The sequence below is a fragment of the Sesamum indicum genome, linkage group LG4 (assembly GCF_000512975.1).
Source record: "Sesamum indicum cultivar Zhongzhi No. 13 linkage group LG4, S_indicum_v1.0, whole genome shotgun sequence".
In the NCBI taxonomy this organism is placed as follows: Eukaryota; Viridiplantae; Streptophyta; class Magnoliopsida; order Lamiales; family Pedaliaceae; genus Sesamum; species Sesamum indicum.
Window position 1 is genome coordinate 13,779,016 of NC_026148.1, and position 68,598 is coordinate 13,847,613.

General features: G+C 34.6%; 5 protein-coding genes across 5 annotated transcripts; 3 read left to right on the top strand and 2 right to left on the bottom strand.

The window, feature by feature from the left end:
* LOC105160998 (serine--tRNA ligase-like) lies at nucleotides 7,789–13,296 on the top strand. The gene is made up of 10 exons (XM_011078545.2): nucleotides 7,789–7,930; nucleotides 8,321–8,487; nucleotides 8,584–8,654; nucleotides 9,010–9,171; nucleotides 9,257–9,362; nucleotides 10,298–10,491; nucleotides 11,594–11,697; nucleotides 11,854–12,037; nucleotides 12,251–12,430; nucleotides 12,699–13,296. Exons 2-10 carry the CDS (start codon nucleotides 8,355–8,357, stop codon nucleotides 12,906–12,908), a joined length of 1,344 nt encoding a protein of 447 aa, XP_011076847.1. The 5' UTR covers nucleotides 7,789–7,930; nucleotides 8,321–8,354; the 3' UTR covers nucleotides 12,909–13,296.
* Nucleotides 15,807–17,452, bottom strand: LOC105161000 (40S ribosomal protein S17). Its single transcript, XM_011078546.2, has 2 exons — nucleotides 17,339–17,452; nucleotides 15,807–16,419 (listed from the first exon to the last, which is right to left on the bottom strand). Exon 2 carries the CDS (start codon nucleotides 16,389–16,391, stop codon nucleotides 15,960–15,962), a length of 432 nt encoding a protein of 143 aa, XP_011076848.1. The 5' UTR covers nucleotides 16,392–16,419; nucleotides 17,339–17,452; the 3' UTR covers nucleotides 15,807–15,959.
* LOC105161001 (pentatricopeptide repeat-containing protein At5g04810, chloroplastic) lies at nucleotides 24,461–35,951 on the top strand. The gene is made up of 10 exons (XM_011078547.2): nucleotides 24,461–25,398; nucleotides 26,253–26,380; nucleotides 26,625–26,765; nucleotides 27,558–27,644; nucleotides 30,075–30,228; nucleotides 31,075–31,134; nucleotides 32,060–32,488; nucleotides 32,970–33,265; nucleotides 33,366–33,495; nucleotides 35,089–35,951. The coding sequence occupies exons 1-10, from the start codon at nucleotides 24,490–24,492 to the stop codon at nucleotides 35,608–35,610; spliced, it is 2,856 nt and encodes a 951-aa protein (XP_011076849.1). The 5' UTR covers nucleotides 24,461–24,489; the 3' UTR covers nucleotides 35,611–35,951.
* On the top strand, nucleotides 48,618–49,577 carry LOC105161002 (transcription repressor OFP13). The gene has a single exon (XM_011078548.2). It carries the CDS (start codon nucleotides 48,703–48,705, stop codon nucleotides 49,513–49,515), a length of 813 nt encoding a protein of 270 aa, XP_011076850.1. The 5' UTR covers nucleotides 48,618–48,702; the 3' UTR covers nucleotides 49,516–49,577.
* Nucleotides 55,179–58,495, bottom strand: LOC105161003 (eukaryotic peptide chain release factor subunit 1-3-like). The gene is made up of 2 exons (XM_011078550.2): nucleotides 58,340–58,495; nucleotides 55,179–56,849 (listed from the first exon to the last, which is right to left on the bottom strand). Exon 2 carries the CDS (start codon nucleotides 56,819–56,821, stop codon nucleotides 55,508–55,510), a length of 1,314 nt encoding a protein of 437 aa, XP_011076852.1. The 5' UTR covers nucleotides 56,822–56,849; nucleotides 58,340–58,495; the 3' UTR covers nucleotides 55,179–55,507.

The following is a 68,598-nucleotide window of genomic DNA, read 5'->3' on the forward strand; positions in this document are numbered from 1 at the left end:
TATTTTGATAATATTATGTGCCATCTAATCAATATAATCTAATAAAAAAGATTAAATAAAAAATAAAAAAATATTAATATTTATACAAAAGAATATAATATGGCAAATGTAACAAGACGCAGATGGCATTCATTGGCGCAGAATATAAAAACAACACCTCACTTTTTCTATGTTCAAAATGGAAGTAACACATATTCTACCGTGACACACGCACACACACACCCCACACACCACACACACAAACACACACACACACACACTGCACACACACACACCGCACACGCATACACACACACACCCGCACACTCACACACACACCCGCACACACCACACAAACACACACCCCACATAGACACACACACACACACTGCATACACACACACTGCACACACACACACTGCATACACACACTCACACACACACCAAGTAACACATATTCTACCGTGACACACGCACACACACACCCCACACACCACACACACACACACACACACTGCACACACACACACCGCACACGCATACACACACACACACACACCCGCACACACCACACACTCACACACACACCCGCATACACCACACAAACACTCACACACACACACCCCACATAGACACACACACACACACACACTGCACACACACTCTCACACACACTCACACACACACCGCACATGCACACACACACACACACATACACACACACACCGCACACGCAAACACACACACACCTGCACACACCACACAAACACTCACACACACACCACACAAACACTCACACACACACACACTGCACACACACACACATACACACACACACACCGCACACACACACACCGCACACGCATACACACACACACCCGCACACACCACACACTCACACACACACTGCACACACACACTCATACACACACACACACACCGCACATGCACACACGCACACACCACATAAACACACACACCCACACACCACACACACTCACACACAAAAAAAAAAGACGCACACACAAGAAAATTAAAATGTCGGAACAAAACTTCTCAAGAATTGGTTAGCAGGTCATAACCATTCAAGAATTGGTTAGCAGGTCATATCACACACACACCCGCACACACCACACAAACACTCACACACTCACACACACACACACCCACATAGACACACACACACACACACACTGCATACACACACACTGCACACACACTCTCACACACACACACTGCATACACACACACTGCACACACACTCTCACACACACCGCACATGCACACACACACACACACACACACACACCGCACACGCGCACACACACACACACACCTGCACACACCACACAAAAACACTCACACACACACACACTGCACACACACACACATACACACACACACACCGCACATGCATACACGCACACACCACATAAACACACACACCCACACACCACACACACACTCACAAAAAAAAAAAGACGCACAGACAAGGAAATTAAAAAGTCGGAACAAAAGTTCTCAAGAATTGGTTAGCAGGTCATAACCATCCAAGCCATTTATCGAATTTTATCAATCCTCAACTCATTTTCTCTCACTATATCCCCTCTAGTAAAGTAAATTAATACAAGGCTACTCTTGCTATCGAGATATATTGAATGACAAAATACATAAAACCCCACTGTGTTTTAAAAAGTCTGCAAAAAGAAATCTCCTATTTTCAAAATAAGTTAAAAGCTCCCATGTGTTTTTTAAAACTCAGCTCAATCGCCCCCGCTCCGTTAAATTCAAGAAAAAATTAGGTTAGAAAAAAAATTGTGAAATTATTAAAAAATATTAAAATTATTGATCTAATAGAAGCTTTTTACAGGGAAAAGATAAAATAAAGTATAATTTGAGTAGTCAAAAATTAGGATATATGTATTATTATTTTAAAATATTAAATTAATTATAAATTTTACTATATATAATAAAACAGAATCATTGAGGCTATCCACCTAAGCGCCATGTATCCTAAAAAAATTAAAAATATTGGATTTATCAAAAAAAATTTGATCAATATTATCTATCAAGTTTTATTTAAATAAAGAATAAAAAATATTATCATTTTCTTTATTGTTTCTTTAAGTATATAAAAATATGTATATTAAATATCTATTTTGATAATATTATGTGCCATCTAATCAATATAATCTAATAAAAAAGATTAAATAAAAAATAAAAATTTTACACCTGCTGCTATCCATGAACTTGGGCCTAACCATAACACTTGTTGTGTGGTTTGATATGTTGGAATATACTTCTTGAGAATCTATTATTTTGATCATGTTTGTATGATGTTCTTTTTATAGTCTTCGAGTAATGAAATTTCCGCTCCAACTTCGTCTATCTCCTACTGATTGAGGAAAAAAATTCACATTGGTAAGGAGAAAAATCACCTCAACAGAGAAAGCAAAATATTCCCATAAAGGTAGTCAAGAGTCAAACTTACCAAATCAGCATGATAAGGCAGATTATTGATATACTCCTATGGGATGAATCACAACCATATAATTGGAGTAGGTGAAGGACAAAAGAGTACCTTACCTCACCTACACTAAATAACGTAACTTCGTAGTAATATAAATATCCCTCCCCATTGTCTCATTGAGGGAGAGGGAAATTCTTGTAATAACTTTAGTGTAAGTTTGTTGAATCTGTCCTCATAATACAAATTTAGTCGATCTTACTTTTTAACAACATCGACTTGGCATCATCTGTGGGAACGAGCGATTTGACGTTCTAGGATGAACACTAGGTCAAGAGTATGCAACGAAAATGGGGGTTTAGGCGAGCTTGAAGGAATCTCTGAGCATGCACCCCAAGAAAAAGTCCAGCAACCACACGACCCCATGGGGGGTGAAGCAGTCGCCCGATATATTATGAGCGTGTAACCCCGTCGCTATCCTCATAGAGATCGTGGAGTAGACTTCGCCCCTTGAGAATGGCGAGCAGAGGTCGGCAAACCAATAAGAAGGTCATCACCAGGAAAAGATGGAAAGCAGACCTTCCCTATTGAAAGGCGAACTGAACATTCCGCTTCCATGAGATGCACCAGCAAGTGAACACGGACCTCAAAAGAGAGACTAAGTGGCTGCTAGACAAGCCAGCCTTGAGATGTCAGAAGAACTCCAGGTTTTTCCTTAGCCATGGCCCCTCATAGACATAGTCCATTTGCTCCTCACATTTTGGCAGAAGCCATTCAACTCAAGATCAAGATTCCAAGTATCAATGAGGTTGACGAGACCAAAGACCTGTAGGACCACTTAGATCTATTCCTAGCAAAGGAAAATTTGCTAGACATAAGCGATGCAGCATACGTAAGATTTTCCAAACTACCCTGGCCGGAAAAGCCATGACTTGGTTCAACCAACTGCCAGTTGGGACAATACACAGCTTCAAATACTTATTGTAACGTTTTTTAAAACACTTTGCAATCAAAAAGAGGTATGCAAAAAGCACATCATATTTATTTATTGTAGTCTAAGGAGAGCAAGAGGGCCCATGAGAGGACATGTAAAGATTCTCCGAGGTCGTGTTGCAAGTCCCCCAGATCAACCTAGGGCTCTTAGAGAGCATTATGCAATAGAATTTCTGAAAGGAAAGATTTTGGGAAAGTATAGCTGGAAACCTCCAACAACGCTAGATGAACTTCTAGTATGTGCAGAAAAATATTTTTAAATTGAGAAAACTTCAGGCATAAAGACCACAACCCCTTCTAAGAAGAGCGCAGTCGAAGAAAACCACTCAAGGAACCAAAATGTGAGAGTAATCAAAGAGATCGAAAGCGCATACCATCATCCAACATGACCTAATACACCTCTCTGAATGTGCCCCACGCTGAGATCTTCACCGTGCAGAGCAATAAGGACTAGTTCACTGTCATTCTGCATGGGGGAAAATCCTAAAAGGATGAAGTTAGACAAGTATTGCATTTTTCATAAGATTATGATCATAGCATAGAAAACTGCTTTCATTTGAAAAATGAAATAGAGAAATTGATCCAATGTTGATATCTGAAGGAATACGCAGATCATAATAATCCACCTCAAGGAGACAGCTCAAAACCTCCTCAAGAGGGACACAAGAAGGAAGACAAAAAAGGTCAAACCAAGGTAACCTCTCAATTGTTGGAATAATTGGGGTCATATCTGATGGGCCGCAGGAGGAGACTCGGCTCGGGCAAATAAAGCCGCACTCAGGGCTGTCAAAAACATCACAAATGATCTGAATGGTCTAAAAGTGACGATGAACGATGAAGCAGAAAAAAGGCATGAAATAGTTTTTGGTTCCCAAGATTTGGGAAGAGATTCGCCTACCAATAACGCTGCATTAGTAATTTCTGCCACCATATCGAACTTCTTGGTCAAGAAAGTCTTGGTGGATAGCAGCAATTCAACAGACCTCATATTCTACAAAGCGTTCTCACAAATGGGAATCAGCAATACCTAGCTAGCTCAAGTTAACACGCTGCAAGCTAGCTTTAGCGGAGACATAGTAAAACCTTTGGGTGAAGTGGTGCTACCAATGTCTTTGGGCTCATATCCAAGATGGGTAAGAAAGATGATGAAATTTCTTATAGTGGACGCTCCCTCCACATATAACATCATATTGGAAGGACAAGATTGAATTCCTTTTAAGTCACAACCTTCACATACCAATGGCAACTAAAGTTTTCAATTCTCGGGGGTGTCTAAGACAAACTAAGGTGATAAAAGACATGCAAGGAAATGCTATGCTAGCTCCCTAAGAAAAGGCCAATCGGCTAAAACACAAAACAACCACTAAGGGTGGGAACTCAATTAAAGTAGAAACCCGATAATGAATGAACCCCACGTAACTGGAGTAAACTGACTAACGCAAAAGCCAGACTGTTTAATGACATCTATCAAAAGAAGATGAGAATGAAGTGTAAACCCAAGGCGAAAAACGTGTAGTAAAAAAATAAAGAGGAGGTCCCTTAATCCGATCCCCTATTCCCAGAAGATAGAACTGAAAAACAAAAGATAGATCAACCTTATTTTTTAAAATACTAAACTCCTCAAGACTTAAGACACTATCACACTTCTCAATATTCATAAAACAACAATGAAGCCTAGACTGGGGGGCTATAGATGACTCCAATTCATCACTTTCGGCATGAACATGATAAGAAATCATTTTTAGTGATGAATCTAAACCTATCAAAATTTTAAGTGAGTCGAAATAACTCTCCGGCAAGTTTCTGATTATCTCAATAACTTCATATGAAAGTCAACAATTCCCTCATTACCTAGAACAGAAGGCAAAAACGAACGAGAGACAATTTCAGGATCGAAACCGGATTAAGCCTAATCGCCTCAATAGGCAGAATTAAGCGAGACAAGCCTTGACCAACACCTGATCGAGGTTGATTGCCTCGATCAAACGAAACTAGTCAACGCAATCCTGGTCAACTCGACCAACCTTAGATTGTGGCAACACACCTCGACCAAATCTAGGTCGAGGTGACACATCTCAACTTGGAGAGTCTAACCAACGTGAACCTTGACCAAAACCTGGTGGAGGCACCTGTCCTTAACCAGCTGTGCGCCAGCGGCAACATCTTAAGAGACAAATCGACACGATTCAACAAAATAAAAAAATAAAAAATAATGTGGGGAAAAAAAGGGGAGAAGAGAGGAAGATATTTAATAAAAGTATCTACCCTAGCCATGAAGTTATTTTGCCAAAAAAAAAAAAACGAAAATTTGCAAAAGTGAACAAGACAATTATTATATTAAAAATGTATATAGACATCAATCCTAACAGCCCTCAAGACAGGCTAAGCCCGCAGGAGAGCACAAGGTTCAATAATAATTCCTAAATATTCCAAGAAATATTTAAAAATTGGGGGCTATTGGGGGGGGGGGAATGAAATCACACTGGTAAGGAAAAATATCACCACAACAAGGAAAGCAAAATATCCTCATAAAGAAAAATCTGGAGTCAAAAGTACCAAATCAGCATGATAAGAAAAATTATTGAAATACCCCTAGAAAATAATCATAGGTGAAGGACGAAACACCTTGCCATCACTTATCTTAAATAACGTAACTTTGTTGTATAAATACCCTTCCCCATTCCCTCATTGAGGGAGAGGGAAATTCTTGTAACAGTTCCAATGTAAGTACGTTGAATTGTGCCCTTACAATGCATAATTAGTGGATCTCACTTTTTGACAACTTCACCTACTAACTATGTGATTCCAAATGTCCTATTTCAACTTATTTTTCACTACCTGTGTAGCTGCAATGTCTACTAATCCCCTCCCACACTAACTTATAACTATTTCATATTTATAAAAAGATTATTATGCATTGTACTTTTAGTTTTTTTCTATTTATAGAGGTGAAAGGTTAATCCAGCAGAAAACAATTACAATTACAAATTGGACCAATTCATGAAATAAGAATTTAATTTATGAAAATTTTCACTTTAGTTCAGTAGAACACTATTTCCTTTCATTTTTTATTTTATTTTATTTTATTTTTGGTAAAGACGACTATTTGTAGAAATTGTTTGTTCCAATTATTCTACACGTGTATTGAATTTTTTGATCAATTTAAAATATATAGATAATTAAAGCATTGCATTCCACAAAATTATGTGCGTAAGAACCACGTGTCACCATTGCTAATCTATACTAATATAAGAAGAAAAGAAATTCCACAGTAAAAAACGACGATTATTGACATCAACACACCAAAATTTTTGTGAAGTCGAAAATACCCCTAACTTATTCAACTTTTCAAATTTTATATTAATTGATAGATTAGTTTTATTTTATTTCATTTATTTTTTTCTTTTTTATGTAATGTATTGATTTATATATTATACTCTTATTTATAGTATATTTTAAAGCGAAAAGATTACTTATTATATGCAAACAGGAATGACATGCCACAACAGCTAGCAATATTATAAAGAAAAGAGGTGTTGAGGTGTTATAGATATAAAGTGGTGGTTTTAATACTGCTTCACCAATCTTTTTTATCCCTAAAACGTCATTCAACTAATAAGATAATTAACATCTCCGATTACTCAATTTTACATTAAATGATAAGTTAGTTTTCTTTTCTTTTCTTTATTTAATTTATTTAATTTTAATCTGATGTATTAATTTATATATTTTACTCTTATTTAAATAAATTTTAAAGTATGGAGATTATTTATTATATGTAACGATGTATCGTAACTGCTAGTTTATTATATGCACACAGGGACGGCGTGCCATGATGGCTCATTAAAAAAAGAAAAAACTTCTACACTCATAAACGACGGTTAATAACACTGTCACACCAACTTTTAGATATGACAATTATACCCTTAATTAATAATTTTAAAAAATAATTATTATTTTTATACAAAAGTGACTCAAAATCATTACACCAGTTCTCTTATTGCGTCAATAATACCTTAAATTAATTTTTTATTTATTATTTTTTTAAAATGTGATTTTCTTATTTATATATTGTAATCTTATTTATAATATATTTTAAAATATAAAAAATTATTTATTATTTGTGTATTTTATTTATTTAAAAATTTTTGAATAAAACAATTATTTAAGTATTTTTGAATATTTTTAGAAAAAATTATACTCACGTTATGCCATTAATATTTGACATAGTTAATTTTTAAATTTAGAAAATAGAGAATCCAACAAGGCAACCTGCTGACAACATGCACCATTGTGAAAAATAATAGAATTGGGCTAAATTGCATATACCAGAAATTCAAGGGGTAAGAGTGGAAATTAAAAATCCTGCCGTCTATGCTTTCAAAACCCTCGCGCTGCCTTCTCGTTCTCTTACTCAGCGTTCTTCATCATCGTCAACTGGCAACTTCTCTTTAACGTTTTCTATTTCCTCTTATCTCTCTCTGGATTAGGGTAAACGTCTCTTCTCCTCACTCGTTCTTTTTTATTTTGCATTGCCGGTGGTTCTTAAATTTGCATCTATGAGAGCTTTTTATGATTCTTGACATTTTCATAACAACCATTTATATGTGCACTTAATTTGGATGTAATGCGTTGTATCTGTATATGGGTTTCTTTATTTGATGGGTTTGTTGTTCTGGTTTGCGCAGTCAATCCCACTTGGCTTTGCTTTTGCTGGAGGCATTTCCTTTTGTTCTATTTTGATTTTTGATTTTGTAAATTTCAATGGTTTTATGTATATGAATGTGAACCCCAACTCTGTGTTAGTTGTTTCTATCTACTTGTTACATTTTGTTTTCCTTTCTAGACAATATTGTTTTGTTTCATGTCTACAAACTGCAGGCGGAAGGAGCTAAAAAAAGAGAGAGGAACAAGTATGTTGGACATTAATCTCTTTCGTGAAGAGAAGGGCGGCAACCCCGAGAAAATTCGGGAGTCTCAACGCCGTCGATTTGCCAATGTTGATCTTGTTGATGAGGTCATTGAACTTGACAAAGTTTGGCGGCAACGTAATTAGCAAATCTACTTTCTATTTTGAGATTGTGCCGGGAAACCTTGTTTTCTGTCATGATCAGACATATAACTTCGATTTGATATGGTTGTAGGCCAATTTGAGTTGGATGGCTTGAGGACAGATCGAAACAGGATTAGCAAAGAGATTGCCCGCCTCAAAATTGTGAGTGTTTTGGTTTGTTTGTTTTCCTATAATGCTTCTACAACCAACGTTCTTCTTGGAGAGAAGAATAGGATGTTTAAGAAACTAGAATGTCTTAGAAATGCATTTGTTTTGTTTTCATTATGTCTTTCGCTCTTTTTCTTAGAAAAATTGTAATATTATATTGATAATTTGATAGTAAAGCCAAGGTAGCTTGGGACTTCCTTGTTCTTTTCATAAACACTTAATGTCCTTTCTTTTCTCACAGAAACTGTTGACATGAGAGTTCTGAATCTAAATTTTAAGGCAACTATATTTTGTTGGTTCCTCTTGTTTATACATTGGATGTTGACTGGATTTTCTACGGTTTTGGAAGTCGGGACAAGATGCTAGTGGTATGATTGCAAGTACAGAGGAAAACAGGGAACTAACAGTAAAGAAGGAGGCAGAGGTGCAGGAGGCTCTTGCAGCAGTGCAGGCTAGAGTGGGAGTTATTGGAAACCTTGTGCATGATTCAGTCCCTGTCAGCAACGATGAGGTGTGTATGAGGTGCTTTTCTTCTATATGACTTCCATGCTCCCCTGATGAATGATATATGCTATGAATAATGAGATGTTTTATAGGCAAACAACGCCATAATTCGGTCATGGGGAGAGAAGTGGACTGCACCAAAGCTGAAGAATCATGTGGAGCTTGTTGAGCTTCTTGGAATTGCAGATATAAAGAAAGGTGCTCAATGCTTTTCATTTATTTTCTGGAAAATTACATTTTTTGTCCTGTAACTATAGGTCGGCAGCACGTTTGGTCCTGTAACTTACTCCACCTACACATTTAGTCCTTTTCTTATACGAATTTAGTCCTGGACATCTCACATTTGGTTCTTTTTTAGCAAATTTAATTCTTATTCTGTGGTGATAGATTTCGTGCTAACAACCTATAGTTATAGTACCGAAAATGAGATTTACTCCAATGTGAAGTGGATGAAAAGACTAAATTTGCCAAAAAAGGACAAAAAATGTGAGATGTTCGGACTAAATGCATCATAAGGACTAAATATGTAAATTGAGTAAGTTAGAGGACCAAAAAGTGCTAATGACCTATAGTTACAGGATAAAAATATGATTTTGCCTTTCATTTTTCTGAAGTCATACTATGGATATCCATGATGAATTGGATATTTGGTTTGTAAGGGCAGTCTAGAAAAGTGTGGGGATGTTGTAAAATTTCTAAGTATTATCCTTGTGGAGAGAGTGCCAGGGATCTTGTTAAGCCAATCTGAAGCCATCCATGGGTACATGTAAGCGAGAGCTCAGAGAAATTGGATCGCAGTAACTGAGTGTTAAGGGGAGCCTCAGAGCTTTCTGCTGCTGTTGCTTTCTTTTTCCGCAGTAGTATCTGGACTTAAATTTTGTTTAACTGTAAGATGAAGAGGAAGAAAACAAATTAGTACCACAAGTCAAGTTCGTAGGGTCTCAGCTACCAGTTGTGATCTTTCCCCACTTTCCTGTTATTTGACCCTTTCAACCTGATGTGAACACGAAAATTTTTTCCTGCAGGTTCAGCAATGAGTAGCTGAATGCCCATTCCTTGGTCTTACTTTTTGTTTTCTAACTTTCTTGTTGTGGTATCTAGCTTGCTTCATGTATAGCATGTTTGAATTTTAGGTGCAAATATAGCTGGAGGCAGAGGCTTCTATCTGAAAGGGGATGGTGTACGACTTAATCAAGCTTTAATCAACTTTGGTCTTGATTTTTTGGAGAAGAGGGGCTTTACTGCACTGCAAACTCCTTTCTTCATGAGGAAAGATATTATGGCTAAATGTGCTCAATTGGCTCAGTTCGATGAAGAACTTTATAAGGTAACTTTTTCTCTAGTTCAGTAGCTTGGTACTACTATTTCTAAATGAAAGAGAGTTACAAAGATCTTGTGTTGTGCATAAAGATGAACTTTGTTTAAGTGTCTCACTGAAGAAATATATAGAAAGACAATATCCTATCTCATTTTAGTAGAACCCTGGCATGCCTTTCTTTAGCGTGCTGCTTTGCACTTTGCATTAAGATATTGTTCAGATGTTATCAGTTCCTAAGCTGCAGATATCAACCTTACTAGCTTATTCTCCTGCATTAGTTGAGTTATTAATTGTGTTTGTAGCTGTTCACAGTTGTGTTTCTGCTCATTTTTCCCACTCGGGAATTGAAGTGCTAACTGATCTATCAATAAAGCACAGCATTAAACAAATGCATGAATTCCTAGTTATAAAAAAAATTACAGGGGGTGGAGGTAAAACTTACCTCCTGTAATATAAAGTGAGTAATCATGTCAATATGGAGAAAGTATAATTGAAAAGGAACACGGCAAAACTGAACATGTCATCCTTTCTTGTCAGAGTGGCACTATTTGCCAGAACTCCTGCCTGTCTTTCAGAAGGGTAGGATAGGATGAAGTGGCAATCTTTGAGAAATCATATACTGCATGATATTCCTGTTATTTCCTTCCCACACTTCCAAACTATTAAGCCCAAAAAGAACTGCTTTGTCTTTGAACTATTTCTTTTAATTGAGCAAATGACGCTAATACAAAGAGGGAGCAATTGAAGGTATGTAAAGCATGCAATGATATAGGATAGTCTCCAACAGTAATTCAAAATTTGGAGAAAGGCATTGCTTTGGGTGATAAGTTTGAGGATGAAATTGTTTACTATAGGACTTTGACGCAACACTAAGTTTGTCTAGCGTGTGATCTCCATACATATGTTATCTAGTTGCTTGCCATTGGTGAACAGTAAAAAAATCAGTTAGTCCAGTTCTACTGCAATCTCATAGCACCCCTGTACAAATCCGGATTCTTCATGGAATAATACTCTTGATTATATGCACAATTGGTCTATAATTCTATTTTAAGCATAATCATTTAGACTTTCTGGGAGCTGCTAATGTGCTTGACTTGGTGGTTTTTAACAGGTTACTGGAGAGGGAGATGACAAATATCTGATTGCAACGGCTGAACAACCACTTTGTGCGTATCATATAGATGATTGGATTCACCCTTCACAACTGCCTCTGAGGTATGGGATCTATGTAAATGTCCTTGGCTCAACATCGTGTAGTTTACTTCTGGCTTCAAATTGTTATATTTAAGCAACATAACAGTTTTCTCGTTGTATCTTTTTCCCCCCTTCTCTTTTGTCTATAGATTTGATTGACATTCTGAGTTCTGTCAGATATGCTGGATATTCATCGTGCTTCCGTAAAGAAGCCGGGTCGCATGGTCGAGATACTCTGGGAATTTTCCGTGTTCATCAATTTGAAAAGGTGGAACAATTCTGTATAACCAGTCCAAATGGAAATGATTCCTGGGAGATGCACGAAGAGATGCTGAAAAATTCCGAGGATTTCTACAAGCTGGTATCTTCCGCGTCTTTTTCATATATTTGTATCTCTGAGTAATAGCTGTTACTTGTAACAATGCTGCACCTCTGGATAGAAGTAAGAGTATTTTGCCAAAAGACTTTAGCATATCTATGCTGATTCAGTTATCACAAATTGTTCTTCTAATGTTTCTCCCATGATTTTAGACTGCAAAAGTATTGATGTCAGTGAAATAACTTCTGTGAGCAGCTAAATATTCCCTATCAAGTTGTAGCTATTGTCTCTGGTGCACTGAATGATGCTGCTGCAAAGAAGTACGATTTGGAAGGATGGTTTCCAGCATCACAGGCATATAGAGAACTTGTTTCCTGCTCAAACTGCACTGACTATCAGTCCAGAAGATTGGAAATTCGATTTGGACAAAAGAAGGTGGAGTTAGCTTTTTCTTGCTGTATTTTTATGGTTACACATTATTGTCAATGTCAGACTGTGGGTGGCCTTTTAGAAGAAAACATGAAAAAAGATTATATGCATCAATAGTCGGAGCTAAACAAAATTCTCTTTGCTCGCTAAGTCTACCAAAGTTTTGTGCCTTGAAATGGGATATGTAGTGCTCCTTTGTGATTTCAAATTGAAATTATATAGTGTTCAGCATTTTCTTTCCAAAATGATCATTTCCTTGCAAATATGGTTGCAGAGTAATGATAAGGTCAAGGAGTACGTCCACATGTTGAACTCTACCCTCACAGCAACTGAGAGGACAATGTGCTGCATCCTCGAGAACAACCAGAAGGAGGACGGGGTAGAAATACCAGAGGCTCTAAGAGGTTACATGGGTGGGAAATCTTTCATTCCTTTCAAAAACAACACTGGGAAGGAGGCAAAAGGGAAGAAGACTAAGGAATGACCCACGATTCACTTTCTACACCACATTGTGGACGAATTTAAAGGAAATGCTGGAGCTCTCTCTTCCCTCCTATGACTTAATGGGGAACTGTTGAATACTATGATGGGCCGTTTGCCTTTCCTTGAACCTCTTTGGTTAAAGGTCATTTGTTCCAAACTTCCCCTACTCTTTAGCATACCCTTTTAAAGGTTTTTCAATGCCTATGGACGTGCATTGGCGTTGAATTATGAGATATTTAATTATGATTTTTCTTGATCTTTGGCCGGAAACTAGAGTATAATCAAATGTTACAACTTTAAGGTCATTATGACACTAGAATTTGGTGATGGTGAATGTAGGATACAATTACTCAGTTTCTGCAATCTGCCATTAAGTTTCGTTGTCTTCTCATAGATATTTAAACCGATTCATAGACGCAAGCGACGCAAGCAATGCGATTTGAATGTAATACTAGTATTTTCAATGTTCAGAGTCTTGCTAATACTTAACGTAGGACCTTTTTTAAATGGAGTAACCAGGAAGATGATCTATCAAGCTAAGTGTTGAATGCTTATGTAATCTAAATTGTTACCAGGACCGATGATCTTTCGAAAAGAATGTTTTATGTAACCTAAACTATATAAATTGGGGACAAATCACGTTATAGAAACAGTTCCGTTGTTGCTACTGCTACACTCTGCCGAAGAACGAGAAATGATAGATTGCTTCTTTGTCGTCCATGAAACCAAAGCATAACCCAAGATCACACAGAAACCTGTCGAAGACCATCTAGTGTCCACACATGATGCCGAATCAGTGTCACAAAATGCAGCAATGGTGAGAGGATTATCCCAAGGAAAGAAGAGTCATTTAGGGCGAACTGTTGGGATAGGTGGGCGGCGGCGTTAAGATGTTGCTGACAAGGGGATTGGAGAACTTGGCTTCGGTGTTGAGCAGCATGAGCTACAACTGGATGAGTGAACACCAGATACAAAAGCCTGTCCTCCACCCTAATATTACTAGGAACTAAATCCTTTCAATTTTCATAAATATTTCTAGTCATTTAAAGTCATATCAACAGGCTACTTTTTATCTACTAAGTGTATTATATGATGAATATAATATACAAAAGAATGATATCACTAATTATTAATTAAAGCATGCATCAGGGTAAGTTGAATATTGGACAAAATCCTACTCTATTATTAATGCCACCAATGAGAATGATGTTATTTCCTTGCAGAATATAAATGAAATAAAACATTATTAAAGTGAATTTATAACCATTGTTGATATCAAAGGTTTAGAATAAATTACTAATTAAAAATTCAAAGTAAATTGACTAATAATTAAATTTCATAACAAATTCTATTTTATATATGTTCAAAATAATAAATCGCAGTAAATCCATATCAAATTCAGGTTTTATGATCTTGATGGATCGATGCTAGATGACTATCAGTTTTTTTTTTGGATTAATTCAATTGTGTTAAAAAATTATGTTCGAATATAGTTCGTTAGGAAACTGATCAATTTCAAAGCACATAATGTTCAAACTCTATAAAAGTAAACTCAAACTACTAAAGTTCTACTCATGTCTGTAAAAGAAGCCTCCACACACGAAACGCACAAGACAATAAACAAGATACCAAAAAATTCTCTCTATTATCACGAAACTCTGCAACTCCACATATTCCTTGGCATTAAATCATCAACCCTTGATACCATATTTAAGCTGACGTGTAGTTTGCTCCAAAAACTCTGAGGAGATTACGCATCTGATTCAAGAACAAGTGATTGCCAAAAAGTGTTTAGGTCTCCTGTCAAATAAGATCTCAATAAATAATCTAATTATTAAAGTGATTAATTTAAACTCCTTTAAATTTTAACAATAATTAATGCTCCATCAAAAATTAATTCTCCAATTAATTTTTTTTTAATACCTTTAGCATTTTTTGTGTGGCCTTTATAGGTTCACCCTCAACTAGACTTGGGTACGTATTTCGTATACAACTTCATTCGACAATTAACTTACTCTAGGTTTTAATTAAATCATATGTAATTAATCACTCTTTGATTGAGTCATCAATCCAAAAGTACCAGTCACTATGGATGGTCGTCTAGCAACGATCGATGACATTAGTCAATAGATAAAAGTGGTGTAAATCCTTAACTGTATATACCATATAAATACGATCTTCCCATCAAGCTATCTCCCAATCAAAATTTAGTACACGTTATTCCGAATCTGACTAATTCTAATTCAACTCGAACTCTTCTCTTTCCAACCATTTTCTTTTTCCTTTCAAAATTCTAATTTGTTTACAAGGCAATATTGCATCCAATAGGGCTCCACATACAATTTTCATCCGGTAATTAATTTCGTTAAGTTGTATGCGCTGTTGTGGACCAAAGTTTTGATAATCAGTTGACACGAGTTATCCTGAATTTCATGGATTCTCTGAAGGTTTCTTGAACCTCTTTTTGTATAAAAAACGAAAAAACAAAATCCTCCTTTTTCTTCCAAACTCTTCTTCATTCATAAAAACACCTGGAATCCACAAAGATCAAAATCCAGAATAAGCATTTTCAAGAATTTGGCGAAATTAACAGAATTTTTACCACATAAATATATAGCATCAACAAGTTTGAAGCTTTTGAATCGAAATTACACAAACACCCCCTATATTTTATAAAATTCAATTACACACCTTGAGGTGTGTTAGTGTAATATTCAAAAAGCGTTTGTTTAAGTTTAATAACCTCAAAAGGTATAGCTATAATTTTAGAAAAAACAAGGGACATTTGTGTATTTTAACCTAAATTCAGGGAGTATCCAAGTAATACCCAGAGATAATTGCTGGACAAATAGAAAGTCCACAACTACTGGGGAGATGGGAGGGTTATACGGAGAAAGAATAACACATTCATAAACCATGTTACTTTTGCATTAGTCTAAGCGAGCACGTAGTACAGTTAGTTTGGATGTTGAAACTAATCAAAACCATAAAAACAGGGATAAATTCTTGAGCAGATTTAGACAAGAAATAATTGAAGGTTCGTCAATCAACCTCAATATCTCCTCGCAAAACCACCACCACGGCCATAAGCAGGGCCAGCAGGCAATCCCTGTGGTTCAGTACTCTGCTTAACAACTCCAGGAAGTTCAGCCATGCCAAGGGATGCAAGCATGTCGATTGTCTCCTTGTCAACTTCAATGACATCAGTCTTAATGGCAGACTCATCCGGGACAAAGTCCATGCGCCTCTCACGCTCCTCTTCCTGCAGCTTGAGCGAGATGCCACGAACTGGACCCTTTTGGATCCGTTTCATCAGGTGTGTGGAGAACCCGGCAATCTTGTTGCGGAGACGTTTGGACGGAATAATAGCTACTTCCTCCAAGACTTTCTTGTTTGTGTGAAAATCTAGGGTCATTTTGGAGTAGTACCTCTCAATAACTTGTCGAGAGGACTTTTTAACTGTCTTAGTACGCACACGACCCATCTTGACAGCAGCACCCTAGAATCCGACTCTGAAATAGATATAAAGCAGTCAGACACGGCATAAAGTTAAAATAAGATAACTGAGCTTCTAACAAAGAAAGGAGAAGAAAGAAAAATTTATAGACTCGTTCCCATAAGAACTACGAAGATATACAGTCTGAACATACCAAGTTTTGTTCAGGTTTTCATCATTCTAAATACAATCATATCCATGTTGGATCAAGTGCTAGGAAACTGGAACTGGTCATCTGCTCCCGGTATCCAACAGTATATTCAACATAGCAAGATAGTAAGAACCAAGGACTATCTTCTAGTGTTTCTCAGAAAGCAAACTTACTATATCTGTACCGTGTGCGGTGTATCTAAATCCACCAGTTGATTACAAAAAATCCCAAAACTAATAGAAATTCAATTAGAAATCGTTTGACAAATAACAATTTCCAAACATCAGTTACAAATATTTAAATTGCCATTCTCCTCTAAATAAATTAATACTATTATTACATCTCTAGACTAGAAATTGAAAACTGGAAGATCAACATTGTAAACTCGAGCCTAATCTCGTATCCTCCCTCTCCGTTCCCTCAAATTGCTGACTAAATAAATAATTATAAAATTAGGGGAATACAAAATCCAAAAGTTAACATAATAATAAAAATCTTAAAGTTAAATTCAACTTCTAGCGTCAAAATCAGTGCATATACATGCAGATCAAATAAACACAAGAATCTATATGCACGCTAAGACGACCACTTTCCAACTGTCAGCATCTAATGAATGTTCCCAGATATTCTTTTTGCATATCCAAGCAATCCTAATCCTAAACATATATATTATATACAAACACTAGAAAAATTCCGAAAAAATCCGAACAATGCAAAGAGACAGAGAAAGAAAAAAGAGAAGCACGAGTTCAAAGTAATGCAGCAACAGAGAGCAAGAATTTACTTGGAAAAAACGGCGAACGGCGACGGTGGACGCGGCAGCTGTTGGCAGTGTCAGCGTATGAAGAAGAAATAGCACAAGACGAGAATATAGGGCATCTGCTAATTAGGGTTCGAGATCCTATTGGGCTGGGCTCAAATTAAATGGGCCAAGAACCAGACTGCAATATTTGTTGGGCTTTGTGAATGTTCAAATTGGGTTACAACTTTTACCCTTATTTTTGGGCCACAACCATTTTTTTTTTAATGAAATTTACCGTCCCAAAAAAAAAAGAGAGAGAGAATCAACTACTAAAAAGATGATCGATTCTTTAAAATCTTTTTCTTCAATTGAAAGAAGCAGAGACGTAGTTAGCCTGACTCCTTAGAGGGTTTTTTTCTTTTTCTTTTTTTTTTTCCCAAAGCTTTTTGCTTATTAGTGTTTTCACATGTGAATTTGTTGCCCATCACCTTATCTAGAAAGTATAATAGAAATTAATGATGTGTACTTAGTCTAGTAGTATCAAGATAGTCGAAGAATTTTCAAAAAAAATTTAAATTCAAAGGAGGACTATCTGCGAAGGAAGGGTTAACACTCTAATGTTTAGGTCAATATTTGAATTATTGAATAAATAATAGAAAAACTCAAAATAATGTAAAAATAATGGTGTGAAAAGTGATGTGGAATGATAAAAAAAAATTAGTGTGAGTGAAAATGAGTATATGGAGTGCCAAAGTATGCAAAGAGCTTACTAAAAATCAAGAGAAAAGTGTGTGGAAGTAAATGATGCTCGTTACCATTATGGCTGCAAAGTGGCCCCTATTTATAGGCTGGCTGAGAGCAAAATTCGAAAATAGTTGCAGCATATGATACACAATTTCAAAGATGTGTGAGTTAGCTAACTAAAAAAAACAAATTATAATTTCGATTTATTTGGAAGAGCATATGACTATTTGAATGAATTATGTCCAGTCAACCAGATTTCAGCGAAATTTGTTTTACTTCTTGATGTCAGGTCAGCCATTATGAATCTAGAAGGAGTTTGTTGGAATTTTTTTAATATGACGTGTCTCTAAATATTAAGAGCGCATGTGACATGGAATCCCTGATGTTCGTTGAGTCACCTTGCTAGACTGGGCTTGTTTCTGGGCTTGCCAAGTTAGTTATGAATCTTTGCACTATGGATTTTACATATTGCTCATGGACCAATAAGCTAAGCTCTGTTGCGCTATGAAATAGGGGGCCACATCCTTTTATTGTGGGCTTTGGAAAGGATAAATGAGGGGGTATCATCCCTCCTACACCCGCCCCCACTCTAGTAGTGCATGATTAGTATTGGATTGCTGAAATAGAATTTATTTCCACTACCTGAAGAATTTTCTCAACGCGTGGATTTAGTAGGGGAAATTCTGCTGAGCTATCTAGCTATGCCAGCTAGGCTATCGAAAGAAAGTCCTGGTGGGCTGATTAGATGTAAACGCCTTACCCACACATGCGGATTTGGGGGGATTTACGCATATCTGCAAAAAGGTGAGTGATAATTGCCAAAGATAAGATGATAGGACAGACTTGACGGTGTTGGGGGAGTACGTGCTTGCTGATTGGCTGATTGCGACAAATAGGAGAGAGAAGTGCCAAGTCCTCAGCGAATGGGACTGCTTGGCGATCTTCATTTTTAAGGCAGGGGGCGCATCTTTCGTGATACAACTCTTTTTCGAATTCCTAGAGGTAATTTTTAGTATTTTTTCCCTCTTACTCCTTTAGTTCTTTTTCCAGCAATATTCATTATTGATCGTTATTTATTTCTTTGCAGCTTCTATTAATTCTTCCTAGCGTTCCCAGTATTCCTTACTCCCCCTTCTAGGTATGATTCTTTTTTTTTTTTTTGTTTTTTTTCTTGCTTTTCTAGAGCTATATCTATTGGAAGTATAGATGAGCATGTGATCGAGGAAATAATGGTGGACCTAGTAGGATCCTTTGGGGAGGAAAAGGAAAACCCCTTTGCCTCCAACTCAGTTTCCCATCGTGGAGGTAAGAGCAAGGAGGAGGAAGGGAACACTGGGGAAGAGAAAAAAAGGAAAGTGGTACAGATAGGATGGTTTATGATGGAATGGAGTCTTTTTTAGTTTACGGCTCTCGTTTCTCTATTGATGATGCAGTGAATATGAGCGAGAAGTATGGAAAAACTGATGAATTTTGTAATTCAAGTCCCTGTTGTTGTTGCTCACCCAAACTTTTCTCCTGATAGCTTTCTTTGCTTCTACGTGGCCCAGTAGGAGGCTAGGTTGTGGTTTCCTATCCTTGACTTTTTGTAGCACCCTCTATAGCACTACACTAAATTATCACTAATTATTATATACTTTCATATTAACCCGTCTTTTAAAAAATTTCACTTTAATTGAATAAGATAATTTTTTTTTTATCAATGTAATATATAAGTCATAAGTAATGATAGACATCGTCAAAAGTTTATATTTATTATTCTACTAATTTACTCACGTCTACACCCCCCCCAAAAAAAATAATGAAGTTTCTAGCTATTATAAAATTTAAAATGCAATCTCAGTTAAAAACTAGTGTATCTTGTAGTCACATAGCTAGAATTCCTAGCTTCAAATGTCATGGCTGACCCACCTAATAAGATTAGCGGCAGGGCTCAAGATTTATTTTGGCTAGTCATTTTGGCTTATCATCTGAAAATTATGTGACAAAGAATGAGCTGCCTACTCTATAAGTATAGCTAATCAACCTATATATATACATATATGTATATACACATACGACAACAAGACAAGTTTCGTGCACTGACACAAACCAACATATGTTTGCCATGTAACCACAACAAGTTTAAAAAATAGCACATACCAACAATCACATTTCAATCTACAACATAATACCCAACGTTATCATTTATTTCCATAAGGCCATGCTTACCCAAACTGGAGTGCATCACTCAATGGTCTTTGCCAAGTATCATCATCTCAATCACGATATCTCATCCTTTTATTTCGATATCACACAACAAACAACTCATATGATATCCCATTATCAATCATATCACAAAACAAACAACTCGTATGACATATTATATTATGAATCATACCAAACAATACACAACTCATATGATATAGCACGTCATCTCTATTGATCAATTGACAACACACAGCTCGTCACTGATTATATCATCATAAACCATTGCAGTAAGTCCCCCAGTTAGGTAAGCCATCTCTTTATCTCAGTTTATATTATCCCCATCAATAACTTCATAATTCAATTTCACACAATAATTAAATATAATATCACATAATTATCCATCCGTCTTTCTTACACTATAATTACAAATGACCATGCAACAACAACTTCACATGACAATAACGTAATCCAAACAAAAATTCAACAATTTACGACCAAGTGTACAATAGAAATATATATACCTATATATATATATCTAATTAACTATACTTACCTCAAATTTCAACATAGTTAGGTTAATAAAAGGTGTTGATCAATCCTCTACATTATCAAAAATTAAAAACAATAAGTCAATTATCAGATTTCTTCTCCTCTCCTTGAGCGTTCATCTCGCTAAGGCCAAAACTCATGTAGAATATCAAGGTTTCTGGAAACGAAAGTTGAAGACATTTTAGAGAATTGAGAGAAGAAGATGAAAAACTTCATTTCTGTTGTAATCTATGTTCAAGAAACTGTATAAAAGAATGTATATACAGGAAAAAGTATAACTGCTCCTAACTAACCCAACAAACTAAAAGGCAGAGTAAAAAACGCACTTCTAACTAATGAAAGCGCATAATGAAAAAAATAACGACAAAGCTTAAGTAAAAATAAATGGCGGATCTTCCAACTCAGTCCGATTTCAGCATCCAACTCAACAACTAATTTGTCCAATGTTCATCTTCAACATTCGTCTTCATCCGCTGTTCTGTGTGCAATCTGTTGTTCTGCTACATATCGTGATACCCCCGCTCAAGATGGAGCTTGGTTTGTCAAGCCTAGCTTGACGAACAGACGGGCAAAATCACCAACAGGGGAAGACTTGGTAAATGAATTAGCCAATTGCTCAAGCCCAAGAACATGAGATTGCTGGATGAATCCCAACTTCAAGTGATCACGGACGAGGTGACAATTTATGTCCAAGTGCTTGGTGCCCTCATGAAAGATAGTGTTGGCAATGATATGAATAGCGGCTTGGTTGTCACACCAGAAAGAAACAGATGTGCAAAAAGGAAAGTTGAGTGTGCGCAAAAGGTAGGATAACCACAGGGGTTTGCAAACGGCAACACCTATACTATGGTATTCAGCTTCGGTGGATGAACGAGCCATGGTGGGTTGTTTCTTTATTTTCTAGAAAACAAGAGAGGAACCCAAGAAGATACGAAAACCGATGATAGAACGGCGAGAATCTGGACAAGAGGCCCAAGAAGCATCAATATACGCAAAAGGTTGAAGAGTGTTGCAAAAAGGGAAAAACAAACCTAATGAGGAGGTCCCTCGGAGGTAACAAAGCACATGGACTGCAACATCCCGATGAAAGGACCGAGGATGTTGAAGAAACTGGGAGAGTTGTTGGATTGCAAAAGAAACATCATGCCTGGTGAATCCAAGGTACAAAAAACATCCCACCAAACATGTGTAAGCTAGGTTAGGCAAAAGGGAGCTAGCATCTGCAGTGAGTTTGAGACCTGGAGGCAGAGGAGTGGAAGTGGCCTTAGCATCCAGGAGATTGGTATCTTTGAGAATACTAGTGAGGTATTTCTGCTGAGTAACAAGCAGGCCATGAGTCGAACGAGCGAGGCCCCAAGAAGTACTTTATAAAACTCAAATCTTTGATTGTGAACAGAGAGTGTAAGTAGTCCTTGAGGCTGTGATTCCGTCTGCAAAGTTTCCAGTCAATAATATAACATCAACATAAACTAATAATCCCATAAAAATATGTAAAAGTAATCTTTAAGAAAAGACAGTGATCATGAAGACACTGTCCGTAACCAAAAGCTTGTAACTTTATTGTGAGCTCGATGTTTCATTGGCGAGATGCTTGCTTCAAACCAGAAAGGGAGTAATTCAATTTAATAACATGTCCTGGAGTCACTAATGTGTAGCCTTCTAGAGGGGTCATGTAGACCTCCTCGTCAAGATGCCAGTGTAAGAAGGCATTATTCACATCCAATTGCCATAAGGGCCAGCCTTTTGCCACTAAATTGCCACTAAATTGCCATGAAAACTCATACTGTAACAGTCTTAGCCACCGGGGAAAAGCTATCAAAGTAGTCCATGCCCTCTATCTGATTGTGTCCTTTGGCTGCCAAACGAACCTTGTGGCGCTACATGCTGCCATTTAGGTTTAACTTCAATTTGAACACCCACCGGAACCCAATTGCTTTCTTGCCCGGAGGCAAGCGAACAAGCTCCTATGTATTATTTTTATCAAGTGCATTGGGTTCTTCAGTCATAGCACCAGTCCACATAACATCCTTGCTGGCTTCAAGATAGTTCCTAAGTTCCTAAACAGAGGACAAAAGAGGAACAAACAACATATGTGCAAACTTATAAAGGGAAGGCAAACAAGTAGTAGTGGAATTAGTTTCATAATGGCATATATAATCATCTAACTAGGTTGGTTTCTAGGATGTTCTAAGCGAGCCACGTGGTGGAGGGATATAAGGAAGAACTAGAGCAAAGGCAGAATGAGAAGGTGGAGTTTGTGGGGACTGGGAAAAAATATCATATGTGGCAGTAGGCAACTGAGAATGGAATAAAGTTTAGTAAGCAGTATTTGTGAATTCTGTACTATTATCAGATCTTATCACCTTAACCTTGGACTCAAATTGTTTACTTATTATTTTAAAAAACAAGTCCATTTTGTGACACACTTGTGTTTTATATCGAAGCAAGAAAGTCCAGATAGCTCTACTAAAGTCTTCTACAATTGTGAGAAAGTATACATCCCTCAAGTGTTGGAGTTTTGTAGGGCTCCCAAAGATCAATATGTATTAGCTCAAATATATGTTTGGAGTGGATGGTACTTGATGAAAAAGGTAATCGGCTCTATTTAGCAAGAGGGCGAATCATGCATGTATCAAGTGTATTAACAGAGGCCACAATAGGTACATGTTTTAAAACATTCAAGTAAGGGTGTCCCAACCGCCTATGCCACAAGACATTATTACAAGAAGCAAATCAGTACAAAGACCATGTTGAACAAAATTTAACGAGGCTATAGTAATTGGACTGAAAGATGACTTGTCCAACACATATAGGTTCTTGTAGAGCTTTCCTACTGCTATAATTCTTTTAGTCTCCAGGTCCTATAAAGATGTATAGAGAATTGGCACATAATATTTTTAGTGACAAATTATTTCTTATCACTAAATACAATATATTTAGTGACAACTTATTTCTTGTCGCTAGATATAACATATTTAGTGACAACTTGAAGTTATTTAGCGATAATATATTTACATTTAAGTGATGAATTGTATTATCACTAACTAAAAGTCATTAGAAAAACATTCAAATTCTCACTAAAAACTTATAGTTAATGTGAAATGGGCTTTTAGTTGTCAATATAAGGAATTAGTGACATAGGTGTTGTGACAACACTGTGATAAAAATTTTATGCCATTAAATTTTATTAATGACAAGATTCTAATATTTTGTGACAATAAATATTGTCACTCAGAACCCTTTTTCTTATAGTGTCAATTAATTTAATTCTCCAATTATAATATTTTTAAAACAAATGGGATATTTGATCGACTGCTAATTTATAAATAGTTGAACTCATAAAAATTTTCAAGTAAACATTACATCGATAATATAAATTATATTTAATAAATATATTAATTAAATAATATAATTATATAAATTAATAATTAAAATAAAAATATCTTACCTTACAATTCGAGCGTGTGTGTTTTAGTTTAAGATGTTAATTGTGTAAAGTGTGTATATATATATATAAACATATAATTGCAATAAATTTGTTTTATTATATGTATATAGATTTCTAAGAATTTTAAGGATTATGAACTATACTGAGATGGAATGTTAAAAGAAAGGTAAATATGAGATGGTAATAGAAATATTTGACCCGCAACTGTATAATTTAAAGCCAGCAGCTATTTTTCATTTCCGTCTTTCATCTGACACCAAAAACAATGGATATCTTCTCCCTCTCCTCCACCGTTCACTATTCTCACACTCCACCATCTTTCTCCACCTCCAGTCTCGCCGGAAAAAACCATGCCGCCACCACCAGCATTTCCCTGGCCTCATTTATTCTTGCTTCAAACTCATCACAAGACTCTGGTCACGACTCCACCACCAGCCTCCGCCGTCCCACCACGCAGAAGCCTCTAAAAGCCTCCACTTCAAACTCATCTCAACTCCGTGAGAACCCCCTTAAAAGATTTGTTAACTCCCAAAATGGTCCCCCGTCTGTCACCAGTTCGCCGTCCCGTGATACTCTCAGTAATAAGCTATGGTTGTCCAGCAAACTCTCACCTCCGCCTCCTCCTCCTCCCGCACCCCTACTTTCCCATCCATTGCAAGAAATTCCCCAGGAAAATGAAGTTGAGGATGAGGTTTTGGAAAATTCAGAAGAAAATGAAAAAGAAGTTGAGTTCAGGGAAAAAGGCAAGATTTTTGTGGGTAATTTACCACTTTGGATAAAGAAAAAGGAGGTAGCTGAGTTTTTCAGGCAATTTGGGCCCATAAAGAATGTGATTCTGATAAAGGGTCATGATAATCTGGAGAGGAATATGGGATTTGGGTTTGTGATATATAGTGGGCATACGGCTGAAAAGGCTGCAATGAAGGCTGTAGAGTTTGATGGGATTGAGTTCCATGGTAGGGTGTTGACTGTGAAGTTGGATAATGGCAAGAGAATGAAGGGCAAACATTCGGAGAGGGCAAGGTGGGTGGAGGGCAAATGGGAGGACGGGGAAAACTACAAGTCTAAGTGGCATGAAGAGAGGGACGGTTCACGAAGGGAGTTTCGGAGGATTCTGGAATCTCAACCAGAGAGTTGGCAGATGGTTGTGCAAGCTTTTGAGAGGATTAAGAAGGTAAAATTTGTTTTTTTTTTTGACATGACATTTGCTTGTAACGGAAGTTGATAGACTGGGAATAAGGCTAGAATAAGTCCATAACAACTAATGCATTACAGGAGCCATATAATATTTATCTTCAGTGCACATACAGCCTGAATGCAGCGGATGTGAATTCAATCTTGTCCGTTGTTAAGTTAAGAGTGCCTTGATGCAGATTAGTAGATGAATGTTGCTTAAGAGACTACGGGATGAAACATGAGTATGCTTCCTAAGAAACCAAATCAGACGCTTGTTCCTTTAGGAATATACAGAGGTTTTAACGGTATACCAAAGCCATGTTGAGATTTCATCATATTCTGGACATCTTCATATTTACTATCATGGTTCTCATCTAATCATACACTGGTGAAACCTCCCTTCTAGTAGTGAAGTACTCCTCTGAAGCCAAAGAGCTCATTAGTGCTGTTGTAAGATGACACCACCTACTGACCATAGTTATGTTATCATTCACTGTGACTAAAATGAAGAGGCAATGCAATATATATGGACTATATGTTCATCTGATTTTGCTGGATACTGATAGTTCAATGACTTTATCCAGAATGGTACCTTGTGTATGTAAATGTATGGTAAAACCATATCCAGTACCATGTACTTGCAAGAACTGAAGAAAAACTACCTCAGCAATTTGTAATATCTCGCTTTGGCCCAGCAATTAATGGATTATGTAGAGATAGCTGTTGCTTATATGCATGAACCAGTCATGACAGCTGTAAGCCAGCTTCTTTACACGCAAAGAAAAGAAAAGTCTTCTCTAAACATTGTTTTGCCTATTCTACTATCCACTATTATTAATTCTTCTTTTGTAGCCCTCCAGAAAAGAGTTTGGGTTGATGGTCAACTATTATGCAAGGAGAGGAGACATGCATCGTGCACGTGAAATGTTTGAGAAGATGCGGGCACGTGGGATAGAGCCAACTTTACATGTATATACAAAGTAAAAATAATTACACTTAGTTTTAGCTCTTCAAACATTCGGTTTTAGCACATTGATATTTCCGGAATTGTATTGGCACCAGTGGCTGCACATAAGCTTGTTGTCCATTTACTGTAGTACATAGAATTTCAGATATTTTGTTGCCTATCGACTAGCTTGATAGAAACGATCAAATATTTTAGTAGTCTTCACACTTTCTTGCATACTCAACAAGAATCAACTAAATCTACTCTGCATTGTGCAGCCTGATTCATGCTTATGCAGTAGGAAGAGACATGGAAGAAGCATTATCATGTGTGAGGAAGATGAGGGATGAGGGAATTGAGATGAGCTTGGTGACATACAGTATTCTTGTTGGAGGATTTGCAAAAATTGGGAATGTTGAGTAAGTAGCAATGCATTTGATATGTTATATGTCATGCCTATTTTAACTATTTTTATTGAAATTGATTCCACGTGTTCTCCAACAATATGAAAAGCTTTATTTCCGTAAATCATGTGTTAAGTTCATAGCAAAATGTTTTTGGTGTTCTAAGACTTGTTAAGGCACTATTGTGTGGATATTGTAATTGGATTAACATTCAGTGTCCCCCAAACTGGACTATGCACAAGTGTAGAGAACTTTGCTATTTGTGTTTGTGGGAAATCAAATGAATGGCTATAAATGAGAAAGGTAGAGTGGTTGGAGTATGAGTTACATTTCCATGTGGGGTGTGCTTGCAGAGTACAAGGCCATAGAAATATGTCTTCTTCTGCTTCAAACCTACTTGTAATGAATGAGAGGACCCTGTTTTTGTTCTTATTCATTTTGTGTTGTTTTCACTGAAAGATTAGAAAAGTGAGTCATCAACCAAATGTAGAACAAGCTTATTGATGTGTTGGGGCTGGATTCTGGGACTTCTTTGTTACTGCATCTTTCATTTATTTTGGAGTGTCAGTTTAAATCTTTATCATGTGCGGATGCCACTTATGTTGTCTCCTTTAGCTTGAGGTCCCTTTTTATGTTGTATTCTACTTGATTCTTGTAGATATTCAGCGTTTTGTTTGTTAGACTCGAATTAAGCTGTTGCCTTCTAAATTTGTAATGATGAATTATTCGATTCGTTGCATTCTTTAACACTTTTCAAATATTCCATTTGCTTCCTCCTCTGATATTTCTTTCTCTTATTTGTAAAAGAGCTGCAGAGCTTTGGTTTAAGGAGGCAAAAGAGAGACTTACAGCGTTAAATGCAGTCATATATGGCAACATAATATATGCTTATTGGTGGGTTTATTGTTTATTTTTATTACAAGTTTTTTATTTTATTATCTTCATGATGAAATATGGCATTTTGGTATTTTTGTTATAAGAAGAGTGTATGAAATTCAAGAAGAATTCCCTGCAATAGTTGATATCTTTGGCATACCTACAAATCTGTGTGCGTGCGTGCGTGTGTGCACCTCTGAAGATTTCTTCTTTGTATGTTCGTCTTTGAGTGTGGATTTCCCTTTTAAGTGTGTGTGTGTGTTGGGGGGGAAAGATGGGATTCGGAGGATGAAGGTGATGGTCGGAAATCTGTTAAACTTCAACTGAAATTGATGTTACTTGATTTTTTTTGAAATGTTGAGAAATCTTGAGTTCCATATGTTCTCTGTTGCTCAATTTTAGGTTTGGTTCTTCATCTTGAAACCAGTGTTTGAGAAATATCTGATTCTTTGAGCATACATTTGAATGTCTACTGTGTTCCACTTGTTGGCGTTGGAATTATCCATATATTTGGTTTAAGCATGTTATTTGCAGCAAATAATTCACGAAGTAATAAAGGACTGCCGTAGTAGTAGAATTTGGAATGTATTAACATCGATTTATTGATTTGGTTTTGTGTCATGGATGAGTCTGAAGAGGTGGGAAATAATTCTATCCATCTAAATAAAGATTTGAAGGATGTAGTAGAGATATTCTATGGGAACATTTGCATTAGATACTATGCCCTCCTTTCGTTCAAGAGTTTCACTCAACTATACAACTCAAAATTGATGGTGGTGATGGAGCAGTAGAGTGAAAGTGGCGACAACATGGTGAGATGTGGTGTGAAGAACGTAAAATTTCATGAAAAGTTGTTTACTTTTACTATCATATTATGAACTTTAATGTAACAAATTCAAATAGAAAGTCATCGCCATTAGTTTTGATGTTTGAAAAGAAAAAAAATCCTGTGTCAGTAGAGCTTGGAAGAAGCATGTAAAGGTTGACTTTTTAAGAGAGTGAAATGCCTTTAATTGTTGTAAATGTGAGTTGTGTCTCAGACAATAGAGCAAACTTTACCACCTTATCATTATGAAAGGGTTCAAGGCATTTTTCAGAAAGAACCAATTTTCAAAACCTACATCCTATATTTCAACTTTAATTATGACAACTACACATTTTTATAGGAAACTCCCGTTTCCTTACATTTGGAAATAAGTAACCTCACATGCTTTCTCAAATGAAATGTGAAATCAACTAGTTAACTCAAATTGTCAAACTTTGTAACTGACTCATTTAAGCATATTTTTTCAACTAATTCCCTGATGAAATCTTCTCAAAATGTTTTCAAGAAATACTTGGTCAAAATGAAAATCAATCATTGCATGGAACTTTTAGAACTTATCTGTTTGGAGGTATCAAGTATCACTAAATTTGGCCAAAATCCCTCTGTAGTGATACTGACTTTCGTCTGGATTCTAATCTTGTTTTATACAATGCTCACATCAGGCTATCCTGTTAAAGAATTACTGCCTTCAATGTTGTCTTGTCTGATAATTGATAAGGAGAATAAGTTTCATTTAACTTGTTTCTTTTCTCTCCTTGGTTAAGAACAAAATCTATCATCCACGTTTCAACTTCACACTGCAGCTCTGCTTCGTGATATTTTCTTGTGGATTTTATGCAGTTGTTCTGGTTTTGAAATGTTGAAAGAGGCCTAGGATACTTGGAATGTGACAGTTTGAAAATCAGCCCGTAAGGATCCGGAAGCAGATATTCCATCCTCTAAATAGTTATATGGAGAAATTCCTCTAGATTTTGAATAACGACTCTATTGGTTGGGGCCCTAGAGATTACAAACTTTGCTGTTAAATTATCTATTTCCTAATGCCTCTTTCCTTCCTGTATTCACTATGAAAATTGCTGTGAACTTCTCCAATGATGTTATTGTCCTAATGAATATGTATCCCAGATTATTGTCAACCACTAAAACGAAAAAAGAAAAGAAAAGGCTTGACCTTTAGGATGTCTGTGGTGGATAAGCAGATGCTATATTAGGGGAAATCAAGAATGATCAGAACTCATGCTTTATGTTGCTGTTTTTGGGTTTCAAAGATAAAATCTAAGAAATGTCATACCACTGGTTGTAAGTGCTATGAGTAAGGCTGGACCATATTCAGTTCCTCAAAACTTTCACATATCAGCCTATAATTGTATAGATGCTGATTATCCAATAAGTTTGAGTCAAACAGAGCCTCACTGTATTGGCATCCTTGGAAACTTGAACTAGATGCAATTAGGAACAATATGTTCAGGTACTTGCCACATTTCTTGACATGCTGGACATCTATTATTGGTTGGTCAAATGCAGTGCCAAAATTTATTCCTATGATCTTTGTGGATTCTACAAATATATATAATTGTTTCGTCTCACATTGAGATTATTTTGTTTATTTCTCATAAGTGCAGTCAAACATGTAACTTAACCCGTGCTGAAGCATTGGTAAGAGAGATGGAAGAAGAGGGAATAGATGCTCCAATTGACATATATCACACCATGATGGATGGTTATGGCATGATACAGGATGAAGAGAAATGTCTTATGGTTTTTGATAGACTTAAGGTAAATCCTTATGAAATTACTTCAGGTGGCATTCATTATGAAATTACTTCAGGTGGCATTCATTATGAAATTACTTCAGGTGGCATTCATTATGAAGGCCATTCTTTCTGATTAAGTTTACGTATACATGCTTTGGGTTTGCTTCAAGTATCACAGATTATGAAGGTCATTTTTTCAAGTTAAGAGTTTGTGTCATGTGAACATGCTATGGCCATTATACTTAAATACCTATATTTTATTTTTTTTTAAGGTAGCCACTATCTAATTCAGATGGTCAATGAAAGCTTTCATAAAAGCAGAAGTTTATAACTGACAGTTTAATGCTTCAGGAAAACTTGATCCTCGTGATGGAGTCCAAGCAAGGATCTCATTACTAACTTTTTGAGATAATACAATTGGCCAGGATCTTATGATATGTGCACCGATTAAGGAGTTAATCCACGAGATGGAGTCTGGACCAGTATAAGAAGTGAATAATTGCTGATAAGCTTTACATAGAATTCCTTATTTTACTTCTTTCTGGAAAACATAGAGGTGGATAGATTTGTTGTCATTTAGCAAGTAATAGAACTCTTAAGATAAATGATTTAGAAATACTGAAAAAAGGAGGGGAGCCAGAACCATCCTTGAGAAACTGGTGTTATTTATGCATTATATTGCCACCAATTTGCAGTTTTATTTATTGGTATTTCTGTGAGAAGTTACTCAATACCGGTCAACTTAAACATGCAAGTGCTTGGTCATAGAATGTGAAATGGTAAAGGTCTAATATAAAGGATGGAATTTGTGCTACTATTTGTTTCTGCTTACATTGATACTGCGTACTAACGTTTATTGTTGTTACAGGAATGTGGCTTTACACCTTCAATAATTACGTTTGGATGTCTCATCAATCTGTATACCAAGGTAGCTGATATACTTTTCCTTTGCCATAATTCAGTTATTTGTTTCCCTGAGATCTGGTACCTTTTGTTTTCTTTCCTTTTCGATGTGTATATATCCTCTCCACATTTTCTGAAGCCAATTATACATGCTGACGGTTCGGCTATACTAGTATCTGGTTCAAGAATTTGGACTTCTGTCATGTTATAGCCGGATTTTTTAAGTACACTCATAATTATCAAAAACTGGTGACAGTCTGATCCTAGGTTATAGAAGAGTACTTTCTTCTGAATTTGCTTCAAAATGTTGTTTCCGGACATTATTATTTGTGAAGTTATCTCAGTATGGCAAGTGAGCTAGCTACTCATTTTGAAAGCTCGTTAAATGTCATAACATTATGCATTTGGTTCTTGCTTGATCCTCATCTCTTGCTCTTTCTCTCTGTCTCTCTTACTCCCCTGATGCATTAAAGTGCATATTTTGTCGTTTCTCTTCTGCTGAATACTGTGCTAGTCTTGTTCTTCAATAATAAATGTCTTTGGGAGCAAGAACTGATACTTACCAATTTGGGTTTTCCTCTCCCTGCCCATACTTCCATTCTCTCGTTCAAAATCCAGTTGAATGATCTGAAATAATTATTTGTATCCTCCCTTATTCTCTTACATGATTGTATACTTAAACATGGTAGATTTGTGAATTATTTAAGCAGATATTAGTTGGCTCTACTGTTGTCCGTGCAACTTGTTTGTGGTTGTGTCGGAGAAGAACATTCTATGTGGTATCTTAAGAGTGTATTTGGTTTTCTGCATGTAATGCCCTTCTGCTGGATGTCATATCCTGCTTGCAAGTAAAGCCTGGTTGTTATGAATGAGAATGCATTCACCTGTTCGTGTGTTTTATTGAATTTCGACGAGCTCAGATATAATGAATTCTTTTCCTACCTCTGCAGATTGGAAAAGTTTCTAAAGCTTTGGAAGTCAGTGACATGATGAAACAGGCAGGCATAAAGCATAACATGAAGACGTATTCCATGTTGATGAATGGATTTATAAATTTGAAGGATTGGGCTAATGCTTTCTCAATCTTTGAAGATGTAATTGGAGATGGTTTAAAGCCAGATGTCATTCTTTACAACAACATCATAAGAGCATTTTGTGGAATGGGTAACATGGAACGTGCTATTCGTACAGTTGAACAAATGAAAAAGGAGAGGCATAGACCAACTTCAAGAACATTTATGCCCATAATTCATTCTTTTGCAAGAGCTGGAGAAATGAGAAGAGCTCTAGATGTTTTTGATATGATGCGGAGGAGCGGATGTATTCCAACTGTGCACACATATAACGCTCTGATTCTTGGCCTTGTCGAAAAGCGTCAGGTACATTATTCATAAAAATGGCAGATTTCTAAGATTGAATGTTCATTAAATTGGGCGTTGAAGTCCTTGCTTGGAATTTCAGCAGCTACTCCCTCTTTCTCTTCTCATTTTCTGCAACTAGGAACTAAACATGTGATTGCCATCCAGGAATGTATAACTCGTTTTACATCAGTAGTAATGAATAATTACAGTAAAACCCATTCAAGAGCACATTGTCCCTCTTGCATGCATAGAGGATTAAGTTGCATCAATTAGAATTATTAGTATGTCTTTCAAGTAGACTTGCTGCTTCTGCATGGATATATCTTCACATCATTATTAAATTGTCGGGGTTGTGAGTACACTTTCAGATGGCATAATTTCCCGTAAAAGTTGACTTCGCAACCATCTGTCTTGTTTTCTCTAGTACTGAGTTTTTACGGGAAGATTGCGTTTAGCCACTCAAAAATTTGTGTAATTGTTTATCATTTGTTTCTTGTAGATGGAGAAGGCCGTGGGTATATTAGACGAGATGCTGCTGGCAGGAATTAGTCCCAACGAGCACACATACACAACCATTATGCACGGTTACGCATCGCTGGGTGATACCGGAAAAGCTTTCCAATACTTCTCTAAGGTTAAAAATGAGGGGCTTGAGCTTGATGTTTATGCTTATGAGGCCTTACTCAAGGCATGCTGTAAATCAGGCAGGATGCAAAGTGCTTTAGCTGTAACAAAAGAGATGAGAGCTCAAAATATCCCCAGGAATACTTTTATCTACAACATACTAATCGACGGGTATGGATGAGTCTATGTTTTGATAATTATGCACTCAGTCTCAAGATCCACTTTTCTGCTTTCCTTTTGTATTCTTTCTCAGTTTCTTCCTTGTTGGCAGATGGGCTCGTCGAGGTGATGTTTGGGAAGCTGCAGATTTGATGCAGCAGATGAGACAAGAAGGGGTACAGCCGGACATCCATACTTACACGTCTTTCATAAATGCTTGCTGCAAGGCCGGAGACATGCTGGTATGTATTGCATAAAGTCTACAGCGCTACATGATTTTTCCTGAGATGTTTATGTTTTCTCTACATATATTTAAAATGTCAAAAGAAGAAAGTTCGTCGTAGCTGATGATATATTCTGTCTGCATATGAGCAATAGTGACCTTTTCCTGGTTATGGTTATTGGTTCTTGTTCTCATGTTAACACCTCTGTCGGGACTAACTAGAAACAAAAAGAAGTTAAAATGAACTTCATCTAAGGCAAACTTCAATAACTCGATTGGTAATGAAGTAAGATGCTCATCTGAAACAAGTCGTATCTGCCTATGGTCTACATATAGGTTTAGTGAGGGCTGAGGATACCAGAAAAGGAAACTAGGAGACTCAATGAATAGAGGCGATAATCTTTCGACTTCAGGAGAAACCCCAGGCACCTTCTATGAGAAGAACTAATAAAAAATGTCTAAAGAAGTGGTGGAAGCCGTGTTAATTTATGAGGATGTTGGCTACTCAGCCATACAAGAACTGCGCAACATAAACAGAAGCATTATCAACTATACAAGAACCTATGAATAAACATTCTAATGATTTGACAAAGGTTAAGCACTCGACAGCAAGAGCTCGAGTAGTGTCCCTATCCGAGAGCTCCCATGAGGTGGTGGTATTGATAGTAAAGCACATTAGTTTTGTATATGGTTCAGCAAGGATATTACTAACCAAGAATCAATGAAGTACATTGACACAAGTAAGCCCAACAATGAGAACAATTCGGGGACACATCGTTTGAAAATTTTAGACCAAGACATGCTAAGAAAGCACTAAGCACATAAAACTATTGGGTAACCTTTGTGTATAGAAAACAGGCAGTCATGAGACACAAATAAAACAAGTTGTCTGCATGAGATCAGCCATGGATGTAACTATGACAAACAAGCAAGAGAAGGGAACATCTTTTGCTAATCTCTGACACCTTCTGCTCCCAGCATAGCGAATGATCATCCTGGGACCTTGGATAACATCAAGTGAGATAAGTCTGTCTTCTAGATCGAATATATACGTCTGAAGTGTCCCTGGATCCAAAGGAACGCTTTTAAGTATTTTTGAATTGCTAAATGCAGTAAGGGAGAAACCCGACTGTTTTAGTGCTTGTGCACTGATCAACATTAGGATGGTTGTCTAGGTGAGCTTATAAGGTTCTTTAAACATCTTATAGGATGTCTAAAAGCTTATGTAATATCAGACGGTGTTCTGGTAGATGTCAGAGCTTATAAGCGGAAAAATGAGGGGAGCGCAACTTATTTTTAATATCTGAACGAGTTCCTTTAATTTTATTAATCACATAATTGACGTTATTTACATCATATTGGTTAAATAATTTTATTTTATCCAAACACGTTAAAAGCTTATTTTCATAATAAAGTTTAAGATCTTGTAAGCTAGGAGTTTAAATAAGTTTAGGCAAACATCTTTGAAGAACAATCCTAATGTGATCCGTATGATGCCATCAGTGATTCTTCCAGCATAGCTTTTATGATTCTCTACTGCTCGGATGAAGCAAATTATGTGATAAGCTGATTCTTCCTTTCCTTTTAAATTTTAATTTTCATCTTTTTGCAGAGAGCAATGAGAACAATTGAGGAGATGGAAGCAGTCGGAGTGAAAGCTAACGTCAAGACCTACACTACGCTTATACACGGGTGGTCCCGAGCATCTCTCCCGGAGAAGGCATTGAAATGCTTTGAGGAGATGAAGCAAGCAGGACTAAATCCAGACAAAGCAGTATACCATTGTTTAATGACATCCTTGTTATCAAGGGCCACCATCGCCGAAGACTACATCTACAATGGAATCCTCAATTTATGCGACGAGATGGTGGACTGCGGGTTGACTGTCGACATGGGCACCGCAGTTCATTGGTCGAAATGCTTACGCAAAATCGAAAGGACCGGTGGCGGTATTACCGAAGCCCTTCAGAAGACCTTCCCACCCGACTGGAACAACCACAAGACTCTTAACGCTATTTCAGATGTCAGTGATCACGAAGATGGATTGGAAGAAAACCATTACGATGATAGCCCTTTTCACAGCGACACTGATGGTGAAGACAACACAAACTTTGACGAAAGGTTTCAATTCTAACTCTATCATCCAGATATCCCCAAGGTATCGGTTTCTTCCCATCTCTTTAGTTGCAAAGTGAATTAGCTCCGAATTTTGCGGTTCTTGGCTCTACCATTTCTCACTCATTTCTCTATAGAGGGAACCTTCTATGAAATTTATGGGAAAGTAACAGTCCAAATTTGTCCATATGCTTGTAGTTGACTGTTTGTTGGTTTGTTAGCTGACATATATCTGCAAACAATAGTTGTCTGAAGAAGGCAGGATAGTATTTCAACCCCATTAGAAAGCAGGAAGAACAGAAATTGTATCATTGACTTTTAGTATTATGTTAGTAATTAATGAATCTTATGAAATCATAATCTTGGAGATTAGACTGCTTCATTATAAATCATAGTGGTTGTTAGAGGTTTTATTTTTTGATTAGTTTAGCGACAAAGGCGAAATTTCGACTACCGGACAACACTAAAAGGACAAGATTTGTTGACTTTATTTCGGAACATATGTCGTTTGTTGAGCTTACGATGTTCTATTAGGAAAGACGAGATTAGGTTATTGACTTTATTTTTGGACGTTGTTATGAGGTCAGAATCTATACTGTTTATTATAGGCGTAAACCCTTAAAATAATTACACGAAATGTGAATTAACTAAAATGTCCTTGTCTATATTTATTTCACTTGCAAATAACTAATTTTTGATTACTTGTATCAATAATTTTCTATTCATGAACGTTCAAAGTTAATTTATTTTATTGGTTTAATTCAATCATTTAGTATATATGTTTTCTACATTATTTAATTAAATAAATATATTAAAATTTTAAATTATGCACATACATCAAGTTTAGTCCGATTCGACAGGGAATAATTTAAGTTGCATATTATTTGATGAGTATGACAAAGAAAGAAAACCGTCTCTTTAAGGTGCAACTGTATTGCATAACCGTCTCTTTTGATTTACAGTAAATTACTAAGTTGAATAATGTCTCGACGGGTACTGAAATGATATAAGGGTTAATTACACTTAAATTCTCTATAAAAATACGAAATTATATTTTTTAATTTTTTTTTTAAAATTATACTTATACCCCCTTTAAAAATTTTCTGTTCATACTTGATTTTTTTCTGTTGGGATTTGGACGAAAATGCCGGTATTAGTAAAAAAATTACATTTTTTTTTAATTTTTTCATTTATTTAATATTTTCATATATATATTTTTGTTTATAAAAGAATAAATGTAATATATATATATAGTGAAGTTAACATCGATCTAACGTACTATAAAATGTAATATATATATATTTTCTGTTCATACTTGATTTTTTTCTGTTGGGATTTGGACGAAAATGCTGGTATTAGCAAAAAAATTATAATTTTTTTTTATAATTTTGTCATTTATTTAATATTTTCATATATATATTTTTGTTTATAAAAGAATAAATATAATATATATATATATATATATATATATATAGTGAAGTTAACATCGATCTAACGTACTATAAGTAGTAGAATGTCATAGTTGGAGGAAGATCGAAATAATTAGTTTAGTTCATTAAAATATTGCTTCAAATAATTTGTTTTATTTTTTAAAAAATATCGGCAATGGTGAAGTAGTAATATCCACTTCACTGTTTAGGAGCTACGTAATTATTTTTCATTTGAGGGGAGTATTTTTAAAAATTTTGAATAATGAGAAAGTATTTGGAATTATGTCATAGTTCAAGGAGGTAGCTGTAATTTAACCCCCAACCCGAAAACAAAATTATTTAATTAAATGCATCTCAACTCTTCTAATTATTGGATGCATGCCTCCGACATCAATATATGTGAATAATTCAAATGCATATCCAGACATGATGAATGGTGGGTGTGCGTCACAATCTTTTTGTTAATTGCATTTTAGTACACAAATGAGGACCGAATTGAAATTTCCAAGGTCAAATGATGATGAGCATGTGGGTTTTATCCAAAATCATTGGTATTGGAAGATGGGAGACAAAACAGTTCATTTTGATCCATTAGGATTCACAAATCTCAAGATTCCAACACCCAAAATCTTCAAACCCTACACAAATAAAATAATTAATTACCATTATCTTTTTATTTATTTATCTTATAGGAAATTAATTTGAATATTAATATGTGGTGCATGCATGTCCAAGTCCATGTGTGTTGATGAAATTATTGGATATGGCCTTTAAATATTTTGCAGCTTTTCTTTTTATTTCTATAAATTTCATCCACAATCCTTAAACTTAGGTCTAATTCCATAAACATGTCTGTATTTTTGAAAAGTTATATATATATACACCCCTTGAGACTGTAGGAGAAAATTTCATCAACACCTCCTCAGGGGTGTAGTTGTAATTTTGAAAAGAGTAGGAGATATTTGTGTAATTAAACCTAACATAAAGAGTATCTATGTAATTTATCCTTTTTAGTTTGGTATGGCACATAAAGAATTTGGATGGTTACAACTCCGATCTTATAGAGGTACTCAAATGCAACATTATGAAAAAATTGCACTTTTGTCCCACATGATATATGATGTTGTATTTTTGGTACTATAGTTCATGAATTTAGCACATTTGGTCCCATATGCTAAAAAATCGTAGCATTTGGTATAATTAATGCTATAATTTTTTATCCTTTGAAACTACATATACTGCAAATTTTTATTCTATATATGGGATAAAAAAAAAGATAGATTTTTTTAAAAATTTTATGGGACCAAATGTGCTAAGTTTGTAAATTGTAGGACCAAAAGTGCAATATCCTCTATTGTATGAGACCAAAAATATAATTTTTCCGCACTATTAATGGCATAATAATATAATCATGGCTTCAAATCGAATAGATCGAATCATTAAAGGATTTTAATTGAGGTTGTCTCAAAAAAGATTAATACTAGTGGTTAATAGTAGGGATAACAACAAAATTTTGTCTTGAAACAAATGTGATTCACCCCTCAAGGAAGAACATTTGATGCACGAAAGAGAATTAAATAAGAAAATTCTAACACAAATCAGATCTGGTCGAACTTGAGCTGATTATATGGCAAGTGCAGTACAGTTGTCCGTGTGATTGACGTACAGTTCAGGAAAAGTGACAAATCATATGATAAATATATAACATTTGTTCTATAATTGATTTGATTTGATCGAATTTGATTTGAATAAAATCTTTTCAACAACAATGACATATATTTCATGACAGCTACTATAAACATATCAACATTCGGCCAGTAAAACACCTCAAAACAGTGATGTAAGAATTCAGTTCGAACTCTAACGAAAACAAAAACAAAAACAAAAGCAACTTGTTTGGTTTCATTTTTTGGAACTTTGGAGATGAGATAAAATACACTCAATGTTTGTCTGCTTTCTTTTACAGTTATCTGTGTGAATTTTTGGTTTTAGACTTTCTATATATAATATATATAAACACACATGTATATATAAATATAATATAAAAGAGACATGACTTGATAATGAACAATGAATTTTATCTCCAAAAAACACAACATTAAACATACAACACCTACATATATAAAAGAGACATTGTTTTGATAATGATTTGATCATAAATATAATAATTTTTGTCTCCCAAAACACAACATCAAACATAAAACGCTTATTTCAAATTATTTTAAATCATCTCTAAAAATAAATTTCAAACACACACAATCTATGTCCATTACATACTTATTTATCTTTATTTTTTTCTCTTTATCTCCACAAGACAAAACACCCAAAAAAATGAATCCAAACACTACGAAAGATTCCTCTATTCTGAAACTTGGGAGTGGTTTATTAATTGTGTTTAAATCATGATGTTCATGTCAAAACAGATCCAATAGTACGTAATTCGATTTAAAATGACGAAAATACCCTCCATTTAAGTTTTTTGTTAGGCTTTCAATTCCAACCAAGCCAAGGACATCACACACACACGTGTGTGTGTGTGTGTTTATATATATATATATATATATATAAGAAACTCACAAGTTGTATAGAGTTGAAAAGGTATGTAGGAAGTGTTATGAGGAGATTTGAGAGTGTTTAGGCATTTGTAGAAATATTCTTGGGACAAAGTGATTCTTTCAATAAAGTTTGGAGCATAGTGAAGCCATTGGTAGTTGGACCAAACAGTTTGGATCATTTTTTATTTTAGTGCTACAAATTGGTGAAATTCTCTTTGCTTTTTGTCCACAAGCTCAAATAAACTTCCCATCTCTACTGCAATCTGCAACAAACTTTGCAGTTCATCAAAATGTCAAAGACTGCCCAATTACAATCATTTATCTTCCGTCAGGTTTGACATAATTATAAATATATTTTTTTATTTAAAAAATTATATATAAATACCCTTTTAATTTTAATATCTGTTTAATAACGAGCTCAATTTTAAAATATTTTTATGGACTAATATACTCTATGAATTACTTACTTTACCCACCTGCAATTTTTTTTTTCAAAAAAAAAAAAATATTTAAGTAGGGGTAAGTAGTAATTCCCACATTACCATTCAGTGGCTACATAATTATTTTTTATCTGAAAAAGGTATTCATAATTTTTTAAATAACGAAAAAGTATTAATAATTTCCCTTATATTTATACTTTGCTTTCAAACAATGAGGGGTTGAAAATATTTTTATTATTAAGAATTTTATTTTTTAGTTTGTGGGTTGAATGGTGCACTGGTTTTAATTTATGGGGTCTTTTAGATTATGTAATTTTGGATCTATAATTCAGTGAAATAATAATGGAGAATGAATAAAAAAGAATGTTGAAATGTCATCAACCAGTAGATATGTGGAATAAATGTATAATTGATAAATATTTCTCACAGTTATAATTTTTCGGTACTTAAATTAGTAAAATCGATCATATGAGGACAATCCACTGATATTGGAATGATCAGACAGTTGTCAGGGTTGAAAATGTCAGTGGGTTGGGATGAACCGATCGAAGTAAAAAATGTGCAGATACTTGTAGTATTTGGATATTTTCACCATGTTTGATGATATTCTGATCATTTGGTGGAGTTCTAGTGATAATACGTGTTATGATGTTGAGCACACTAGAAAAAAAGTTACTATTAGCTACAATAGTAGTGGTTATGACTAAAAATCATGGTAAATGACTACAATTAATTAACTATGGTTAAATAAAATCGATGCAAAAAACTGGTTCTTCCACCATGAAAAAATCATTTGCCATGGCTAAGAGCCACGTCGAATGTTTTAGTCACTCTCTCAAAAACCACGGCTAACAATCGTTGCATGGCTGTGGTCAATAACTATTTGTTACGGTGATTTCTTATTAATCATATCAATTAATCGTAGTTAAATATTATAATTCTGAAAAAATTATATACACCAAAAACAAAAAAATGGTCAATCCCTATTAGGGATAGATCTAATTATATCACTAAATATGAATAAGAAAAAGAAAAAAAGGAAAAGGAAAAGTGTAAGTTACATTTTTTTAAATAAGGATCAAAGTTGTTTCTCCAATTTTTTAGGTTGTGGTCTCATGAATAAATTCTAGACCATGGATTCGAGTTCCACTAGAGATTGTGTGGGCATTTATCTCACTTTATATGAGTATTTGTCTTACTTTATGTGAGTTATTGTAATTTGTGTGTCCTTAGTTATTTATTGAATTGATGTATTAAATGAATCGATACATTACTAAAACAAATAAACTCTTTTTTGGAATTCGAACCCGTGATCTATCTTTTACTAGAACAAGGTGTCACCGTCGGATCTATTTGACATCTTTTAAAAAAATAAATTACATTAACACCTCTTAGACCTAATTATACAAATATAAGAGATGTAATTCAACTTCAGGGGCTGTTTGTGTAGGTTCTTGTCTTTGAGGGGGTATCTATGCAGATTATAATTACAATCTCAAGAAATGTACTTGTCATTCATCAAAGGACATGGAGCATTTGTGTAAATAACCCTAATTCACTCCGGGGACTGTTTATGTAGGTTCTTGTCTTTGAGGGGGTGTCTATACAAATTATAATTATAATCTTAAAAAGTGTACTTATAATTTATCAAATAGCCCTTATTTAGGAGACGTTGATATAATTTACCGACAAAAGAAAAAGATTTAGTCAATGATTAATTAGTTTGTGAATAATGATATGTTATCCTCACACACACACACACACACACATATATATATATATATATATATATAATTAATTGCTTTGTCTTAATGTAAGGGTTATGAGTCAACTTGGGCAAGTTCATATAACCATTCAATTAATGGACAATCCAATAATTGCCAGCAAGTCCTGCCCCCCAACCTAATAATTATATCAATGCTTACCCAAACAAATGTGTGCACAAAGCATGCAACAACATGCTCATACATATTGTTCTTTATTTGCTACGTACCTTGTATGCTCTTTAATTACATATCATCATATTAATTATCTCATTTATTTATTATAAGGTTGGTAGGGTTTTTAATATTTCATTTAATTATTAAGATAATTAAGAGTCAAAAATGTATACGTACGAACTCCTTTTATTATTAATAAATACTATGAATAATGATAGTAGTGTTGATTGCATGTCTTTACATGACCTTGATGTCTAGACATTAGAAAAAAAACATTATCATTGACTACTGTATATTAATGACTTTTGATCCCATTGATTACGATATTCTCATTTTTTATTCCGTAATTTTAAAAAAATAACAATTTTCGTCTCATTAGTATACCTATCCGTTATATGTTTATTAATGGAAAAGGCCACGTGGGCCGTTAAGTGTTTGGACCAAAAGTGCTATCTTTTGAAAATTATGGGATCAAAAGTAATAATCTTAAAACATATGAGACCAAAAGTGTAAAGGCTCTGACAGCCATGTGCTATTTTCATTTAAAATATATAATGAAAATAGGACTAAAAGTGCTACTTTTTAAAAGTTACAAGATCAAAAGTAAGAACCCTGTAATCAATGGGATCAAAAGTGGAGAGACCCTAAGTTACGGGACGAAAAATGTCATTTCCCAGGCTATGATGGCTAAAAATTATGGTACATAATTATTATTAACCAATGTTAAACAAGTCGATGGAAAAAACTGGCTTTTCCACCATAACGAAATTATTTGCCACAGCTAAGAGTCATGATAAAAATATTTATCATAGTTTTTAGCCACAATAAATGTTTTAGAACCGTCGCAAATACCACAGTCAACAATCGTTGCGTGACCGTAGTCAATGACTATTAACTCCTACTATTTATTATTAACCATGACAACTAGTCATTATTAAATGTTATATTTCTTGTAGTTAGATCAATGACTAGGATGTTTTTAGATAGTCGTTCATAATAAATTAATCTGCTTTTTGTGATTAAAAATCGGTTTGGTTTACGTAGTCGTTAGTAAAGTTGCACGCGTGATATTAATAAAATATTTTTTTTCTTATTTCGTCTGTTGAAAATTTCTATTATAAATTCATTTTCCGTTTTTATTACACTTTTCATATATATAAATATATATATATATATATATGTATTATGTAAATAAAATTCACGGTCTGCATATCTTAAGAAAATATTTTATATATGTTAAAAGTACAAGATAAAATGTGATATAAAATTAATAAAATAAATTAATTTTTAATGTGTAAGAATAAGGAACTATTAGTTGAAGTAATTAACAAAAAAATATGATTATTTGTGGACCAAAAAAGTACGTTAATGGCATTTTAGACAATTCACATTTTTCCAATTATTATAATTTCTATTGGGGTTTTCCCTTTAGTGAATAGTATATATTGATAAGAAATACGAAAAATTCAATTTTCACTATTAATTGACAATTGTTTGGCTTCATTTTCAAAGGCACATTTTCAATTTTATGCCATTTCAAATAGTCATGAGATCTTATTTGGCTGTGGTAGATTTTTTTGTGGGATTCGACCATAAATTCTAGTAAAAATCCATTCTATCACGTTTTGTCATACAAAAAAAGAAAAATTGCAATTTTAATCTTGTAATTTAAGAGGGTTGCTATTTTTATTTTTGTACAGATCGATTTTTGTAATTTAATCTTGTAATTACTTTATATTGTTGGCAATTTTAGTCCTTTCTAGCCAATTTGGTTGGAACTTGCAATTTTAATCCTGCAAATAAATTCATGCAGGACCAAAAACACCAACTCCCATAAGTTATTGGACTAAAAATCCAACGCCCCTATGTTACATAACCATAATTGCAATTTAATTGAGTCATATGCAAGTTTCTTGCCAAATTAGCCGAAAAGGGATGAAAATTGTCAAAAATTTAAAGTTATAGGACTAAATTGCGAAAATTAATTCGTGTAGAATAAAAAATATCACCCCCGTATATTACATGGCAAAAATTGTGTTTTTTCCTACAAAAAGTATGTTCATCCGAACATATTTTTGTTGTATCACGTCTTTTTGTAAGAAAACCTATTGCAAACTATAGAAAGACGAATATATTTTTATTTTTCACACCACACTCAATTACAAAATAAAAACTCACTCAAAAATATTAAAATATAAAACCGATGATGAAATTAAATCACACAATTTATTTGGAAGGAACATTGAAATTTTAGTGTTATATATATTGAAAAAAATGCAAGCAACTCCCTGTGATATTGCAAATGAGCAACTTACCCCGTTTGTAGAAATAAATAATGATTTATCTCCTTGTATTATTAAAATTACAACAATTTACCCCCTTATGATTTTTAAAATGAAAAAATTTACCTCCCTGTATAAGGAGGTAAATTGCTTCATTTTAAAAAGTATAGGGAATATATAAATTACTATATTCTTTTTCATAAATGGATAATATACTCATTTTTAATATCATAGGGGATAAATTACTATTCACCCTATACATATATATATATATAAGAAGAATTCACTACAATGTAATGCAGAAGGGGGTTTACATTATATGAAAGAGCATTTAATGGAGAAGAGCAGTAGAGACATGGAAAAAGTGAGAAGTTGTACGTACATAGTATTAAATACAAGTCAGTTTAAGTCCTTATCAACCTCATTTCAATTTATTACATCATGTGTGTATGTGTGTGTGTATGTGTGTGTGTGTATGTGTGTATGTGTGTGTGTGTGTGTGTATTCACCCCTTCATTCATTCATAGAGATAGAATTGAACAACTCACATGATATTTGCAACCTCTTGTTTGCCTTCTCTTGCATGTCTCCACCAAAACTAGCTTACTTAAAACCACCTTTCACATACCATTACTCTTCTGTGCCCTAATTGTTAGACTAGAATATTACACACTCTCACAATGTAAGTTGGATTCTTAATGAAATGTTTGGTGGGGTTAAATACATGTCCTGATCAAGATAACGTATGTCTTAACCTGCGTGCTGATGATTCCCACGTAGTTATAACGTTTTGATTCTTGACGTTAACTTGCGTGTTGTTGATCCCCACGTGATTCGATTTTGGTTCTTGATGATGTGTAATTTGTATGCTGATGATTCCTATGTAGTTAGGTTATAGTTATTAACGATAGTATGCAAAACAACTGTAGGAATTCGGACTACGACACGTTACGGTGGTTTTCGAATTAATATAATGATTTCTTTTAAGTTATTCTGTGGTTTGTTTAAATTAGTTAATTAGTCATTTATTATCTTTTTAACTAGCTTTTAATTTGAAACCTGACTTATTGAATAATAATGTGTCAAAATAAAACAAGAGCCAAAAATAATAAATGCAATATTTAGTAAAAAAGTTTAAAATCTTCCAGTTCATGAATTAGAGGAAATTCTAATTATATGCAAATACTAAATAATTATAACATTTCAAGAAATAATGTCATTAGGAAAAATATAATTTTTTTTTTTTGTAAAAATAGTGGAATTTGTTGCTAATTTATATTAGCGCAAAAAAAAAATATTAATTTTAACTTCATGTATGTATATGCCTCATTTTAATTAAAAACTTTTAGTACAAATATATTTTTCGTTCTGATGCAAAATTAATATGTGGGCATGCATTAATTACTAAATTTTATTAGCATAGTTTATTATTAACTTTCAAGAACATTGTGATAATCATAATATATCTATTGATAAATTCAATTTTTAAAGATTAATATATATCTTAAAAGTTATGTGCAGAAATATACTAATAATTCTGACTAATTATTATATATCAATCCGCACATGAATTTGTTATAATATTTATAATTCTTATTTACATTTGATTTAATATATTCCATATAATATCTAGGTTCAAGACATTACATATTTGTGTGTATTCCATACACTAGAAGAAGCTAAGCTTTTCACTGCATATGGCCGATTGTTATGGTTAGAAGTAAAAAATCGTAGCTGATACTAATTAATTATGATTGTTGAAAGGGGTAATAATCCGCTTTGAACAAAATGATGAAATTGCCCCTCGAATGCAGACAAATAACAAGAAGGGCACAAGATCCGCGCACTTATTAGCGGGTGGGTTGCTGGACGGACCCACGCAATCTGACCCGAATTATCAACCGTTGGATCTTGTAGCACGTTCCTTCCAGATGTTGCCACGTGGAGCTACCCAATATGGGTATGGAAATCTCTAAATACTATTAATCATGAGCATTTATGGTATGTTGCATTTAATGTTCTTTCAACTACATTTAAGCCTTCCAGATTGTTTTCGTCACCACCTCTTTTAACTTAAGGATCGGAGAGCCTTAGCTGGGGGCTTTTCAGTAAGATTAACGTTCTTTTTGTTCTCAGGATCCACATTCCAGGAAGCTTTGGATCGCCCGCGATCCGACCTGCAACCATCAAGGGTCACAATCCAGCCTGTGTCAGCGACCTGGAACTGCTATTAATCGTTGTTTCAACAAGCGAGGCTAATACATTTGTTACAACTAATTCCTGTGGCAAATATTTTAGCCATAGGTTAATTAAATCATAATAAATATTGGTTAATCGTGGTCAAAATTTAAACTTTTACATTGATTTTGTCCAACCATTGTATATAATTATTGATTTACTATGATTTTTGAGTTGTAGAATGTAGGGAATAATTATTTTTTTTAGTAGTGGTATCTATATATATATATATGTAGGTATATATATATATATATATATATGTATGAGGCTTTTCACAAAAAATTATCACTCAGGGAGCAAGGTGCAATTTTAGAGAAAATGAAATCACACATGCAATATCCCTCAATTTGTCCATTTTTCAGTAAATTTCATCAGTCATTAATGTGAGCTAGGGACCAATTTGCAACTAATCAATTTTTTCATTTTTCAGTAAAATTCATCAGTCATTAATGTGAGCTAGGGACCAATTTGCAACTAATAAATAACACGAGGGACCAATAACATTATGATTTCAATTTTACCAATTAAAATGATTAACTAATTAATATAATTAATAAAATAAATAAAAATAAAATAATAAGTAATATATTGATCCAAACTTATAATATAAATTTAAATTTGAAAATAACCAAAGGACTAATTTGATCAAAAGAAATAATTATTTGGGACAGAAATAAATAAAGTAAGAGATCTTTAAGCAATCTATATATACATATATATATATATATATTTTAACCAAAATAGTCAATTTAAAATCTTGATTTAAGTTTTAATAAAATAATATTATTATATTAATGCGATTTTGCCGTATTTTTCTTCAATAAAATCAAAGGTCAAACTCAAACATACCCTAAATTTTAGTTAGCTATATATAGTTCAAAGAATTAATGTGGTCTGAATATTAGTGAAACTAATTATGACAGTACTATATAGTGGAGGCCGCATTTAGCATATAATTAGACTTTAATCACTACTCACACACACGCACGTGTGTGTGTGTGGGCATGTATGTGTATATATAGTGTATATATATATAGGCTGGTTCTGTAATTTTGGCACTTTGATACTTTTATTCTTTATGTTTCTAGGATTGCAAAAGAATTTTGTAACCCTTTTTACATTTTGCAAATTTTGTCCTTTCGGTGACGAATTTTGCAAAAGTTATCGAAATAATCATGTGCCCTCATGTGTTTTATTTGAATTGGAGCTTTTATTCTAATTGATTCACTTTTGCCACCATGGACGGAAAAAAAAAATGAGTTAGACACATGATTTATTGTGGCAGCTTTTGTAAAGTCCACAATAAGAAGGACCAAAAGTGCAAAATATCAAAAAATTATAAGACTCTTTTGCAACGTATAGAAAGATAAAGCATAAAACTACCAAAATTGAGAGGCTACATAATTTAATTTATTCTAGCAACTTTTGCAAAATTTGACACCGAAAGGATCAAAATAGCGAATGTCAAAACAATACAGGACTATTTTGCAACTTTATAATAATAAAGGATAAAAATGCCAAAATATCAAAATTACGGGATCAAAAATATATTTAAGCCTAGTATATACATACATATTTAGCAGAAAAAGTTATACTGCTATTTTTAATATTGCGATCAGGTTAACTAATGAAAGATGTTTCAGTTTGATGGTTACACTGAGATCCCATGAATAAGTTTTAGGTCATGGGTTGGAGTTCTATCTGACGTATGAGTATATATTTATCTCATTAAATATCGGTTAATTATATTGGGTATTTATATCATTTAATATAAATTTATTGTAATATGAATTTATTTAATCAAATATTGCGATCAGAATTGCATACTTTTTATTTAATTTAACCTATATATATTACATGTATAATTTTTTTTAAATAAAATAAATGCTATAATCCTTAAACACATAACATAAGTACATATATATATATATTAAATAAAATAAAAAATAGAATAGAATTTGAAATAAAAACTTGGATTCCGATCAGGTTGCATTCACCAACACATTAAATATTGGAATCCTAATTAAATACAAACATGAGAGGCCCTACCTCCCCCCATTTCCTTTCCACCTTCCTCCCACCGATTTATCACATTATATGTACAACCCCCCACCCCCACCCCTACCCCACCCTCCCAAGCTATTAATACCACAACCAATACAACACCTCACAACTTCACCATATTAATCAAACACAAAGAAAACCCTCTCCATCCATCAAGAAAAAATGTCCAAGAAAATGAAGAAGATCCCCTCAATTTTCAAGAGCAAAGAGGCCAACAGGCAACCACATTGGCAATGGCCATTGCCCTCCTGCAAGCACCCCAAGACCCTTTCCTTCCGAGCTACGACGTCCGACGATGTCTTCAAGACCGTCAACTCCGTCTTCCTCGACACCTCCATCGACGTCCTGGAAACCCTAGAAACCCCGGAATCCTGGTTCACCAACTCGTCGGAGTGCGCCAGCACCTTCTCAGCAGACGAGCACTCGGACGACAACAACAACGTTGAGTCCCCATCATTGGAGGCGATCATGAAGGGCGTGAGGTCGTCGGAGAGGCTGTTCTTCGAGCCGGGGGAGACCAGCTCCATCCTCAAGGAACCAGAAATTAGCGGCAGAGCAGCACTGCTGCCGTTCAAGGAGAGCGTAGCGCTAGCCCTCGAGTCGGACGACCCTTATTCGGACTTCAAGAAATCGATGCAAGAGATGGTGGAGAGCCATGGATTGAAGGAGTGGGATTGCTTGGAGGAACTGCTGGGTTGGTACCTGAGGATGAATGGGAAAAGCAATCATGGGTTCATAGTGGGGGCGTTTGTGGATTTGCTTGTCGGAATGGCGAATGATCATCATCGTGGTAATGATTCTTCGGGCTCGTCGATGGCAGTGTGCTGCTCGGACACATCGACAACGTCGTATTCGTCTGCGGGTTCTTGCTTTGATTCGCCCACTTCGCCTCGTTCACCAACCGGCGGAGTGATGGTAGGTGATGGTAATCAGATGGGAATTGATGATGTTGCTGTTGTCGTTGGACAACCTTAGCTTTATTGTACGTACCTCATTTTGTGTGTATATTAATACTACTATACTAGGTTTAATCAAAACGATTGGATTAATGTGCAGAAACCATCTTCTTCCTCTCTCTCCTTCTCTCTCTCTCTCTCTCTATAAAAATTTGCAATTTTAATCCCCTAAATATACAACCAACATTTTTAGTTCAGTACGAATCTATTTCGATAAATTTATCTTGTAATTATAAAATTTCCGTACATTAACGATAAAAATTATCGAAACAATGCACCTAATTAAATTGTGTACACCACCTACATTTTTCCAGCCATTTTAGTTCTTCACGTGTGAAATTGTTAAAATTCGCACAGGAATAAAAGGCAAAAGTTTATTTTTAGTCCTGTAACTTTAGATCATTAGCATTTTCAGTCCTGTAACTTGCTTTATTTACACATTTAGTCCTTCTTTGACGGATTTTATCATAATTAAATGTCTCATACTTAATCATTTCTTTTGACAAATTTAGTCATGTATTGATAATTTTGGTCCCATTCCCACTGTATAAATCTCATTTTTGGTTCTGTAACTATAAGTTGTTAGGAACAAAATTGTCAACAAGAGATTAAATTTATCAAAAAAAGGATCAAATGTGAGATGTTCATGATTAAATTCGTCAAAAAAAGATCACATGTCTAAATGATGTAAGTTACGGAACCACAAAAACTAACGATCTAAAGTTACAGAACCAAATACATAATTTTGCCGGGGTAAAATTACTACTCCATAGTTATAGGACTAAAATTGCAACTTTCCCTCGTCTCTATTGTGGAAAACTTCATGTGTGTCACTATTACGAATTATTAAATTGTACATAACAATATCAGTATTTTATTTTAAAAGATTATTATGTAGACATTAAATAGCAGGAGCATAAATGTTATTGAAATGGTAGGCATGAAATTCCCACTTTTTCTCCTTCTTTTACTCTGTTTCTGTGTTCATTAATTAGCTCAAATCGTTGTCGACTGTTGTTTATTTTGTATTTGACGAACTATTAATTACAATTCTTGATTTTAGTAAAAGGTGATGGGTACGAAATGGTCAAAAAAAGACACAAGAGTGAAATTACCATTGTGTCCCTGAGGTTAATTATAATAGAATGGGAAGCAGTGGATCGACAGAAGACAATGAAACAGGCTGGAGTGATGAAACAGTACCATTTTCCACCTCATTTCCCATCCACAACCAGAGTGTACTTATACCCCAAAAGGGGACCATCAACTCCATTTTCTTACATGCCAGTTCTCACGTAGACAACCGTGTCATGTTGATTACAAATAAAAATAATTTGAGCAGCTTAAATGTCCCAAGTCCTCATTTTCCGTAGTCAGTTATGCATGTTTTCAAAATAAACTCGTAAAGCTTATACGAAATCAGAACGAACGATATTACGTCGCACAATTACACACCGATCGAATTGGAAATCATATCAGTTCGAAAACCCTGCATCTAACAATTAAAATGCAATAATATCATGAATACATTACATATATAGATATATATAAATTGCAATAGTATTACATTATAAAATTAATGTAAAAAATCATAAGATCTTAAAGCAATTAAACAGCCTTCAAAATGATAGATCATCAATTCGCTTTGATGAGGGATGATGAGCGTCTGTAGTTTTGAGACAGATGCATTAAATTCCTTGAGCTATTCATGAATTGAAACTCATGACCTCCCCCCCCTATTTATTTAAAGAGCAGATATATATCATGCTATTTTCATGTAACTGAAAAGGAAAGGAGAAATAAAGAGTCATCAAATATATTTCATATTAGATAATTTAAGTTAATTAACCCAAAATTAACTTTTGTCAAATGAATCTTGGTAAAATTGAAAGTGTCGAGATAGGGAAAATGATATTTTTCATCCCATATATCATAATACATAGGATTTTTTCGTTTTTGATCTCATCGAGTACATGATTACACTTTTGGTCCCATGAGACCTCTTCATTATATACTTAAGGGAGATGGCCACGTGGATGTTGATTGAATGGGAAACAAAAGTACTGTTTAATTCTTTTAAAGTTATGGGTTTTAAATAATGAGAATTTTATAATTAATGGGATCAAAAGTAAAAATTTCCTAAATAATGGGATAATCAGAATTATGGTTTGAGCGAAATCTCCATTTTCGAAATTTATAACACTAATTATATACACTATAAGGGGGTAAAAAAGGTTTTTAACAATTAAATAAAATTCGTAGTAGCAGACCAAAATTTATAGCAGAAATCTTTATACTACGATTTTGTTACTGACTCATATACATTATGTAGCCTCGTATTCATCATCGTTAGTCTTGAAGTTCTGGAAAGCTGTCTTCATTATTCTCTTCATCTTCATCATTAGTTTGACCGGCTTGAGTCTGTGAAGTACCTACACCCTACTAGTGTGCAATCGAAAGATCGACCACAATTGTAAACCATTGGGATCACGTAGCTTGTATGATTGATTGTCCGCAGTAACTTCAGGGACTGGTACGACTTCCTCTGACTGATATGCAATCTCAATCCATTTGGACTCATCAATAACTCTCCGAGCCTTGGTTTTGCAGACAACCATCCAATCCGCTTTGTCCTTCTTCATACTTAAGTACTCAGTGTAGTACACTTGTACTGCTTGTTGTGCAAGTATGAATGGCACATTCTTTTGGTACACATTTTTTAAGTTTACATCAATGAGGTGATAGCGTGGCTCTTACTGGATCAATCTAACGATACTTGAATAGAATGATTTGCAAGATCGTAATAAGTGAATATATCAACTGAATAATCTTTTCGATGATTCCATAGAATTCATTGTCCTCTTCTTAATTCACGCTGATTAGGTCTCCCTACTAACATACATAATTCCCGCCGGTTAACATTTGATTCACATAAACCAGTACTATATATGCAACACCAGAATTGCACACTGAAAAATAAGCGGTGAAAATTTTACATTATATCTTAGCTATACTAAATCTTAATTGTGTAAAATACCTTCGTTTGATTGAGTCGGCATCACATTTTCTCGATGAAGGAGAGGTTTTGAGTTCAAATCCAGTCACCCCACCCCGTTGAAATCATAAAAGAAAAAACAAGGTGTATTACTTTCTTATATAAATACTTGAAATATACATAATTTATTGGGATAATTACACCGACATCTTCTGAGATTTGGTATAATTACACTTAGACCCCTATGCTTTTGAAAAATTAAATCTAATACTCCTAGCATTTATTTTCGTCCAATAAATAGATCCCTCCATCAGTCAAAATTCACAAATTTGCTGATATCAGCAAAAAAATTTAATAAAATTTTGTATTTACTCCAAATTGACTTATTACTAACTTATTGCAGGTCAAACAAGTCTTTTCTAACAAAACTGTGCTTATACATCATCACACGCTAATGCATATTATACAGAAGATATATCTCCACCCTTAGTTTGGTCAGAAAAGATTTGTTTGATCCTATAATAAATTAGTGATCAATCAATCGGGAGCAGATATAAATTTTAATTAATATTTTAGCTAACATCAACAAATTCAGTGTTTTTTTACTAACAGAGAGATCTAGTCATTGGATGGGAACAAACGTAAAAAATACTCGATGTAATTTCCCAAACAACATAGAATTTACTTACAAGTACAATAAATTTTAAGAAATGACGATCTAACTATCCCAAAATTTATTTGGCTAGGAGATTCAATTACCTATTTAGTACCAAAAAATAAATAAATTAAAAAAAACACGTAGTGATGGATGAACATTTACTATTCATTCACGAGCAATAAACACACAAGTCAGCAGTGGGGCAATATCAAATAGAACTACTACCTGTCTGTAAGCTGAATCAGTGTTGAATAAAAACAGCGACATTTCAACAATTTTGAGGCCTGCGGGCGTTGAATTACTGCACTGATCTCCTCCACATGGAGTTGGAAAGTTGGCCCAGATACACGTAGAGTGCATGGAGGGTATAAAAGTAAATATAAGAGGAGCATGCATATTTCTTTATGTCATTTCTATGCATGCATTCATCACCAGCTGTATTATAATTTGTTTGGTGTGCAAAGTCTTCTTAAATTAGGTTCCTCATCCTTTGTGTTTTCATTTTCAATTTAAAGTGGGAAATGTGTGGCTTCCTTCGGTGTAACTACACGTAGATTTTTTATATTTTGAAAAATTATATTTAATACTTTTGAAATTTTTTATTTTTTTGTCTAATAAATAAGTCCCTCCATTAATCAAAATTCACCAAACATAAAGGACAAAATCTGAATAAACAATTCGAAGTTTTGTAATTAATCTTCCTGTACTAATATATTATAAAGAGTCATTTTCATTTACAAATGACAATTTATGACACCACTAACCATTTTTTTTAGTTACATCGATAATAAAACCACATGTGACTACAACTTCTATTTTTAAAAAAAAAAGAAGTCATTTTTCACTAACAATTGGTAGTTTGTAACACTGTAGTATAAAACTTTAAAATACCAATTCTATCCTAAAATATTTTGTACCAATTTAATTACGTATTTATTTCAAATAGTTCACGTCATCTTTTAATCGCCAACATACTATCATATCTATCTTACATTTTCACTCATTCATCACTTGATCATATGTCTGATCATATATTCATTTTAGTTTTTAAATCTTGAGTATCTAATATTGCATGTCAGGCGGCTAGCTGTTAAATAAAAGAAGCAGCAGTGTGCTTTGTGCACAGGATGCACATATGATCCCCCACATATCCTTGTTTTAAAAATGAGAAATGTGAAAATCATCTATAGATAACTGCAACAAAGAATCACGGCCAAGACCATCTTCAACACAGTCAGAATTACTCAGAAACACATTTAACTCACAGTGTTGCATCAAATGGTCACTTCTCTATTTCACACACTACACATAGTGCAAGGAATAGTTTCCAGACTATCTAAATATCAGCAGAGCCAGATTTTCTACTGTGTGTTCTTTATTTTCTTATATTTGTGATAAAACCTACAGTTGGCCCCTTGGCGACCCCTTCGTATTATAAAGCGACCAGCGCTAGTCGGGTCGATTGCCTCAGAATCACAACAATTGAAAATACTGCGACAGAGTCAACAACATATCGAAAGAAGCATTCTTGTAAGAGGACAGGCAATGTTCTCGGAATTGAGGAACCAGTTTTGATCTCCATTTTGTTAAAAAGAAAAAGGAAGAAACATTTCACGACTACGATACTCTTGAGTTGCTAATTTGAGATTACTAATCTAAAGAACCAATAAATGGTTTTATTGCTCATTTAGATGGTTTTTAGACTATCCTCGAAATCAAAATACTAGTTCACAGGTGGAAAACAAGGTTGACAAAACAAACATTTATGAGAAGTTATAAAGCTGATTACCAAAAAGCTACATATCAAAAAACCACGAAAAAGCTAGATTGTAGCAATGATTCTCGTTTTTCCATTCACCATCTTCTACTCTTCCATTGCAGCAATAACATATTACAAAGGAAAGGTTTGAGTAAAAAAAGTCAAAGATAACATTTTCTTAGTCAACTAGGGAACTAAAGGACTCACAGAAGTAGCAAGACATAAACTCTTTAACACTGGTGATGGGGAAAAGGCAGAAATCCAAGACACTTAAATAGAAGTGTGAATCCAACATTGTAACATGATAAGCGCAAACGTATAGGCAGCACAGGCCCACAACAATCACAAAGTTTCAGATATTGTCACTTGCTAGTAGTAGCAGGAAAATTTGATTTGTAAGATAAGCTCATCTAATGTTACAAGACACATACAAGGCATACAAGTTCACAGAACTAGCAAGATAAGACCCTTACTTTGGAGACAGGGAAAGTGCACAATGTAATATATAAGCACAAAATCAGAAGCAGCATAGAGCCACAACAACTTAAAAGCAGCCAGAATTCTCAAATCTTGTTACTTGTAGCAGGGCATCTTTCATCTTAATCTGAATCCTCAAAAAGTTCTCCTTCATCAGATGGCTCGTCAAAAGATCGCATGTCAAGCTGGTAACGAAGAATTCCCCCAATGCCACCAAATCCTCGGCAGAACTGTGAACCTTCTTGGGATCGATTTGTGACAAATTCAAGTGAACAGCCAAAGTTTCTGTATTCATTGGCAAACCACTCCAGCAATGGCATTTTCTCTTGAACCTCCAATTCTGCAGATGTGGCTGAATCCTTGAAGTTGCTCTGGTCATTCTCTTGATCCTTGTTCAAGAATTTGATGACAATCTCATTTGTTATGCTGTTTTTGAGAGTGAAACGATTTATATCCAAGTTTTCCCACACTATCAGTGTTTCAACAGCTCCCATCTCCAAAGCTTTTATTGTGTCATCCACTCCGAAAACATATTTCCCGGAGTCTTGACTGATCTCTTCAAAGAATTTCCCTATTAACCGCTTCTCTTGAATGAACTTCACATTGGACAGAATTTCAGCAGATAACTCAATGGCCTGATTGAAACCATTTTCCCCACCATAGGAAACATCTACCACATTTAGTATCTTGGCTTGCAGGCGAGGATCAAACATATCAGATTGACTCAGCTCAGTCTTGAAATCAGCTGACCCAGCAAGTATTAGACCAGATATATTTGGCTGGCTGGTAGCAGGATTAATAAAGAATTGTGTAGCAAGCTCTGCAGTCTTCCTTACATAGTTGTGCCGCTTCTCCATTCGAAGACGAGCGAATCGAAGAGCAGATTGTCCACCTCTTCCGTGTTTTTTTGGAAGATCAACTGTGAACTTGTGAAGCACCTCCCTAGTGTTACCACTTAAGGTCCCAAAAAGAGTCCCATTTCCATCCATGACAATAAAGCCAAACTTCTCGTCAGATTCTAATAGCTGAGTCAATGGTTCAGTATGGAACTTATTGTCACAAAGGTATAAAGAAGCATTTATTGGCTTAAAAGGCACAAAGTCAAAGGTCACCTTTCTCTCTTTTCCATCATCAGTCACTATAGTTCCAGTATAGAGCACTAGTCCATTAGGGGGCACTTTGTTATACAATTTAAGCCTCTGCTGAGCAGAAGTGATTGCACCTAGCACAGACTGACGATTCACCCTGCTTTTAATATTTGAAGCTGTCCCATATTCTTCTGCCAGCATTTTGGTGACCCGGGCTATTTGATCCCCCGGGGGAATGATAAGAGAGATCATGCTAGTACCATTTCCTCTAGCAGATTCTAGAGCCTTAATCAATTTCTTTATTTTCCATATTTCGATATTCTTATCATTTTCTTGAGTCTCTGCCATAGGGTATTACCAGCTATGTTTCAGCAACCTGACAAAAGGGCATTAGAGAAACTTATAAATCCACCTTCACAAGGATTAAACCTAACAGTAAAGATGGCCTAGCTATTTAGGAAAAGCATGTGAAGGCATATTTCCAGAATAATCCCTGAACACCAATAATATGGTTCCATGACACAAAGGATAAGGTGTCACAAATTAGCATACATAATTTATTTCAACCATATTTTGCAACATTATATAACTCCCAACTTGATAATGACGTTATTTAATGAGCCTTTTCAAGTCTGTCTTTTTTCATTTTTTTCCTTTCTGTTCGTGTTCCTTGCCAATCAGGCTCATCAACTTTAATATTTATAATGCCCAACAATGTAATTATGTAATTATCTTGCTACCAGTCATTCTAGGACTATAACGAATTCATAAAGATCATAGAAATCCTACACAACAATTAATTTTATTAGAAATATCAGATAAGGTCATCTTCTATAAATGGTTATCTTATATCAACCAGTTACTTTGAATCCCAAACAGTATCATTTCCTGAAGCCGGATAAAGAAAAGTACTTGTACATCCTGCACCAAAGAATTTTTTAGCAACCATATGATTCTTCTGTTGACAAACTATACCATTTCATTCAGATTGATATAGTGTCACACCTATTGTCATGCACCACTTTCGCCAACAGCCGAATGATATAGTTTAAACGATGCTATCTGCATCCAAATGACTCCTTTAAGCATTGAGAATCGCCGTTAGTCCTTTGCAACTGAAAAGTTATTTTGCTCTTTGCTGCCTAAAGCATTAGTTCTCAGGCATTTTTGCCACTTAGAAAATGAAAACTCGCTCTTCACTACTGATTCGTTCTCTTGGACTTTTGTGTTGCAGTTTCTTTTTTAATACTATTTTTCTCTCAAACTTAGTAATGTCCATAGCTGTTTCAAAACATTATTTGTAATACTTCTGTAGACTAATTTTGACAAAAAATGAAAAAAAAAAAAAAAGAACTATTTTTGCAGGTCTATACATCAAGGTTCTAGAGGCAAGAAGTTCTTCTAAAATTTCCCGAGTTTAAATACAACCAACCTATCTTGCACATTACTTTATGCATTGCCTTCTCCTAAATTTTTCCAATCACTTCCTACAACTCCTTGCCAGTTCACCAACGATATACCTCCTTCCCGACAAAGTTATCAAAATAAGGAAACTTGCATAGTATTATTACTTGGCTTGAAATACATACAGATAACCAAGGATAAATTCATACTTCTAAAATCTGACTTGACTAAGAAGGATCTAAACGATAAATATACAAGAATTCAGCCAGAAAGCAATCTTATATAACCCCTACCCTCAATGTCTCTCACCTTCCCAAATGTCACAAGATTCAGATAACTAAGCACAAAAAGAATCCATTTGCAGAACCATTCATAATATATAGCAGATAAAGAATGGATAGCTCTGAGATAAAGAATGGATAGCTTTGTTTGTCCCTTCAAGTCAAGGAATTGAGTAATTACCAGGAACGACGAAGTAGTTTCAACGGAAAACGATCTTCAGGCGAGCATGAACTGGGTGCGGCGGTGGAGCAGAGGCGAGGCAACGGATCTGAGAGAAATAGCGAGAACGGCAACTTGAGGGTTTTTCTGAGAGAAAATTTGGACTTATTTAGCAAACGACTACAGCCGCCTTTCCTTTTTCTTTTTTTTTTTTTTTTTGTTTTTCCTTTTTTTTTTTTTTTTTTTTTTTTGTGTGTTTGTCTTTGTTTATTAATTATTATTTTAGTTTTAAGTAATAATTGATACTTTATTAATATATAATTAATGTTTAACATTACTTAATTTTTATTTTAAATTTTTATTATTATATAATAAAATATTAATGATTTTTAATAAATAAATATTATTAGTTTTTTAATAATTAATAAATATCTTTATTAATTAAATATGACTTATAATATTAAATTGTGTACAAAAAGAATAACAATATAGTAATAAATTAGTGATAATTATAAATACTAATAATGATTTCCAGTTCCACAAATATGACGATGATCTTAGTGTCGAGGTCTTTTTATTTTCTCATACATAACCCAAAGAATTTGGGGGGCGCGGAGATTGGAGAGTGTTAAGGCAAATGTTAGATACGGGTAAATTGGGTACTTCACCCTACCCAGACCCAGTCATTTAAATTTAATGAGACTTGATTTGGGTTTGAGTCTAACTTAAATGTATTGGGTTTACGCTTGATTTAATGGGTCTTGGCATGGTATATTGGACTCATTAATAGGCCTAAGTAGAATCATGTGATAAACTGTTAAACAGTTGTTTAAGTGTAATTGTCCTCATCGAATAGTTCGCGTATCTAATAAAAGTCGAACACCAATCCGCAACCCCTGCACAAATGGGGAAAAACAAGCAATCTTGATATCTGCATAAAATCCTGAGCATATGCCTAAAATAGCATACGACCACCCACAGAAACAAGAAAAGATATCTTTCCCAAACAGTTGGTCTTATTTAGTCCCAGAGTCTTTTTTGCTTTCAATAAAACTATACCTTTCACCAGTTCAACAATTACTGGGCACTCTTCTAACTTAAGAAAATATTTTAGTTAGAAAATCTCTCTCCAAATATTACTACCTTAAGAAAAACTCCATGTTGCATATTAGTTGCAAACATTACCTTTGGGGAAAGTTTCAAACAAGTTCATACAACTCCATCAAATCAACCTTTTCAGTCACTCTCCAACGGTATCTAAAAGAAATTGTAAGAAAAATTATTTCTTAACTATATATACTTATCTTTTAGATTAGTTGATTCCTTCTATACAGGGATGTGATCCCAAATTTTCTGGGATTGATTTAGAGGTCAACCTTCTCTAAATTGAAGTGGATTATTACTAGAGTATCAAAATGAAGTGCACTGACTATGCTGTGATGTTTAAGGATTTTGTAGAAAAGGATAGGATCGTTCAATTTATTGCAAATCTCAATGTTGAATTTGATCAAATCCGTATATTGTTGTTAGGGAGACTTTACCTTCTCATAGTGAAACTTTCTCAATGATACGTGCCGAGGAGAGTCAAATAACAGTTATGATCGTCTCATACGTTAGAAGGTTCAGCTATGATCTCTAAAAAGTTTCGGGGTGAAAGCAATCAAGGGCAAAATATTAGATCTGACAATAAGAAAACAGAGTACTCTAAACCGTTAAATGGAGAAAAAATATGGTGTTCATACTGTAAGAAACCACGCCATATGATAGAAAACTGTTTTAAACTTCATTGAAAAACTCAAGTTCTTAGTCGGAATGTTGGACTTAAAGTTCAACAAAGAGACCAAACACATTTCACAAATAGAAACGGATCTACTCAAGTGATGAAATTGGGCTGAATAAAGAAGAGATTAATAAGTTGAGGAATCTTCTTAATTCTCTAAGTGAACCTTCCAGTACATGTTTGTTAGCTCAATCAGGTAATTGCCTTGTTTCTTGTTCTTTTAGCGCCTCTAATTCACCTCTTTCTAGATCCTCAATCATAGACTTTGGAGCAAAAGATCACATGCCCATACCCCTACTAGCCATATCTTGAAAAAAGAAAAGTTAGTGCTGCAGATGGCTCACTTGTGACTGTTGCTGAACAAGGAATAATAAATTTAACTCCTCTTTCTTTATAATGTTTTACATGTTCCTAGGTTGTCCACTAACATTGTATCCATTCATCAAATCACCAAGAACTTAATATGCAAAATAACCTTTTCCTACACATTGCATCTTTCAGGATCAGGTTACGGAGAGGACAATTGAATTTGCTAAGGAAAGAAATGAACTCTATTATCCTGAGTAAGTGAGTTCAATAAAAGATCAACTATCTCTTTCATGTTCATCAGAAGAAAAAAATTCCTCTAGTAGCATACTAACAAAACGTTGCTAACTGCAAAAATAGACATTTACTCAATGTTACACATGCACTACTATTTCATTACAATGTTCCAAAATGCTTTTGGGGAGAGATTGTTTACCAGTAGCATACTTAATAAATAGAATGTCGTCTAGGGTGTTAGGAAATAAGAGCTCTATAACTGTGTTGTCTAGTTTTCACTCTGATTTTGATGGCTTTTGCATGCTACCACTTAAAATGTTTGGTTGTTATCGCACTTGTTCATATTCATTCTCACAATAGGGGCAAATTTGATCCAAAAGCTTTAAATGTATTCATTTCTCGAAAAAATTTCACTTCTATAGATGCAAGTTTTCTTGAAAATAAGTCATTTCTTCAGAATCAGAATCCTTCCCACAAGAGAAAGCTTCTAAAAAGGATAATGATGACACAATGGAGTTTCTTGAATTTGACGATCTTCCAAAAAGTGGTTCTTTAATTTTGCTAAAAAAAAAATCTACATCTCCAAACCCTCAAAATCCCCTTGAAACTCCTACAACTCATCCTGAAATGGAACCTGAACCTATTTATGAAATTCAATTGGAAAAGCAACAACCTGGTGTGAAATCTATAAGTCTACTCAAGAAAGAGAGTTCTCATTTAAACACCAATGCAAGTCCCATAGCTCATTACTTTCGCAACTCCAAGTGATGCTAACCAAATGTAGACATAGACAGGACAAAGCAACAGATTTAGACCCCAGATAATACCATATGTTATATGAGATATTGATGAAAATCAATTGGACTTAAAGGTTGTTGGATCTTCTTGACATGAAGGATTAATTGGTGGTATAAAAGAAGTACAACAGAGCAACATACTTACACCCAAAATAAGTCTTTATCATGTTTCACACTTAATAAACTACAAAAAAAAAAGCGGAATTTAGTATGGTCAGGGAAACCGTTCCAAAACCGGTTCTATCTTGGAACGGACTTTAAAACACTTCAGGAGTGGACAATAAAAATGATGTCATGTTCAATATATTTTTTAGATTATAATTTTGGAATGGTTCAGTTCCAAACTAACAGTTACTAAATTCAGTCCAAAAAAAGTTCCAAAATAGTAGCGGTAAATGATTGAAACTCTTTTTGAAACACAATATTAGAACTAGAGATGGTCTTGAGCAAACCGTTCCTATATGTGTGGAAATGGATGTCGAAAAAATGACAATTTGAAAATGTATTCCAATATGAGGTACAATTTGGAACTATTTTAAAACACCCTTAATCAATTATGCGAAAAACTGTTCTAAATTATTAATTTTATTTAAGGAGTCATGTGTTTTTAACACCGTGCCAAAACATGGTACACATTGAAACGATTTTTCTGTATTATTTCTTTAATATTACTATGATCATTCCAAATGAATAAAAACGACTATTTTTCAATGGTTAGAAAAATCGTTCCTAAAGTCGTTCCAATTACCGTTTCAAAATCTAAATTAACGACTAAATATCTGTTCATGTACCCGTTCCAAAGACCGTTTCAAATTTTTCTATATAAATGTGTTCCACTCCTTCCATTTAATCTCACTATCTTCTTCCATTCTTCTTATTTTCTCAATCCCTTCCAAATTTTTTTGATCTCTCACTATCACACTAATATTTTTCTACTCTTGTTCGTCAATTTGTCTCAATTTTTTATTGATATTTGAAGTTATTTTGATCAGGTAATAATTTAACCTTTTATTTGTCAATTGATTATATTTATTATAATTTTATCAATTAAATTTAATTTTATAATATATATATATATATATGTGTGTGTGTGTGTGTGTGTAGGACACATCATCATGTTAAGACAGTTGAGGAGATGGATGTATGAGAAGAACCTTTCGAATAGGGCCGGTCTTACTCTGGAGTTTCAGGATGGTGTTGCTACGTTTATGAAATGGGCCAAGTCTCAACATACATATATGGACAATGAGAAAATTAAGTATCATTGTTGGAATTGGAAAAATGACGTTTTCAAAACCACGAGCGAGGTAAATGTTGACTTGTTTATGCAAAATTTTATGCTGGAGTATTATAATTGGACTTCTCATGACAAGAGAGGGTACATGAGTATTTTGAGGTCGTCAATGCAGGCCCATTGCAGGAGGAGCAAACTCATTATTCTCATGTTATGGAGGGTACGAGTACGCCTTGGGGTAATGCAGTGCAGATGGATTGGCCATAGATGATGGTTTTATATGCCGGCAGGCCAGCTGTTTGGTCTTATAATTATAACCATGATGGTGTGCCTGATGATGGTACGAGGTCGTGTCCAATTGCGTGACTTCTCCTACCACTATTAAATAACACCCTCTTTCTTCCCTTAGTATAGTAAGCTGGCGGGCTTCTCCTAAGACAATGCCTTCACTCCACTCCACCTACTGATGCAAAGCCTAGTTCATATTATGGTGGAGATCCCGACGATTATGTGTTTGGGCTGGCAGAGCGGTTTCACGATGTAGTGCATGCTGCCGAGCAGCCGTTGTGGAATGGTTGCACCCAATCTCAATTGGGGGCTATAGCTGAGTTGGTGAATCTCAAAGCCGAGGGCCATACTTTTCAGCATATATATGATCAAATATCACAGTTGGTTGATCATATATTGCTCCACGACCACACCTTGCCCCAGGATTACTATAATACGAAGATATTGATAAGAGACTTAGGTTTACCAGTTGAGAAGATTGATGCGTGTAAGAATGGTTGCATGTTGTACTCGAACTAGAACATTGATTTGAACTACTACAAGTTTTGTGGAGAAGCTAGGTACAAGCCGACTAGGGAACGAAATCCTAATCACAAGAAGACACCATATGCTATTCTTAGGTACCTGTCGATTACCCCTTGCCTGCAGAGGTGTATGCTTCAGAAGCGACTGTGGAGCAAATGACGTGGCATGCCAACCATCAGATGGGGGAGGGATCCATGTGTCATCCGTCTTATGCAGAGGCATGAAGGCATTTTGATTGGATATATACCAATTTTGCAGCAAAGCCCCGTAATGTTAGTCTGGGTTTGTGGACAGATGGGTTTGCACCGCACGGGCAGCCCGGTTGTACGTACTCGTGTTGGCCCATTATACTTACACCGCACAATCTCCCACTGGGACTGTACATGAGTTTTGAGTATTTGCTTTTGACTACGGTGATCCCTGATCCTTCCAATCCAAAATGTCTCATCGATGTTTACCTAGAGCCACCGATCAAGGAGTGGTAGAATTTGTGGCATGTGAATGTACTGAGACGCGACAATGGGAAGAACGAGACATTCTCGATGCGCGCAACGTTGATGGGGACTGTAAACGACTTACCTGCTTATGGGATGGCGTCTGGATGGAGTTCCGCTGGTGTTATGGGGTGTCTAGTTTGTATGGAAGACACACGTGCAATCTACCTGTGGAACGGTAAGAAGGCATGCTACTTTGACTACCATAGATAGTTTCTTCCCCTGAGACATCCATACTATAGGAACAAGAAAGCATTTACTAGGAGGTGAGTAGAAAGGAATGTTGCACGACCAAGATTGACGGGAGAACAAATCCGCGAATCGGTTGAAGAGTTTAGTCCTGCAGTTGAAGTGTCGATGTCACTCCCAGACAGGTACCGTAACGAGCATAAGTGGACAAAGAAAAGCATCTTTTGGGATCTCAAGTACTGGTCGACGCATATGATACGGCACAATCTTGATGTCATGCACATTGAGAAGAATGTGTTTGATACCGTGATGGATATAAAGAAAAAAATGAAGGATGCTCGGAATGTATGGAAGGACCTCAATATCATATGCGGCCGACCTAAATGACGACCTTTGTATGAACGACAGAGATGAAGACCTTGTATGAACGACACTCATATCCAATGGTTTGTTTTCAACTACCCTGGTCAAGGTAGTGGTGCATCAAAGAAGAGATGACTCAGTAGATGAAAACGCCTCATAATTGAGACATACATGACCAACTGTGAAGTAGTCGCCATATTACGAGTAAGTGTAAAGATACCAGTATAGTGTACTCACATTGTTATTTTGGACTTTTAACCTATGTACTAATATGTATGTGAACAAGTCCTTTTTTAATGAACTTTACGAGTACCATCATGTGGAGGACCCCATTATTTATGAGCTAGTAGGTGCTCAATTCAAGAATTTGTTCAAACGTCGTGTAAGTTGTGTCTTCTAAATTGTGTTACAGCGATAATTTGTCAATATATAGTTTCTCTAATATGAGCAACATAGGTTATCTGAGTTGAATTACACGAACAACGAGCTTTTAAAGTTGCATTATTGGGGTCCTACAGTTGAGGTTACAATATTCCCGTGCCACTTTGCAAATCGTTACAATTTCCGAACTAAGGTGCACAGCGTAAGCAAGTTAACAATGAACTATGGGGTGTGTGTCAAAAGCTCATCATTTACAGACAATGATTTGTGACTTCTATGGGATTCTCGAATAGATAATTCAATTGGATTACCCAACTTATTCCAAACGTACAGATCATTTTGTTTAAATGCCGTTGGGTCAATCCCGTGAGAGGTACGAAGGTACATCCTGTTATCAACTCGTTGATGTAAACTTTAAGAAAGTATAACAAAAGAACGAAGCATTCATCCTGGCACAACAAGCAATACAAATCTACTACATGAAGTACCCCAGCATGAAGAGAGACAAAGTGGACTTGGTGGTTGTCTGCAAAACAAAAGCCAAAAGAGTCATCTATGACTCTCGATGGATCGAAATTGCATTTCAAGAGGATGAGACAATACCTACTCCACAAGTTGCTATGGACAACCATAATTATGACCTGCATGACCCAAATAGTATTCAATGAGTCGATGATCTTTCTGTTGCTAATCAACAAGGAGTAGGTACGTTCCAATCGAGGAACTGTGAATCAGATGACGAGTCTGATGAAGATAACTTTGACGAGGATTACGAGACTGAAAAAGACAATAATTATGGTTGACAGTTAGCGTTTTTATATCAAGTGTTTGTTATTTTATCGATAAAAATTAGTATAAATTACAAAATTACTGATATCAATTTTTAAAAATAGTTGACTAGCTAATTTAGAAGTATAATTTGCAAACTTAATTTTTTAAAAAACAAAACGCAATAATTTTTCATTCAAAAACGGTCAAAAAATTAGAAAACCGTTCCAAAGCCTGTTCCAACTTGGAACGGAAATTTAAAAAAATAAATCATTCTTAATTATATTACAATATCCTAAATAAAAAGGGAGAAAAAATAAAAAAATATAAGAACGGCCAATTTATTTTGACCGTTTCAAAATAAGTTCCAACAAATTTAACTTCGCGCCAAAGAAAAGCTGGAGGGAAACTCAAATTAGGAACGGTTATTTGTTTTTTGACCATTCCAAAAGACAAAATTAAATAAAACTGTTCCTAAATGTATAAATATTTGTTCCTAAAATGAATAAAGAAAACTCGTTCCTAAATCAGATACTAAGACCATCCCTAAATATGTCCACAGATTGCTCGTTCAATTCGCGATTACGATATCTCAACATTCGAGATCCTGATTAATTCCAAACTTAAACGTATTATACTACTTTCCATATGTGAACATATCTACCAGTCTGATTTAAAATCAAATGATTTGATGGACAGTTGCATCATTTTTAACATCGTTGATTGTGTATCAAATATGGCATCTCAGTATCCATATAACAAAAATGTCCAAAACTTCATCTAATGTGCATTTTGTCAATTTAATAATATCCAAAAGTTTGATTAAAATTTTAACGGTCTGATTAGACGATACAATACAACAGTATAAGATGCTACTTATATTCATATAAAACTAACAATTTTATATATACGAATATACTTGATTTTCTAAATTTTTTATTTTTTTGAATCTTTTTGCAAAATAATTTTAGCACACAGTTAGGAACGATTTTTAATAATTAGGAATGGTCTCGTTAAAATCATACAAAAACAACGTCATTTCCAACAAAACGACATTGTTTTGGTATTTTTCAGAATGGGTTTTTGGAACGGTTGAACAATAGAAATAGTTTTTTAAATAATGCTCGTCAACAGAAACGACGGCGTCTTATTTATTAAGAACGGTGTTTGAAACGGCATTTTTAAAATTGCCCGTTCCAACAATCGGTACGTAGTGGAGTTACTTTTGTGAAAAAAAAAATAATTATAATTAATTTTTAAAATTATCTAATTAAAGATACAATTATAATATTTAAAAGTTGATGTCACCCAAATCTAACTACATATAAATTCTTGATTTGAAGAAAAAAAAAAACACGAGGTTTGCTTTGTAATGCGATTCTACTGTTGAAACAACACGCTCCTGCATGCGATTTTCCTCCCAAAATTTGACACTTTCAGCTGAAACAAGACAAAAGGTGCACAAAAAATGACGAAAGCAAAATCGAACTCAGTTCAAAAACGAAAATGCATTTTTGCCGCCAACACTCACACTTCATAAGAATAATAACAAAATAGAATAATAAATAATAACAAAAAAATTGGGTGAATAGCAATTTACCCCCTATGATATTGAAAATAAGCACATTACCCCTCTATTAAAAAAAATATAGCAATTTACTCCCTTGTACTTTTTAAAATGAAGCAATTTACCTCCCGTATAAAAATATAGGGAGGTAAATTGTAATTTATTTTTTCATAAGGGGGTAATTTACTTATTTACGATATCACAAAGAGGTTACTTGCATTTTTTCCCAAAAACATTAAGTAATAAGAATTTTTATTTTCTCGTACTAATGAATTTTATATCTTTAATACTAACACTTAAATAATTGTTGTCATTAACAAGAATTATTAGTGGGAACTTTATAGGCATAAATTTTTTTATTATTATTTAGAATTTTATATTATCCCTTTATGACTTAATATATTTAATAAATAGATTTCAAATTATTATTCAATATATTATTATTAATATTATCTTTTATTGCAGTGAAACACCTGAGACTCCAATTAAATTAAAAAGGGATAAAATAAACTACATAACTAGAAATCAATAAAACACATCTAAGAAAGAGAAAAATTCCCTTAACGCGTGAAAGCTATATCGGGGTAGAATACATCAAATATTCCTGAAAGTTTTATTTAATTGCACAAATACCTCCTACTTTTTGTAAAATTCCAAGTACACCTTATGAGGTTACAGTTCATATAATTACAAATACACTCTATGCAGGGACATTTTACGGTTGCACCCCTGAGGTAAATTACATCAATGTCCTCTCAGGGGTATACATGCAATTTTACAGAAAGATAAAAGGTGTTTCTGTAACCAAACTTAATTTCGAAAAATCTCGATATATCCCATATATGATATAAAGTTTAATTAACTTCCTATAATGAGGTTATAGTTCATATAATTACAAACACACTCTATGCAGGGACATTTTACGATTGCACCCCTAAGGTGAATTACATCAATATCCTCTCAGGGGTACACGTGCAATTTTACAGAAAGATAAAGGGTGTTTCTGTAATCAAACTTAATTTCGAAAAATTTCGATATTTCTCGTATATGATATAAAGTTTAATTAATTTCCTATATATATATAATACTTATACATTGAAGAGCAACTATTTTTCATGGATCTCATGCAAATAATTAAAAAAAATATATATTTTTTTTAAAAAAAAAAGGGGAAGTGTTTGCATCCTTTATTCCATCAGTCAATCTAGAAATTGCTTTATTCCTTACTCTCTTTTAAGAAAGATGATCATAAGTTGGGCTCACAACAAACAAAACACAGTTCCCAATTCCTTCAAACAGACAGACAGTCTTCCTCTCTCTTTTCACTCTCTTCTAACTGTTTCTCTTTCCC

What these genes read in the sequence shown, in the direction of transcription:
- LOC105161002 (XM_011078548.2), top strand. Translation starts at nt 48,703, where the DNA reads ATGTCCAAGAAAATGAAGAAGATCCCCTCAATTTTCAAGAGCAAAGAG.
- LOC105161003 (XM_011078550.2), bottom strand. Translation starts at nt 56,821, where the DNA reads ATGGCAGAGACTCAAGAAAATGATAAGAATATCGAAATATGGAAAATA.
- LOC105160998 (XM_011078545.2), top strand. Translation starts at nt 8,355, where the DNA reads ATGTTGGACATTAATCTCTTTCGTGAAGAGAAGGGCGGCAACCCCGAG. An exon ending in TCGATGAAGAACTTTATAAG is followed by an intron (nt 10,492 to 11,593) that starts GTAACTTTTTCT and finishes GGTTTTTAACAG; the next exon opens with GTTACTGGAGAGGGAGATGA. An exon ending in TTCGATTTGGACAAAAGAAG is followed by an intron (nt 12,431 to 12,698) that starts GTGGAGTTAGCT and finishes ATATGGTTGCAG; the next exon opens with AGTAATGATAAGGTCAAGGA.
- LOC105161000 (XM_011078546.2), bottom strand. Translation starts at nt 16,391, where the DNA reads ATGGGTCGTGTGCGTACTAAGACAGTTAAAAAGTCCTCTCGACAAGTT.
- LOC105161001 (XM_011078547.2), top strand. Translation starts at nt 24,490, where the DNA reads ATGGATATCTTCTCCCTCTCCTCCACCGTTCACTATTCTCACACTCCA. An exon ending in AACATAATATATGCTTATTG is followed by an intron (nt 27,645 to 30,074) that starts GTGGGTTTATTG and finishes TCATAAGTGCAG; the next exon opens with TCAAACATGTAACTTAACCC. An exon ending in GCAAGGCCGGAGACATGCTG is followed by an intron (nt 33,496 to 35,088) that starts GTATGTATTGCA and finishes ATCTTTTTGCAG; the next exon opens with AGAGCAATGAGAACAATTGA.